Source organism: Bombina bombina, chromosome 10, assembly GCF_027579735.1.
Source record: "Bombina bombina isolate aBomBom1 chromosome 10, aBomBom1.pri, whole genome shotgun sequence".
In the NCBI taxonomy this organism is placed as follows: domain Eukaryota; kingdom Metazoa; phylum Chordata; class Amphibia; order Anura; family Bombinatoridae; genus Bombina; species Bombina bombina.
In genome coordinates, this window is record NC_069508.1 from 128,755,055 (window position 1) to 128,827,143 (window position 72,089).

Below are 72,089 nucleotides of genomic sequence, written 5' to 3' on the forward strand. Positions count from 1 at the left end.
ACCCCCAACATGACCCCCAATTATGTCACTGAAAAGTGCCTTTACATTGTGGTCTATGGGAACTGTGTGTTCCCTGAAAATGTATATGTATATGTATACATTTATATTTATTTAGGTGCTAATCGTTTCTCGAGCTCGTATTCGCATTGTGCTTTGCGCTAAACCTGTAATATCAGTACACAATTGTGTGCGCTGGTATTAAAAGTGGAGTGCAAATATTGCTTTTGTGAAGGTGATATTTTGCGCTCCACTTATAATCTAGCCCTTACAGTTTACAATAATCCCCATTTTTAAAATTAATAAAACAAATTTGCCTAGATTACGAGTTTGGCGTTAACAGGGGTGCATTGCTAACAAGCCTTTTTTTTCTAACGCTACCTTAAGACAACGCTGGTATTACAGGTTTTTTTAAACCTGGCGTTAGCCGCAAAAAGGTGAGCGTAGAGCAAAATTTAGCTCCACATCTCACCTCAATACCATCGTTGCTTATGCTAGCGGTAAACTGGCTAAATGTGCTCACTTCGTTTTAAGAGGATGCTCCGCGTCGGCTGGATTGAAGATGGACCCGCTCCGCTCCGGAAGGATGAAGATAGAAGATGCCACCTGGATGAAGATTTCTACTATCTGGAGGACCTCTTCTTCCCCAATCGGATGAAGACTTCTGCCATATGGAGGCACCCGGCTGGGTGAAGACGGCTCAGGGTAGGGTGATCTTCAGGGGGTTAGAGTTAGGTTTTTTTAAGAGGGGATTGGGTGGGTTTTAGAATAGGGTTGGGTGTGTGGGTGGTGGGTTGTAATGTTGGGGGGGATTGTATTTTTTTTTACAGGTAAAAGAGCTGATTACTTTGGGGCAATGCCCCACAAAAGGCCCTTTTAAGGGCTATTTGTAATTTAGTATAGGGTAGGGATTTTTTTTTATTTTGGGGGGCTTTTTTATTTTATTAGGGGGATTAGATTAGGTGTAATTAGTTTGAAATTCTTGTAATTCTTTTTTTTTTCCTGTAATTTAGTGTTTTTTTTTGTAATTTAGTTTATTTAATTTAATTGTAAATAATTGTAGGTGGTTTAGTTAATGATAGTGTAGTGTTAGGTGTAATTGTAACTTAGGTTAATATTTATTTTACAGGTAATTTTGTGCTTATTTTAGCTAGGTAGTTATTAAATAGTTAATAACTATTCAATAACTATTGTACCTAGTTAAAATAAATACAAAGTTGCCTGTAAAATAAAAATAAACCCTAAGCTAGCTACAATGTAATTATTAGTTATATTGTAGCTAGCTTAGGGTTTATTTTATCGGTAAGTATTTAGTTTTAAATAGGATTAATTTATTTAATTATGTTAAATTAATTTAGTTTAATTTAAATTATATTTAAGTTAGGGGGGTTAGAATTAGGCTTAGACTTAGGTTTAGGGGTTAATAAATTTATTATAGTAGCGGCGACATTGGGGTTGGCAGATTAGTGGTTAATAAATGTAGATATGTGTCGGTTATTTTTTTTTTTTAGTTAAATTTTATTAGGGGTTAATACAATTTAACTAGTGCTTTGCGATGTCCGGTCGGCAGATTAGGGGTTAATAATTGTAGGTAGGTGTCGGCGAGGTTGGGGGCAGCAGATGAGGGGTTAATAAATATAATGTAGGTGTTGGCGATGTTAGGGGCAGCAGATTAGGGGTTCATAGGTATAATGTAGGTGGCAGCGATGTCCGGTCGGCAGATTAGGGGTTAAAAACCTTTATTTTAGTGTTTGCGATGTGGGGGGGGGTCCGTTTAGGGGTTAATAGGTAGTTTATGGGTGTTAGTGTACTTTGCAGCACTTTAGTTAAGAGTTTTATGTTCCGGCGTTAGCCCATGAAACTCTTAACTACTGACTTTTAAATGCGGTCGAAGTCTTGACAGGAGAGGGTCTACCACTCACTTCTTCCAAGACTCGTAATACCAGCATTAGGCAAATCCCATTAAAAAGATAGGATACACAACTGACGTAAGGGGATTTGCAGTAGCCTTGAGTCACGGAAGAAAAGTGAGCGGTGAGCCTGTACCTGTCAGACTCGTAATACCAGCGTTAGGTAAAAAGCAGAGTTGGGACCTCTCAATGCTGCTTTTTAAGGCAAAAAATCCTCTGAGAAATTCCAACTTCCTCAGAGAGTTGTAAAAAAGCGTGAGTGTTTGCCTCCTATTAAACAACTCCCCAATGATCCTATTGTTCATCAGAGGCGTGCTCCGGATATTCCACAACAGAAAAAGGGTAAGTAAAAATATGTTTACTTCTATTATAACAGATTTTCTATAAATTAGACTGTTGGTTACATTTTGACCATAATTTAAATTCCATACATGAAGTATCTTAGTATCATAATAATCAAAACTGGAAATTTGTTTCCAGTCTCTTCAGTATCTATATGAGTGACTGACAAGCCTGATTTATATATAATAGCATGTACAACACCATAATCAGTTATTAGTTAGTATGTTTTAACTCTCTGTTTAACCATGGTCATTAGTAATATAATATAATATTGATTTTCATGGGGAATGATATAAATGCACTGGAAATAACCATTAAATTAAATTAAAAAGTAGCCATCTTTAAAACATAATAATAATAAGGCACTTCTATACAGAAATAAGAAACATGAACCAAGATATATTAACACAATCAAATGTATTTTGTTGAGTTATATCAGGTGTAGGGAGTACAAATGGCTTAAAATCCTTAGCCATGGGAGTAAGTATAAGATTCTACAGACATACACCAGTATGAGACTGCTCTACAGTTTTGTAATGGGTGATATTATATTATACAGTATTACACAATATATTACACATCTTCATTGTGCTGCTAAGGACAATGTAGCAAAAGGCCATCTTGAACATAGAGAAATTATGACCTTTTCATCAGAATAAATTTTTAAACTTAAAAGAACAATTTGGCAAAAATTATGATACAAAATAAATAGCGGGATATTATAAATACATTTAATTATCAGATTTAATATGTTTGTGTAGGAGATACAGATTTGTTTACGTTAATCAATTTTCGTTCTTTTGCAAAATTAATGGACAAATTTGCAGTCATTTTGTCAGAAATTCATTTATTAGTTGATTTAGTTTTTCCATTTAAAAAAAAAATAAACAGGGGAAGCTAAATGAACTAAAGATTGAATGAACATGTTTTCTTTGAATATTTGAATATTTATATTTGAATTAGTTCAATTTTTTTTCAAACAACTGAAAAATAATTTTTTGCTCATGTCAGATTAAATACTTTAAAAAAAAGATACATGTATCCTATTGTTCATCTTTACATTTTACGCAAATATAATTATAAATGTTTTTCATTTACAGAGAAACACCTCTTGCCTCCATTAATGATATCTGGGAAGGCTATCCCAATTGCAGAGAAGAAATGCACCCCTGCCAAGAGGACTCTACCACCCATCCTCACTACCACCAGTGCCAAGGGTTCCAAGTGCCCATCAAATGCAGGAACCAGAAGCTGCATTGGACCCTTACCATCACCTTTATCCAAGCCCATTAGGAAACATGATTTACCCAGCTTGGTAAAGGAAAAAGCACCACCTCTGCCAAAACTTCCCAAACTGAAGGAAAAACATTCGGTAAAGAAGGGTTTATTAAATGCCATAAAACCAACAAATTTGGAGACTGAGAAGATCAAGTTTTTCAAATCTGGGTACAAATACAACCCTCAATTTACATATGCTCACCCTGTTTCATCAAGTGCTCTGGCCAAGAACTCCAGAGCATCAAACCAATTCCTTCATCAGGTAGGTCTGTTATTCTTATGTTACCTTTACTGCATCTATATGAGACTTCTTTAAAATTTAGATAAAATCTTTATAATGATTTTTGACTTATATTTTAAAGCATCCTGAGCTATTTATTGCTAACCTCTTGTAATATAGCCCAATGAAAGTAAAAATGATTTTGTTAATAAAACTTATAAAACACTAACGTTCCTTTACTATATCGTCAAACAGAACAGTATATAAATTTGTTATACTCTGTTGTTATGTATCAGGCTGTCACAATCATGCAGAAGGCTATTGACAAATACGGCAGCTATGAAAGGTTTGAGAAGAAAACAGGAGGCACCTCACTATCAAATAACTGCATACAACATCATGTGCAGAATTACTTGTCAAAGGAGGGATGCCTGAGTGAGGTATGTGATATAAAGATATAAGATTAACACATCATACTTATGCTAAATGTCTAACCATTGTTGTGGTTAAATCTGTCTTCTTTAGATGAAAGTAAGTCTAAAGCCAGATGTGCCATGCCGTGCCTCAATGGGTATAACACACGGTACCCCAACATTGACAATGAACACCACAATTGCAAGATCGCTGTGAATGGAAGGGACTCTGAGGCATGAAATAGGTACTTATATATTTGTTTGTTATTATATTGTATGTTATTGTATTCAGTTATACACTCAGATTATGTATTTCTGCACATAAATAACAGGGATGGAATATGGAAACAACCAGGTACACAGGAACCTTTATGACATAAATGCACACACATACTAGGCATTTTTAAAGTTTGGGGGGTTTGGAACATGACTCAAGTGTTTTCTACAGCCTATTTATTTTTATTTTTTACTTTGTACACTTTATTTGTTGACAGTGGACATAATCCATCATTCTTTTACCAATGAAATGAATAAATTGAATGAATGTTTTTTTTTTTTACATAAAGATATCTTCTAGACAACTTTTTACATGTTCACAGCATCTGTTCCAAGTGAGTTATCATATGGATAGCAGGAACCTTTCAATATAATTTATAGCACCACTCTTGGTATTCTTGCCAAACATTGCAGTCATTATAAGGAACACTTTGTGTTTAATATAAGCAACACTAATGTTCACTCAGTGTTATAATATTTAGCTTCTCCAACCTAAAACATATATTTTATTTCTCTATAGGGAAACATTACTTTAGAATAATAAACAACAAGCAACATGCATGGAACAGCAAAGCCAGATGTAGGCTATACCATCTGAGCCCTAAGAATCCCACAGAAGAGGGCCTGGCCACCATAAACACTGTCCTGTTCCATGAAGATCCTCTTCTGTGGCATCCAGCAGCCCTCTATTACACAGTGTATCAGGCCAGCCAATCATCTTTCAGTAAAGTCTTCAGAGCTCTTGAAAAATTTGTGGAAGACCCAAACGTGAGATGGAACTACTGTGTGAGGGCAAAGAGAGGCCAGATAGATACATCTAAGTCAGGTAAATACACATGCCTTAAATAGAATCATATTTATACAATAATAGTCATAATTTCATTATTTTTGAAGCCACTACTTTTAATGAATAGTGCAGCCACAATAAATATTATTCATATTGCAAGTTGTAATTCATGTGTTGTGCGTGAGCGCGTCACATACCAGCAAAAGAGTTAGCGCAGCTAGAGACCTGAAGTAGTGTTATAACTTTATATATAACATGTAAAGTATATATATATTGTTTCATTTATTTATATATACAGTATATATATATATATATATATATATATATGCACTATCCGACCACCAGATGTTAGTTCACCTATAACTTTCGCTCAAGTGCAACCTTTTTACTTTATTAATATGTCCACAAGTATTTTTGGAAGGAGGCAATCTTTTTTTCAGATTAGTTGTTAAAATAATAATATTTTGACTTAAAACAGGGCATTTATATATATATATATATATAATACAGGGAGTGCAGAATTATTAGGCAAGTTGTATTTTTGAGGATTAATTTTATTATTGAACAACAACCATGTTCTCAATGAACCCAAAAAACTCATTAATATCAAAGCTGAATAGTTTTGGAAGTAGTTTTTAGTTTGTTTTTAGTTATAGCTATTTTAGGGGGATATCTGTGTGTGCAGGTGACTATTACTGTGCATAATTATTAGGCAACTTAACAAAAAACAAATATATACCCATTTCAATTATTTATTTTTACCAGTGAAACCAATATAACATCTCAACATTCACAAATATACATTTCTGACATTCAAAAACAAAACAAAAACAAATCAGTGACCAATATAGCCACCTTTCTTTGCAAGGACAATCAAAAGCCTGCCATCCATGGATTCTGTCAGTGTTTTGATCTGTTCACCATCAACATTGCGTGCAGCAGCAACCACAGCCTCCCAGACACTGTTCAGAGAGGTGTACTGTTTTCCCTCCTTGTAAATCTCACATTTGATGATGTACCACAGGTTCTCAATGGGGTTCAGATCAGGTGAACAAGGAGGCCATGTCATTAGATTTTCTTCTTTTATACCCTTTCTTGCCAGCCATGCTGTGAAGTACTTGGACGAGTGTGATGGAGCATTGTCCTGCATGAAAATCATGTTTTTCTTGAAGGATGCAGACTTCTTCCTGTACCACTGCTTGAAGAAGGTGTCTTCCAGAAACTGGCAGTAGGACTTGGAGTTGAGCTTGACTCCATCCTCAACCCAAAAAGGCCCCACAAGCTCATCTTTGATGATACCAGCCCAAACCAGTACTCCACCTCCACTTTGCTGGCGTCTGAGTTGGACTGGAGCTCTCTGCCCTTTACCAACACAGCCACGGGCCCATCCATCTGGCCCATCAAGACTCACTCTCATTTCATCAGTCCATAAAACCTTAGAAAAATCAGTCTTGAGATATTTCTTGGCCCAGTCTTGACGTTTCAGCTTGTGTGTCTTGTTTAGTGGTGGTCGTCTTTCAGCCTTTCTTACCTTGGCCATGTCTCTGAGTATTGCACACCTTGTGCTTTTTGGCACTCCAGTGATGTTGCAGCAGTTATTTTGCGCCTTGGTTTTTCCACACGCTTCTTTCGACCCTGTTGACTATTTTGAATGAAACGCTTGATTGTTCGATGATCACGCTTCAGAAGCTTTGCAATTTTAAGAGTGCTGCATCCCTCTGCAAGATATCTCACTATTTTTTACTTTTCTGAGCCTGTCAAGTCCTTCTGTTGACCCATTTTGCCAAAGGAAAGGAAGTTGCCTAATAATTATGCACACCTGATATAGGGTGTTGATGTCATTAGACCACACCCCTTCTCATTACAGAGATGCACATCACCTAATATGCTTAATTGGTAGTAGGCTTTCGAGCCTATACAGCTTGGAGTAAGACAACATCCATAAAGAGGATGATGTGGTCAAAATACTCATTTGCCTAATAATTCTGCACTCCCTGTAGTTCAGTTTTGTTTTTTGCATAAATGATTTTAAGATACCAGATTGTGGGAATGTAATAATCTGTAATCATTTATTGTGCTATTGTGAGATTTCAGTTATCTGATCTATTTTATGACCCTCTGTATTTTCCCTTAGGTTGCTTCAGTAAAGATCAGGTCTATCTTGAAGGAGTGCTTCACCTGATGAGGCACAGGGCAACCATTGACTTCAAACTGTTAACATCTATGGGCAAGGTATGTTTTATTCTCATATGATAAACACGTTATTAGATACAACATATGTCTAATAAATACACAAAGATAGAATGAACTAAGTAGAAAGAAAACACTATTCATTGCTGGTTCTATAGAATCCTTATAATGAAATAATTTTAATAAAAATAATAAATGCATTTAATTAATTCATTCATTAATTAATTATAACATTGATAAAAACATTTACATAATAAAAACACACATAACTTTAGCTCTTCATGATGCTTCATCAGAATGCATGTGTAAAAACATCTTATGGTTAATCGCAATTATTATTTTTTTTGGGAGGTTGGTTTTCTTTTTCATTCCAATCCACTAGAAAATCCAAAACTTGCATTAGTAAAACCAGTAAAATAAGTAAATATAACAACAGACCTTCACAGAAGCAAAAGATATGTGGCCAAATCAAAAGTGAAACATGACAGCTAAATAATTCAAGACTGACAATATTTTGAATGCACTTTTTTTTCACATAAAGATAAACAATTAATATTTTCATATTATTTTAAAAATCAATACATTTGCAGCATTTTCTAACATTAAGCCCCCTATGGCCTCTATTTAACAAAGTCTGGCGGACCTGATCCGACAGTGCGGATCAGGTCCGCCAGACCTCGCTGAATATGGAGAGCAATACGCTCTCCGTATTCAGCATTGCACCAGCAACTCACAAGAGCTGCTGGTACAACGCCGCCCCCTGCAGGCTCGCGGCCAATCGGCCGCCAGCAGGGAGGGGTCAATCAACCCGATCGTACTCGATCAGGTTGAATTCCGGCGATGTCTGTCCGCCTGCTCAGAGCAGGCGGACAGGGTTATGGAGCAGCGGTCTTTGTGACTGCTTTATAACTGCTGTTTCAAGTCTGAAGGCTCGCCAGAAACACGTGCCCAGAAGCTCACTATGGAGCTTGTTAAATGGGCGCCTATGTCTGCTCTACATGATACAAACTCTTACTTTGTTTTCATGGTGATTGTTAGCCCTAAATTAAGGTAAAACTGCATTCTGAACAATAATTAGAGTATATCATGCTCATCTGTAGTATATATTCTCATGAAACCTCACACACATCTTAAAGGGTTTTAGACAAACATGATGAAATCTAACATACAGAGACATAAGTAAAACAATTCCTATATTCATGTCATGATTACTTCTCAGTAATTTTTAAACTTCTTTTATTAAAGGTCTCATATAAAGATCTGGACCGGCTCAAAGAATTTGCAGTGCTGGACAATACTAGGATACCCAGTTTTCTGCATGACCGGGTAAAATATATACAGTGTCTGGATAACATCATGAGAGTCAATGAGATTTGTGATGAACATCTTGCGATTCTTATTGGCTAAATCTGCATTACATCATTTCATAGAATTGTATGCTCCACAAATCTGCCAACACTCCTATGAAAAAACTGTTGTGACATCATCATCTTTGTGAACAATAGGATCATTGTACCATCTAAATTAATAAAAAAAAAATCAAACAAATATATGTCTGTTTCTCTGTTTTCTTTTTTATGTTATAAATGATAAGAACAGATAACAGTTTATTTATTATGTCCACTTTTCCAATAAATTTAAATGATATGAAACACAACATTTTTCTTTTATGATCCAGATAAAGGGGTCAATTTATCAAGGTCCGCCCGACAACTCTAAATGCCGACAGCATTGTGAAATGCTTATGCAATGCCGCCCCTGCACACTCTCGGCTAATTGGCCGCTAGCAGGGGGTGTCAATCATCCCGATCGGATCAGGATGATTGCAGTCCGCCACCTAAAAGGTAGCGGACAAGTTAAGGAGCAGCGGTCTTACGACTGCTTCTTAACTTATGTTTCCCGGCGACCCGGAAACTCCGGGAGTAGAAAGCAGCGGATTGTTAAATCTACCCCAAAGAATGCCATTTTTAAAAACTTTTCAATTTACTTCTATTGTTAAATTTGCTTCGTTCTCATATTATTCTTTGTTGAAGAGATATATAGATAGGTTGCATGCACATGCTGGAGCACCACATGGCAGGAAATTTTGCTGCCATCTTGTGCTCTTGCTAACATATAACATTGTTGCAAAACTTCTGCGATATGGTGCTGCAGACACGTGCACTCTCCTGAGCTTATTTATCTGCTTTTTAAAAAAGGATAACAATAAAAAAAAAACAATGTGATAATAGAAGTATATTAGAAAGTTGTTCTATCTTAATCATAAAAGAAAAATCTTGGGTTATAATTTGAAAATTGTGTTTTCTTTTACTGCTATAAAGAAGGTGAAGTGAACCCTGCAGGATCTAGCACCATGAACAGTGATTGCTTGTTCAGCGCAGGAACTCAATTTGATCTTTTCCTAACTGGCAACAGTAAATTATACAAAGAAAATGTAATTTTTCAGAGGTCTTTTCAAGAGATGTGGTCTTGGGCTGCAGAACAATGCAAATGCTAGCAAGATGATTTTATTAGATGTAGGTACTATACCACACTGTACTTTGCCCAGCAAATTATGTTGAATTATGCATGCTGCAGTCCCCACTGTCAGCTTAGACAGCGGAGACTGCAGCTGGGGGCAGAAGAGAAGACATCTGCCTTCATATGGTAAGAGAGCACTGATTGTGCTCCCCTACTAAATGAAGGCAGATTACTTAACGTGTTACTCTCTGTAAAGATAAACGCTGGTGCCAGTAGTAGAGATGTAGGGAGGAGGGAAGACCAGCCCAATGAGGAGAGTGGAGGGAGGCTTGGTATCATACATTACAGAAAAGGTATGGAGGGAGAGGGAGGTGGGAGAAGTGGATCCTACACTACAGAATAAAAGGGATCTTCAAGGGGGGCTTCTACACTACAGAGAAAAAAAATACCTTTAAAAAAAATTGTTACTGGCTAAATAACATCTTAAGATATGATTTTTTTTTTAGAATATTTTCTTCATTTTTTTAAGGCAAAAGAGATTAATCTCTTTAGGGCAATTTCCTACAAAATTCCCTTCTTTTTAAGGACAGTGTTTTTTTCTAAGGCATAAGAACTTTTGGTTAATGCCCTACAAAATACCTTCTTTTATTAGGATAGGGATTTGTTTTATCTTAGGGGGGTTGGAAAGGATTTTTTTTTTTAACAATAGGGCTTTTTTTTATTTCAGGGCAAAAGAGCTATAATCCCTTTAGGGAAATGCCCTACCAAATGCCCTTATCAGGGAGATTTTTAGTTTAATTTTTTTAATATAGGGTTTTTATTTTGGAGGATGGGGGTTACTTTGGGTTTATAATAGGTATTTACTTGCCAAGTAAAATATATTAATCACTTTACTGCAGTACTGCAATATATTCTGAGGGTAACCCTGCAGGTTAGGTATAGGGTGTCAGCCATATTTGCATCGCCGCCCTTTCAGTTGTCAAGATTTTTCTGTGTGTGTCAGGTAATGTTAGTTTAGTTACTGTAATGTTAGGTATATATTATTTGAAGTGTTCCTACACAGAAACCATTTTTGTTTCAGTGAACGCACTGTCTGTGCGGAACACTTCAAATATGCTCCGTCACTGCTGATAGTGCCGACGAGTGCTGATGTTGCCAGACTTTTGCTGAAGTCATATTATTTCCTATGGGAGACACATCACCACTCATCTGCACATCGTGGGTCAGCCCCCTTTTTTAGAATATATCAACAGACCAATGGACCAATTGACTGCGAGGGCATTGAGGTCTGAATGCCAATTTCTTATCTATCTGTAGATGTTTTGAATATCAGGGTCTATAGACTTTTCTGTACATACTCATTCATAGTAATAGCACTCTTGTACATTGTGTGGTTTTTGAGAAACCGATCCATATTTTAACCTTTTTTTTTCAAATTTGTATGGTAATCTCAGTTAAAAAAAAATTGGACGCTCCAAGAGAGACCTATCTACACAACACATATTTAGCATACTAAAATACACAGAAATGGCTATTAGGCTAACCGTTCAAATGGGAATTTCATCTAGAGCATAATTATCACTAGTTAAAGAGATAGATACCAAGGGACGCTGAAGGGTAGTGTACATTTGGCGGAGCTGCATGGCCTACCTGGCGTGAGTACTGAGGATCAGACCATAATTGCCAGCCACGCAGAGAACCTATCGCCTGAATACCAACTTCTCAGGTCTGGAAGACTAAAAGCTGACACAGCACCCATTGTGGTAGAGGGAAAAGCGCAACTCACGGTGCATACAAATACAAACACCGGGAGTAGAGCCTATGCACCAGAGGTGGAGACTGCAGTTTGCAATGGATCAAACTGGGAGATGATCTACTGAAATGAAGCACCTAGAAACATGGGAAAGAAATGTCTATCAGGCGCTGGATCGTCACTTTCAAAAACTTAAACAGAACATCATTAAGCTACTAACTCCTGCATCCCAGGTTTTAAAGTCAGATGAATCGCAAGATCTAATGAAGACAGATCCCATGATATTTTTTTCCAAAAGAACAGAGTAATCCGATGAAGCAATGGTGGATGAACACCTTGTGAAAATAATTCCCTTTATCTCTGGCTTTGAATTGTGAACCTACCACGCGGCTAACACAGCCCCAACAGCATTGCCAGCAATCGTCTAATAAACTTCAGATCATCGACAGAGGCCAACATCAAAGAATTATGCATTACAGCTTTGCCGAGAGTATGATCCATAAAGAGACAGCAGCTGCTTCTCTCTGGAAGCTGAAAGTGGTGAAACTTTTTGTCCAGCAGATTCGGTCCCGGGAAGCAGCAGTTGAAAGACTGGTTCTTGGACTCAGTGTCTTTTTCTCCTGTTTGATCATTACTATCCAGGCATGTTTTTCTCGAGACCTGCAAAACACCCAGATTAAAAGGGGTATAGGGTGACTGGTACATATGTGTCTTGCTATATGTATTTGTCTGTGTACAGCATAGGTAATTTTAGTGTCTACTAAATCTTTTAGTTCTTGTTCACTCATCATGAAGGTTTTACAACTAGAATACAGAGCAAGCATTATGAAAACGTTCAATAAGGCTTCTAGACAATTTTAACATTATTACTTACTGGTCCCTGTTGTGACTTCTAACAAATATATCTTACTATGAGGCTTTGGGACTTAAAATATATCTGTATGTACAATAGTTGATCATTATTGTTATACTTATTCAGTTGAGAATTTATCAATGTCCTTTCCTAATGTTCAACTTGCTATGTTATGCTATGCAGAGGCCTCAGAAGATTTTTAAAGGACAGACTTTGAAAATGGAATGGGCTAAGGATTTCTATATACAATTTGAGAGTGGACTCTGCACAAAGTCTATGTATGCTTGTCTACCTTAATAAGCTATAGCTAAATATATAGTTGCCTTTCTTATAGTTTTACATGAGATTATGGCTTTAGGTTCTTTGTTTTCTTATTTGAAAGATGTAAATTTGTTTGATGCAATATGGTTTGTTGGATAGTTATCCTGATATAAATAATCTACTCATTATATTGTTGGAGCTTCCCTGCCAGATTTTCTTATAATAGTCTTGAAACCTACCCAAGTTGTTTTATATGTATCCCAATTCATGTAAACCTTTATTGGTTAAAAATATGCTGTTGATATGTTCCCTTCTGTTACATTATTTAGCTCTACTAGGTCTGCAGCTACACATACTTACCCATAATTATAGATAATCCTATCATATGACCATGAGATTGGATGTGTTAGGGACAAAGAATAGCTTATTATTAGGACATATCTAATCTTTAATTTAATGGATTCACCTGTGGTTGGGTATAGGGCCCATACCCAAGTGCGGGGTCTAATTATCCAAGATGATGGAACATGAATCTCCCTTTATTAGGGTATCTTATACTCAGAGTTAGGTCCTTAAAGGGACATAGAACCCAATTATTTCATGATTCAGATAGAAGATATAATTTTAAACAACTTTCCAATTTACTTCTGTTATCACATTTTCTTAGTTTTCTTGTTATCATTTGTTGAAAAGCAGTAAAGTAACCTTAGGAGTGTGCACGTGTCTGCAGCGCTATATGACAGCAGTTTTGCAACAATGTTATACACTAGCAGGAGCACTAGATGGCAGCACTATTTCCTGTCATGTAGTGCTTCAGACACACGCTACCTACCTAGGTATCCCTTCAACAAAGAATAACATGAGAACAAAGCAAATTTGATAATAGAAGTAAATTGGAAACTTTTTAAAAATTGTATTCTCTTTCTGAATAATAAAATAATTTTTGGAGGTTTAATGTCCTTTAAACTAGTATGAGACTTATTTGATTTTATTTGTAACAGGACTGCAGATTCTCTATTTTAGTAGTTAGAGCTTTATAGTATTATAGTTAACAGCATAAATATAACTTTTTTAGTATCTAGGGATAACTATCCTTATTAAATGCAACTCACAAGGTCAGAGGAATTCATTTGGGATAATAGATTTTTTTCTAAGATTGCGGGCACTTTTATATTGGCAGCTCCACAATTTGCATAACAAGTTGTAGCAACAATTTTAGTTTATATAAGGAGTCAGATTGCTTTTTATGTTAATATCCCATTACTTAATGTAGGCTCCATGAGTAAACTGCTGTGATTCAAACTATCTATTTAATACCATACAGGTAGCTTTCTCATATTATGTCTGTTGGCTCTTTTACCATCCCCCCCCAGCAACTTAAAAGTACTCTGGTATTTGTAAATTGCATCCAGAGACTAAAAGCGTGCTTTCTCTCGTAATATACCGCAATAATCTTTTTTCACAAATTTTCATTAATATATACTGTAAGGAGAGTTTTTCAAACCACTGTCTATTCTGATATTTAATCCCTAGAATTTGATCATATCTAAACAGAATCACAGCTATGGGTAAGCAGTTCTATTTTGCACTATATAAAACGTTTTGTAAACCATATTCACAAGTACCATATACAAATCTTACTATTATGCTACATTGTTGTATTATGTGAAGTGAGCTGCTTTGAGTACTGATCATTATGATATATAGACATTGGAATCCTTGATCATACTTCAGCAAATACATTACTACAGGATGGGAGTTTTCCTTTTTTTTTATATCCAATATAAAGTGGTTTAAACTTTATACATAAGATATATATATTTTATTCAATATTATATTAATGTTAATAATTTTGTTCTCCTATTGATACAATGCTGAACTAGTGGGTTGAGGTACATAAGTGGCCTCTGAAGATTATGGAAGACAAGTTCATTTCTTAAAGAAAAATTACAAAATATGAGGTTTATTTTTAATATATTTCACATGGCTGTGATGTAACAGATACGAGTATATATGTTGATCAAAGTGATTGATAAGTTTTTACTTTATTCTTTTTTTCTCTTCTTTTTTTGCTCCTTGTCATCTGCATATTTGTATAACGTTTGAAACACAATGGCCTAGATTTAGAGTTCGGCGGTAGCCGTCAAAACCAGCGTTAGAGGCTCCTAACGCTGGTTTTGGCCGCCCGCTGGTATTTGGAGTCAGTGATTAAAGGGTCTAACGCTCACTTTACAGCCGCGACTTTTCCATACCGCAGATCCCCCTACGCCATTTGCGTAGCCTATCTTTTCAATGGGATCTTTCTAACGCTGGTATTTAGAGTCGTTTCTGCAGTGAGCGTTAGAGCTCTAACGACAAGATTCCAGCCGCCTGAAAATAGCAGGAGTTAAGAGCTTTCTGGCTAACGCCGGTTTATAAAGCTCTTAACTACTGTACCCTAAAGTACACTAACACCCATAAACTACCTATGTACCCCTAAACCGAGGTCCCCCCACATCGCCGCCACTCGATTAAAATTTTTAACCCCTAATCTGCCGACCGCCACCTACGTTATACTTATGTACCCCTAATCTGCTGCCCCTAACACCGCCGACCCCTGTATTATATCTATTAACCCCTAACTTGCCCCCCACAACGTCGCCGCAAGCTACTTAAAATAATTAACCCCTAATCTTCCGACCGCAAATCGCCGCCACCTACGTTATCCCTATGTACCCCTAATCTGCTACCCCTAACATCGCCGACCCCTATGTTATATTTATTAACCCCTAATCTGCCCCCCACAACGTCGCCGACACCTACCTACACTTATTAACCCCTAATCTGCCGAGCGGACCTGAGCGCTACTATAATAAAGTTATTAACCCCTAATCCGCCTCACTAACCCTATCATAAATAGTATTAACCCCTAATCTGCCCTCCCTAACATCGCCGACACCTACCTTCAATTATTAACCCCTAATCTGCCGACCGGAGCTCACCGCTATTCTAATAAATGTATTAACCCCTAAAGCTAAGTCTAACCCTAACACTAACACCCCCCTAAGTTAAATATAATTTTTATCTAACGAAATAAATTAACTCTTATTAAATAAATTATTCCTATTTAAAGCTAAATACTTACCTGTAAAATACATCCTAATATAGCTACAATATAAATTATAATTATATTATAGCTATTTTAGGATTAATATTTATTTTACAGGCAACTTTGTAATTATTTTAACCAGGTACAATAGCTATTAAATAGTTAAGAACTATTTAATAGTTACCTAGTTAAAATAATTACAAATTTACCTGTAAAATAAATCCTAACCTAAGATATAATTAAACCTAACACTACCCTATCAATAAAATAATTAAATAAACTACCTACAATTACCTACAATTAACCTAACACTACACTATCAATAAATTAATTAAACACAATTGCTACAAATAAATAAAATTAAATAAACTATCTAAAGTACAAAAAATAAAAAAGAACTAAGTTACAGAAAATAATAAAATATTTACAAACATAAGAAAAATATTACAACAATTTTAAACTAATTACACCTACTCTAAGCCCCCTAATAAAATAACAAAGCCCCCCAAAATAAAAAATTCCCTACCCTATTCTAAAATACAAATATTACAAGCTCTTTTACCTTACCAGCCCTGAACAGGGCCCTTTGCGGGGCATGCCCCAAGAATTTCAGCTCTTTTGCCTGTAAAAAAAAACATACTATACCCCCCCCCCAACATTACAACCCACCACCCACATACCCCTAATCTAACCCAAACCCCCCTTAAATAAACCTAACACTACCCCCCTGATGATCTTCCTACCTTGTCTTCACCATGCCAGGTTCACCGATCCGTCCTGGCTCCAAGATCTTCATCCAACCCAAGCGGGGGCTAGACATCCACTGAAGAAGTCCAGAAGAGGGTCCAAAGTCTTCCTCCTATCCGGCAAGAAGAGGACATCCGGACCGGCAAACATCTTCTCCAAGCGGCATCTTCTATCTTCTTCCATCCGATGACGACCGGCTCCATCTTGAAGACCTCCAGCGCGGATCCATCCTCTTCTTCCGACGACTAGACGACGAATGACGGTTCCTTTAAGGGACGTCATCCAAGATGGCGTCCCTCGAATTCCGATTGGCTGATAGGATTCTATCAGCCAATCGGAATTAAGGTAGGAATTTTCTGATTGGCTGATGGAATCAGCCAATCAGAATATAGTTCAATCCGATTGGCTGATCCAATCAGCCAATCAGATTGAGCTCGCATTCTATTGGCTGATCGGAACAGCCAATAGAATGCGAGCTCAATCTGATTGGCTGATTGGATCAGCCAATCGGATTGAACTATATTCTGATTGGCTGATTCCATCAGCCAATCAGAAAATTCCTACCTTAATTCCGATTGGCTGATAGAATCCTATCAGCCAATCGGAATTCGAGGGACGCCATCTTGGATGACGTCCCTTAAAGGAACCGTCATTCGTCGTCTAGTCGTCGGAAGAAGAGGATGGATCCGCGCTGGAGGTCTTCAAGATGGAGCCGGTCGTCATCGGATGGAAGAAGATAGAAGATGCCGCTTGGAGAAGATGTTTGCCGGTCCGGATGTCCTCTTCTTGCCGGATAGGAGGAAGACTTTGGACCCTCTTCTGGACTTCTTCAGTGGATGTCTAGCCCCCGCTTGGGTTGGATGAAGATCTTGGAGCCAGGACGGATCGGTGAACCTGGCATGGTGAAGACAAGGTAGGAAGATCATCAGGGGGGTAGTGTTAGGTTTATTTAAGGGGGGTTTGGGTTAGATTAGGGGTATGTGGGTGGTGGGTTGTAATGTTGGGGGGGGGGTATTGTATGTTTTTTTTTACAGGCAAAAGAGCTGAAATTCTTGGGGCATGCCCCGCAAAGGGCCCTGTTCAGGGCTGGTAAGGTAACAGAGCTTGTAATATTTGTATTTTAGAATAGGGTAGGGAATTTTTTATTTTGGGGGGCTTTGTTATTTTATTAGGGGGCTTAGAGTAGGTGTAATTAGTTTAAAATTGTTGTAATATTTTTCTTATGTTTGTAAATATTTTATTATTTTCTGTAACTTAGTTCTTTTTTATTTTTTGTACTTTAGATAGTTTATTTAATTTTATTTATTTGTAGCAATTGTGTTTAATTAATTTATTGATAGTGTAGTGTTAGGTTAATTGTAGGTAATTGTAGGTAGTTTATTTAATTATTTTATTGATAGGGTAGTGTTAGGTTTAATTATATCTTAGGTTAGGATTTATTTTACAGGTAAATTTGTAATTATTTTAACTAGGTAACTATTAAATAGTTCTTAACTATTTAATAGCTATTGTACCTGGTTAAAATAATTACAAAGTTGCCTGTAAAATAAATATTAATCCTAAAATAGCTATAATATAATTATAATTTATATTGTAGCTATATTAGGATTTATTTTACAGGTAAGTATTTAGCTTTAAATAGGAATTATTTATTTAATAAGAGTTAATTTATTTCGTTAGATAAAAATTATATTTAACTTAGGGGGGTGTTAGTGTTAGGGTTAGACTTAGCTTTAGGGGTTAATACATTTATTAGAATAGCGGTGAGCTCCGGTCGGCAGATTAGGGGTTAATAATTGAAGGTAGGTGTCGGCGATGTTAGGGAGGGCAGATTAGGGGTTAATACTATTTATGATAGGGTTAGTGAGGCGGATTAGGGGTTAATAACTTTATTATAGTAGCGCTCAGGTCCGCTCGGCAGATTAGGGGTTAATAAGTGTAGGTAGGTGTCGGCGACGTTGTGGGGGGCAGATTAGGGGTTAATAAATATAATATAGGGGTCGGCGATGTTAGGGCAGCAGATTAGGGGTACATAGGGATAACGTAGGTGGCGGCGGTTTACGGAGCGGCAGATTAGGGGTTAAAAGTGTAATGCAGGGGTCAGCGATAGCGGGGGCGGCAGATTAGGGGTTAATAAGTGTAAGGTTAGGGGTGTTTAGACTCGGGGTACATGTTAGAGTGTTAGGTGCAGACGTAGGAAGTGTTTCCCCATAGGAAACAATGGGGCTGCGTTAGGAGCTGAACGCTGCTTTTTTGCAGGTGTTAGGTTTTTTTTCAGCTCAAACAGCCCCATTGTTTCCTATGGGAGAATCGTGCACGAGCACGTTTTTGATGCCGGCCGCGTCTGTAAGCAACTCTGGTATCGAGAGTTGCATTTGCGGTAAAAATGCTCTACGCTCCTTTTTTGGAGCCTAACGCAGCATTTGTTTGAACTCTCGATACCAGAGTTAAATTTATGGTGCGGCCAGAAAAAAACCCGCGGAGCGTTAACAGCCCTTTTACCGCCGAACTCTAAATCTAGGCCAATGTGTCTGTAGTATTACACATTTAACCTCAATAAAAACCATTTAAAAAAAAAAAAGTTAAGGGAAAAAAATGGAACATATATTCACCATGTTTTTTATGAGTGTCATAATTAATATATTTAAATTGACCCCTTTATATTTGTATCCCTCTTTTTCCAGGTGCCACAGTTATCTATCAGTCTAAAGAGTGGTTGTCAATGACTAGCACTCATAGAGGTTGATTTATTAAATGTCAAGCGGACATGATTCGCTGTAGCAAATCATGTCTGCTTAACATCGCTAAATGCTGTTTGCATTTAACATTGCACAAGCATTTCTGGTGAAATGCTTATGCAATGCCACCCCTTCTCAATGGTGGCCAATCGTCCGCTAGCAGGGGCTGTCAATCAGCCCAATCGGATCGGGATGATTTCCCGATTTTAGGTGGCGGACAGGTTAATGAGCAGCTGTCTTACGATCACTGCTTCTTAAAGTACGTTTCAGGCGAGCCTCCGAAGCAGCATCCGCTGCTTAATAAATGGAGCCCATAATCTTTTAAGAAGGCTTAAATTTGGTCCCATACTAGGACCAGTGTATGGACAATTCAAGGGATACTTTATACGATGCTCTTTAAAAATTCACTGATATCATCTATTCATGTTGTTGCTTACACAGCCTTGCACACACCAATGGATTTCTGGATGAAGAGGGAGAGCAAGAACATTCAGGCTTATGTTAGTAAGTCCTGTGGGGAAGCTAGGCTAGAAGCAAAGTATTAGGTGAGTTCTACCAAGCTTTAGTGCTTCTAAACATATAACAAATAAAGAAAACATAAAAGTTAGGCAATGATTTGCTCACATACAAAATAAATATCTTTTACAAAATATATAATCATTTTGACTGCACTTTTTTCAAGGGTTAATGCATTGTAACATATAATTAACAAAATAGCATTAGTAGCCATCATAACTCCACAGAAAAATAATGATCATGTAAATTTTATTTAATGGTAATGTAGTATTTGAGAATAATACTAGGAGATGATACCCAAATGTTAAAACACTTGAAAGTGACGCAACTTAGCTGTAAAAAGCTGACTAGAAAATATCACCTGAACATCTCTGTGTAAAAGAGAAAGATTTTTTTACCTCAAAATGTCATAAGTATTCACACCTCATTGTAAAGGACTTTAAGCAGCAAATCAGTATGCCTGTCCCAGGACTTGCAAGGGAGCGTGCCTCATGCACACTCTAGTTATTTCCCTATTTAGTTTAAGGAAGTTTACTATGAAATCTCATGAGATCACAGTTAAAAAGTTCATGACCTCAGCACTGCTGATGCTGATTGGCTGCTGTTTATTTCTTCTTCTTTCTTTTTTTTTACCTGCAGCTGGGCAGTAACTGAAAGATAACTTTTTACAGAGCTCTTACTCTGGTGAGGTGAAGAAAATGTGAAGTAAAATATCTTCCTTTTTTACATAGAGATGTTCAGGTGATTATTTTCTTGTCAGCTTTTTACAGTTATACTGCATCACTTTTAAGTGATTAAGCATATGAGTATTATGTCCCTTTAAACTTAAAAAGACTATGATTAAATGTAAACATGGCATTTCATGAGTCTGAACAACATGTTGTAGTTTTTCATGTTAATAAGAAATGTGGCCTATTATACATGAATATACAAGTAGAAAACATTTTTGTTTATAATATGTCTATAACAATGCATTCCACCATATTGAGGTAAAACACATACGGCTAGATTTGGAGTTTTGTCGGTAACGACCCGAAAAACTAACGCCGGCTTTTTTCTGGCCGCACCATAAAAATAACTCTGGTATTGAGAGTCCACAGAATGGCTGCGTTAGGCTCCAAAAAAGGAGCGTAGAGCATTTTTAACGCAGCTTCAACTCTCGATACCAGAGTTGCTTACGGACGCGGCCAGCCTCAAAAACGTGCTCGTGCACGATTCCCCCATAGGAAACAATGGGGCTGTTTGAGCTGAAAAAAAACCTAACACCTGCAAAAAAGCCGCGTTCAGCTCCTAACGCAGCCCCATTGTTTGCTATGCGGTAACCCTTCCTACGTCTGCACTTAACACTCTAACATGTACCCCGAGTCTAAACACCCCTAACCTTACACTTATTAACCCCTAATCTGCCGCCCCCGCTATCGCTGACCCCTGCATATTATTATTAACCCCTAATCTTCCGCTCCGTAAACCGCCGCTACTTACATTATCCCTATGTACCCCTAATCTGGTTCCCTAACATCGCCGACCCCTATATTATATTTATTAACCCCTAATCTGCCCCCCACAACGTCGCCTCCACCTGCCTACACTTATTAACCCCTAATCTGCCGAGCGGACCTGAGCGCTACTATAATAAAGTTATTAACCCCTAATCCGCCTCACTAACCCTATAATAAATAGTATTAACCCCTAATCTGCCCTCCCTAACATCGCCGACACCTAACTTCAATTATTAACCCCTAATCTGCCGACCGGAGCTCACCGCTATTCTAATAAATGTATTAACCCCTAAAGCTAAGTCTAACCCTAACACTAACACCCCCCTAAATTAAATATAATTTTAATCTAACAAAATTAATTATCTCTTATTAAAAAAATTATTCCTATTTAAAGCTAAATACTTACCTGTAAAATAAATCCTAATATAGCTACAATATAAATTATAATTATATTATAGCTATTTTAGGATTAATATTTATTTTACAGGTAACTTTGTATTTATTTTAACCAGGTACAATAGCTATTAAATAGTTAAGAACTATTTAATAGCTAAAATAGTTAAAATAATTACAAATTTACCTGTAAAAGAAATCCTAACCTAAGTTACAATTAAAACTAACACTACACTATCAATAAATTAATTAAATACAATTCCTACAAATAAATACAATTAAATAAACTTGCTAAAGTACAAAAAATAAAAAAGAACTAAGTTACAAAAAATAAAAAAATATTTACAAACATTAGAAAAATATTACAACAATTTTAAACTAATTACACCTACTCTAAGCCCCCTAATAAAATAACAAAGCCCCCCAAAATAACAAAATGCCCTACCCTATTCTAAATAACTAAAGTTCAAAGCTCTTTTACCTTACCAGCCCTGAACAGGGCCCTTTGCGGGGCATGCCCCAAGAAGTTCAGCTCTTTTGCCTGTAAAAAAAACCATACAATACCCCCCCAACATTACAACCCACCACCCACATACCCCTAATCTAACCCAAACCCAACTTAAATAAACCTAACACTAAGCCCCTGAAGATCTTCCTACCTTGTCTTCACCATACCAGGTTCACCGATCCGTCCTGAAGAGCTCCTCCGATGTCCTAATCCAAGCCCAAGCGGGGGGCTGAAGAGGTCCATGATCTGGCTGAAGTCTTCATCCAAGCGGGAGCTGAAGAGGTCCATGATCCGGATGAAGTCTTCTATCAACGGCATCTTCAATCTTCTTTCTTCCGGATCCATCTTGCAGACCTCCGACGCGGAACATCCTGCTGGCCCGACGGACTAACGACGAATGACGGTTCCTTTAAGGGATGTCATCCAAGATGGCGTCCCTCGAATTCCGATTGGCTGATAGGATTCTATCAGCCAATCGGAATTAAGGTAGGAATATTCTGATTGGCTGATGGAATCAGCCAATCAGATTCAAGTTCAATCCGATTGGCTGATTCAATCAGCCAATCAGATTGAGCTCGCAATCTATTGGCTGTTCCGATCGCGGATGAAAAGTGAGCGTTAGACCCTATTTTGAGTGACTCCAAATACCGGCGGTAGCCTAAAACCAGCGTTAGGAGCCTCTAACGCTGGTTTTCACGGCTAACGCCAAACTCCAAATCTAGGTCATAGAAAAATATATGAAAATAGATGGATCATAGAGGAAATGAATATATTCTAAAAATGTCAAATATAAATGTAAAGAACAAACATCAAGAAGCAAAAGATACTTGGTTTGTTAAAAAAAAAGTTATCATAATTATTGTTTTTATATACCTTTTTTTATAAGTATAGATCTTATTTGAAATGTTTAAATTGTAGTTTCTAAGGAACTTGATGCCCCGTGTTTCCGCTACTCCATAACCTCTTCACCTGCTCTGAGGCGGAGGACAGAAATCAACCCGAACAAATACGATTGGGTTGATTGACACTCCCTGCTATCGTATCATGTCCGATTGCACATTAATTAATTTACCCCACTGTCTTTATCAAAAGGCACAAGATTGTAGTTAAACTTAAAGGTGTATATTCTAATATTTTGCCAAAGCTTTTCTTATCATATTTGCTTTGGTATTCTTTGTTGAAGATATATATATATAGGTAGGTTCCTGGACCATTACATGGCAGCAAATGGATAACATTTTTGCAAAACTGCTGCCATATAGTGATCCAGACATGTGCACACTCCTAACCTTATGTTCCTGCTTTTCAATAACACAGACCAAGAGAACAAAGAAAATTATAAGAGAAGTAAATGAGAAAGGTGTTTAAAATCTTATGCTCTATTTGAATCATGAAAGAAACATTTTGTGTTTTGTGTCTTTTTGATATTTTAATCCATTTCAATGGAGTAGAATTAAACACTAACTGGAATGATGGCAACACGTATTTCAGATATCAAAATGTATCCTACATTGTTCCAGGGGTCTGGAATAGAAAATATGATAGTGCCATATTCGTTCCACGGACAATGTTCTTTAAAAAAAAATTGTGATAGATTTTAATGGTTAAAAGAATAAAAAATATTTATTTAGTACGACAAAGCTTTATAATATGATAATATAGCCCCCATACTTTTTTTTTTTTAATAAACAATGTCAGGATTTTCTGTTGAGTGATTATTTTGTTTGCCCATAATCTCTCAAACGGGTGTCTTGTTTTACAAGAGTTACGTTTTCTGACCATTAAGGTGATATATACTGTTTACATGTTAAAATACCAACTGACTGAAATAAAACTGGCATATACTTTTTTTTCTGAGTAAATACACATTTAGGGGTACCCTTAGTATGTATGAGAATAGAAGAGTATATAACTGTGTTTAATACGGAGCCCTGCCAGTGTCGTGATGAAACAACTTTTAATAAATAGTTATATTGTTGTAATACATCATGAATACATTTTAAAACATTGTGAGCACGACATATTAAACAGTCTCTACAATTTAACTATTTTACTTTTTTTACTGCAATACAGCTCACATTTCTAACATTTAACATGGCCACCAGCTTTCCTGACACATCTTGCAAACCAGGTTTCCAACTCATTGAAAACATTTCTCAGTTGTTGCTCAGGGATATCATAGATTGCTTCTGTGATCCTGACCCTAAACTAATCTGAAGAATGTGACTTTGATGAATAGACAACTGTTTTGTCATGAACCCATAAAAAATAGTCCAATGGGATCAGATCAGGCAAACAAGGAGGTCAAGCAATTGGTCCAGCCCTACCGATCCACTTGTCTGGAAAGACGTCATTCAAAAACCATTGCACATGCAAAGCATAATGGCACAGTCCGTCGTCTTGCTGAAATGAGTCATTTCATGTCAAAACTGCTGTCTACTCATCAAATCCACATTCTTTAGATGAGCTTAGGTCAGGATCACAGAAGCAATCGATTAAATCACTGAGCAGCAACTGAGGAATGTTTTCAATGACTTGGTTTGCACGATGTGCCACTAAAGATGGTGGTCATGTTGAATGTTAGAAATGTGAGCTATATTGCAGTAAAAAAATTGAAACACTTTTAAATGCATTTCACAGTGTGTTTGTATCATGTGTATATCCAAAGTTATTAATGTTTAAGGTTGCACAAGGACTTTATTATTTTTTTTAAGTAGTTTTTATTGAGGTGTTTAGACATATATTTGAAATATACACAAAGGCGTCAATATGCAGGACATGAATTTGTATAAACTTGCCAAATGTCAACTTGTCATACCAAGGAGTACAGATATTCTCAAAACACACCAAACCTATATCATTAGTACTACAAAATACACTGTCATCGCTCAAAAAGAGAGATATTCTGAAGACAAGTAGTAGTTCAAGTGCAATATTTTTACACACACAAGAGAATGAACCCACAATACAATGCCTCATTTTTCTGTTAATTATAAGATATAACCCCCACACAAATTGAAGCCACTTCTAGTCTCAATATGACAACAGTAGGAGATATAATAATAAAGATACACAGGCCACTTTTGGACCCTATAGATTACTCTGTCAAAAGTAGTATTGGTGCACAAAGTAGAGTGAATCTCAAAAAGAAAGATGAAAAGAAAGAGAAATGGAAAAAGAAAAGATATGCAGATCAGGGGCGTATTAACACATAGGCCAACAAGGCCGGTGCCTAGTTGATTGGTGGATGAATTTATCCAACAATCAGCAAGGACAACCTAGGTTGTTCACCAAAAATGGGCCGGCATCTAAACTTACATTCTTGCATTTCAAATAAAGATAACAAGAGAATAAAGAACATTTGATAATAGGAGTAAATTAGAAAGTTGCTTAAAATGTCATGCTCTATCTGAATCACAAAAGAAAAAAATTTGGGTTCAGTGTCCCTTTAAACTTTTTTACAGCACGACCACCACCGCTATCTAACTTTTAAATCAAGTGCTGCAGAGACACTGGCAGCTGCAATTTACATTCTCCCTGCTGCGGGAACTTAATCCTACAATCTCTGCACATAAAACAACGTGCAGAGCTTTTAGGGTTAAGTTCACTAAGCAGAGAGTATAAATTGCAGCTGCCAGTGTCACAGTACAGCATCTGATTTATTACTAGTTAATAGCGGAGTGGTAGCAAAGATGATTTGTGCAAAGCATTTTGTGGTATCAAGCTGTAAAATTAAAGTGTTTTTTCAGTAATTAATTTAACTTTTGATTCCCTATGAAACTTTTTATTTTGATTCCTTACTCTCCTTCCCTTATTTTCTTCAAAACAATTTGGCAGCCCTACTGTGCAGATCAGTTGGTGCAAAGTCTTTATTTTTGCTAGAAACTGTTGACTGCTAATGTTTATGGTCTTTTCAATGGATGTGAAAATGTATGGGAAAATATTGGTTTGCAAATGCCCTATGCTTTTAAAAAAAAAAAAATAGTTTAAAGCTAAGATTATCCTAAATCTTTATTTCAACTGTACAAGAGACCATTTTTTAAAAGTTAAATTGAAGTGTTGGAGGGAAAAGATCTTTATGGTTAGTCTGCTTTAAAAAATGTAAAAACCACACCTTTAATTTTGGTGCACCAACCCTGGCACTCAAGTGTAATTCATTAGTTTTTAGTGGCACTTAAGGTTGGTGAACCTAGGGTATTTGCATAAGAAAGAAGAAACCGCAACAAATACCTTGTACTTAAGGTGTATGGAAAATCACATTTGTATACATAGCTTAATATATATATATATATATATATATATATATATATATATATATATATATATATATATATATATACATATATATATATATATATATATATATGTATATATATAGTCCTGAAGAAAAAATGTGAACAGTCTTACTGTTGATAGATGAATTCCCAGGAAACTCCTTAAAAAACACGGATGCAGCTACTCTAAAAACGCTGCTTGTCTTGCAGCTGTAACACCAAACACTTCACTCCAAAAGGAAAGCGAAAAAGGAAATAGGGCTCCAGATAGTGCAATATTGTTTGTAATATGCAATATCTATTGATACAATAATTTTCCAGGTACTCACAATATATGGAAAATAAAAGTTCACATAAAGGTATCTAAAAATCCTGGTTAAAACAAGTCCACATGTAGCCAGCACATGCTCACAGGAAACAGACCATCGATGTACCCGGTCGCTGTGTGACATCAACACCCGACAACAACTGATTCTGTTCCAGCAAGGCTAGCACACACGGGCTCACAAAATCACTGCCTCAACGCGTTTCTCGCCCCCTGCTGGGCGCTTTCTCAAGAGGATGAATGACCTCAAACTAAACAATTGATATATATATATACCTAATCTAATAGCGCCATCTAGCTACCAAACATATTCTTACACCTTTAAAGAGGCGGATCTGTTATATTAATATAGTCATTTGAAACAAATACAATAGATGTGTCTCAACCATTAAAAACAATTAATAACATGCCTAAACCCCCTCTTATGCAAAAGCTGGTATTATTACCTATATTACAGCAGTTGATGTGATAGAATAACTTGCTTAAGGCAAAATCCCATTACATTAACCTAAAATCCCCTGGTAATAATCCTTATTAATCCCACGCATTCAAGGCCCTCCAAAACATCGGTCCCAAATACTTGAACCACTGCGTTACCTTCTACACCCCTACCAGACAACTTCTATCGGCCGACCAAGCCCTCGCTGTCATCCCCCGCATCAGGAAAACCACAGCGGGAGGCAGATCCTTCTCTCATCTGGCAGCCAAGACTTGGAACACCCTCCCGCTGCACCTCAGACAAGCTACCACCCTAACTAAGTTCAGAAAGGACCTCAAGACCTGGCTCTTCGACTAAACTGCAACCCTCAGCGCCTTGAGACCCTTACGGGTGAATAGCCGCGCTTTACAAGAACCCAATAGAATAGAATGGAATATTTAAAACCCATTAGCTCACCTAATTCATAAAACATAATATATTTATAATAAAATTCGTCTAGATTACGAGTTGTGCGTTAGGGTAAAAAAGCAGCGTTAACAGGTCCTACTGCTGGTATTACGAGTCTTGAAGGTTTAGGGTCATCGCACACTTCTTTGGCCTTACCGCAAAATGACTTACTTAAACTGCGTAAAGTCTTTTTTCTATGGGACTTCAATAGCGCCGGTATTACGAATCTGACCTGAGAGGCCAAAAAGTGAGTGGTACACCCAACCCTGTCAAGATCCCTAACGCATTTAAAAGTCAGTAGTTATGAGTTTTATGGTACAACACTGTAGCATAAAACTCATAACTAAAGTGCTAAAAAGTACACTAACACCCATAAACTACCTATTAACCCCTAAACTGAGGCCCTCCCGCATTGCAAATACTATAATAAAATTATTAACCCCTAATCTGCCACTCCGGACACCGCTGCCAACTACATTATATTTATAAACCCCTAATCTGCTGCCCCCAACATCGCCGACACCTACATTATATTTATTAACCCCTAATCTGCCATCCCCAATGTTTCCGCCACCTACCTACATTTATTAACCCCTAATTTGCCGCCCCCAACGTCGCCGCCACTATATTAAAGTTATTAACCCCTAAATCTAATTCTAACCCTAAACCCAACACCCACTAACTTAAATATAATTTAAATAAATCTAAATAAATATTCCTATCATTAAATAAAGTATTCCTATTTAAAACTAAATACTTACCTATAAAATAAACCCTAAGCTAGCTACAATGTAACTAATAGTTACATTGTAGCTAGCTTAGGGTTTATTTTTATTTTACAGGCAAGTTTGTATTTATTTTAACTAGGTAGAATAGTTACTAAATAGTTATTAACTATTTAATAACTACCTAGCTAAAATAAATACAAAAGTACCTGTAAAATAATACCTAACCTAAGTTACACTAACACCTAACACTACACTATAATTAAATAAATTAAATTAAATACAATTACCTAAATTAAATTAAATTAGCTAAAGTACAAAAAAACAACAACACTAAATTACAGAAAATAATAAACAAATAATAAATATTTAAACTAATTACACCTAATCTAATATCCCTATTAAAATAAAAAAGCCCCCCAAAATAAAAAACCCTAGCCTAAACTAAACTACCAATAGCCCTTAAAAGGGCCTTTTGCGGGGCATTGCCCCAAAGTAATCAGCTCTTTTACCTGGAAAAAAAAAATACAAACAACCCCCCCAACAGTAAAACCCACCACCCACACAACCAACCCCCCAAATAAAAACCTATCTAAAAAAACCTAAGCTCCCCATTGCCCTGAAAAGGGCATTTGGATGGGCATTGCCCTAACCTAAAAATAAAACCCACCCAATACACCCTTAAAAAAACCACTAACACTAACCCTCTTAAGATCGACTTACCTGGAGAAGTCTTCATTGAAGCCGGGCCAAAGTCCTCAACAAAGCCGGGAGAAGTCTTCATCCAAGCTGGGAAGAAGTGGTCCTCCAGATGGGCAGAAGTCTTCATCCAGACGGCATCTTCTATCTTCATCCATCCGGCGCGGAGCGGGTCCATCTTCAAGAAATCCGGTGTGGAGCATCCTCTTCCAACAAAGTCTTCTTACTAAATGACGGTTCCTTTAAGTGACGTCATCCAAGATGGCGTCCCTTAGATTCCGATTGTCTGATAGAATTCAGCCAATCGGAATTAAGGTAGAAAAATCAGCCAATAGGATTTTTACTACCTTAATTCCGATTGGCTGATAGAATTCTATCAGCCAATCGGAACTCAAGGGACACCATCTTGGATGACGTCATTTAAAGGAACCTTCATTCTTCAGTTGGACTTCGTTTGAAGAGGATGCTCTGCGTCGGATGTCTTGAAGATGGACCCGCTCCACGCCGGATGGATGAAGATATAAGATGTCGCCTGGATGAAGACTTCTGCCCGTCTGGAGGACCTCTTCTGGCCGGCTTCGATGAAGACTTCTGCCTGTCTGGAGGACCACTTTGCCCGGCTTCGTTGAGGACTTCGGCCCAGCTGGGTGAAGACTTCTCAAGGTAGGGTGATCTTCAAGGGGTTAGTGTTAGGTTTTATTAAGGGGGTATTGGGTGGGTTTTAGAGTAGGGTTGGGTGTGTGGGTGGTGGGTGGGTTTTAATGTTGGGGGGTATTGTATTTTTTTTACAGGTAATAGAGCTGATTACTTTGGGGCAATGCCCCGCAAAAGGCCCTTTTAAGGGCTATTTGTAATTTAGTATAGGGTAGGGCTTTTTATTATTTTGGGGGGCTTTATTATTTTATTAAGGGGATTAGATTAGGTGTAATTAGTTTAAAAAACTTGTAATTAGTTTATTATTTTCTGTAATTTAGTGGGGGGGGGGTTTTCGTACTTTAGATAATTTTTTTAAATTGTATTTAATTGTAGTTAGTTTAGGTAATTAATTTAATTATAGTGTAGTGTTAGGTGTAATTGTAACTTAGGTTAGGATTTATTTTACAGGTAAATTTGAATTTCTTTTAACTAGGTAGCTATTAAATAGGTAATAACTATTTAATAACTATTGTACCTAGTTAAAATAAATACAAAGTTGCCTGTAAAATAAAAATAAACCCTAAGCTAGCTACAATGTAACTATTAGTTATATTGTAGCTAGCTTAGGGTTTATTTTATAGGTATGTATTTAGTTTTAAATAGGAATAATTTAGTGAATGATAGGAATTTTATTTAGATTTATTTAAATTATATTTAAGTTAGGAGGTGTTAGGATTAGACTTAGATTTAGGGGTTAATACATTTAATATAGTTGCGGCGACGTTGGGGGCGGCAGATTAGGGGTTCATAAATGTAGGTAGGTGTCAGCGATGTTAGGGACGGCAAATTAGGGGTTAATAAAATCGAACTAGTGTTTGCGATGCGGGAGGGCAGCAGTTTAGGGGTTAATATATTTTTTATAGTGGCGGCGATGTCTGGTTCGGCAGATTAGGGATTAAAATATTTTTTTGTGTGTTTGCGATGTGGGGGGGCTCGGTTTAGGGGTTAATAGGTAGTTTATGGGTGTTAGTTTACTTTTTAGCACTTAAGTTAAGAGTTTTATGTTACGGCATTAGCCCATAAAACTGTTAACTACTGTTTCTTAAATGCGGTATCAGTGTTGACAGGAGAGGCTGTACCACTCACTTTTGCTTAGACTCGTAATAGCGGCGTTATGCAAGTCCCATAGAAAATATAGGATACGCAATTGACGTAATTGGATTTGCAGTATTTTCGCGTCCGACCAAAAAAGTGAGCGGTGAGCCTGTCATTTCAAGACTCGTAATACCAGTGTTAGGAAAAAAGCAGCGCTAGGACCTCTTAACACTGCTTTTTAACCCTAACGTACAACTCGTAATCTAGCCGATAGTTAATTAATTAATGAAACCTATTTAATCTAAAAAAATTAAATGTTATATACAATACTAAAGTTCACTAAAAATTAAAAACTTCAAATTACAAATGCTGCCACATCTAAATCTACATTTAGACCCTTAGGCGTAAGAGTCCCTAACTTATATATACAAAAGGTCTCTCTACGCCTAAGGTCCAAAAGTCTATCACCACCTCTGGGATTCGGTTTTACCATTTCAATACCCTTCACAGTCAGGCACTTGCGGTCACATAAGCAAAAGAGGAATATCAAAGATCCCTATAGGAGGCGCTCAGGTGGTAAGATGGAAATATGGATGCCCATAAAACATCAAATTGTAATACTCATCAAATATATATACAGTATACTAAAAATAAAAAATAAATAAAAAATAAATCGGACTGGAATATTTACATATACAAAATATATCTTTCAAACAAACCAGACAGCCGGTATAGGTGTATATAGGGAGACCAATCCCAAAAACAGTCCTTTTGTAATGGTGTAGTTATTAGATGTAGTTATTGGATGATATCATCCAATAACTACATCTAATATCTTGTGGTCACATGCATGTCTCTGAGAGTAGTGAATGGGTACACTATGTTTTAAAATTGTTTTTTTTATATATATTTTAAACATTTTTTTCCACAGCTGCACTCTAATAAATAGACAACAAAAGTATTCTTACAAGTGATAAATTGTTTCGCTGGAAACTCTTGTCCTGTTGCTGATCTAAAGATTGATCTCTCCTTATCAATACATTTGCACATTGGGCATCTTGCTTTGTGACATCTATATGTACCCTTTAGACTTAAAAAAATGTCATTGATATCAACATTCGACTTGATAGATTTGATTTCCTTCAACTTACTAGGGGCAAGAAGATTCTTCAAATTACTATTTTTCCTATATACAACATTCGGTTAAGATCCTCTTTTAACAGAGGATCCTCTTTCAGGATTGGCCAATATTTGTGCAGTATTTTCTTAACACTAGTAATACCTTCATCATATGTAGTAATACATTTACCAGTCTGCCCTTCCTGTCTACATGATTTATCTTTTTGTTTGTTTAATAAAACTGCCCTATCTATCTGACTCACTTCATCCATAATATATGTAAGGTGTTTCCCATTATGAGATTTACATATCAACTTGTCCTTCAAAACTTCTGCTTCTATGTTATAATCACTCAATCTTGAACAATTTCTTTTAATCCTTACAAATTGACTTTTTGGAATATTTTTGACCCATTTTTTATAATGACAACTAGTTACTGTCAACCGATTTTCTATAGTTCTTTGTGAATATTCTATGATCTTCTACAAACAACAATAGATCAAGAAATTAAATCTCTTGTTTTTGAATGTTACCAACAAATTTCACATTAAAACTATTGGAATTTATAAAATCAATAAAATTTAAAGCCTCATTCTCAGAACCCTCCCAAATTATAAAGACATCATCAATAAAATGCTTATAAAAAATAGATTATGTTTTAAATGACCATTGTTCCAAATAAAATAATCTTCAAAAAGACCCATAAATAAATTGGCATACGATGGGGCAAATTTCGTCCCCATCAATAAAAAAAAATGTTCAAGATTGAGTGATTATAACGTAGAAGCAGAAGTTTTGAAGGACAAGTTGATATGTAAATCTCATAAACGGGGAACACCTTACATATATTATGGATGAAGTGAGTCAGATAGATAGGGAAGTTTTAATAAACAAACAAAAAGATAAATCATGTAGACAGGAAAGGCAGACTGTTAAATTTATTACTGTTAAATGACAGTGTACAATGAGTACAGCACCAAAAAGAGGAAACTCAAAGGATGGGTGTGAACAGAGCTCAGGATTAGTACAATAACAAAGATGAGTGTGTTGATATAGCTGATAAAAAGTTCAAACATATATCCTGATATTACACCAAACACTTGAAAGTACTCCTGTTTTACAATTGCCAAGCCATTATACTGTACCATGCAGGGGTTCCTCTTTCCCCATGTAAAATGGAAGTTGCAGGGAACACAGACCTAATAGTTACAAGCAAATAAATGTACTATGTACAGCAGTTCCGAAGAATCAATGGTAACCTGAAAGCCTTATAGTGACCACACACATACCTCCTCCATGCAGACTCCGGCGACTTTCAGTGTTTCACACCAGGGTTGCAGATTCCGGCAGCGTGAAAAGATTCAGTGACATACAAAGGCAATCTTCAGTCTCCAGTCCCGCAGGCACTTGACAGATCTGATTTGCCAAACCACACAGCCCACAGCGAAACTATCCGTGCTCACTCCGGCCCAGAATAAAAGTGAACGTAAAGCAAGGAAAGTGAGAAGCACACAATAGTTGCCGGTTCAAACATTTAATGGACAGGATATCCAGACATAACACCAATCACCATAGTCAAAGGGACTGTCCCCGGATTAATACAGAGAATAATGAAAAATAATAATAAAGGAGCAAGTGAAACAGATGGCTAACACGTTTCGGCGTGAGCCTTACTCATAGCCTCAGTAAAAAACAAACCAAACTATCGTGAATTTAAAACTTATGCTCCCTAGGCGGTTGGTTGTCGGGATACACACCTTTTTCGTCCGAACAACCAATCCGCTTTATCTAAAGCACACGCCCCCTCTAGATGCACCAATTAATGAAATGTAAGAGCGAGAGGTAAAAAATCAAATGAATATTCAAAGAATAAATAACCTGTCGCCTGGTTCCAGCTACAATTAGACAACCCTCCGCTGAGTACTCCACACAACAATAAATAAGTGTCCAAATTCATGCAGAGAAACTACAGCCTGACCCATGTATATATACATATATTGAGCAGTAAATGCATTGAGCACTGCAGTAAATGCTAAAAAGGGGGAGCCTGGTAAAACTGATGAGTCCGGTGCTAGGGTTACTTTTGTTACTGAGTACTCCAGACAATATAATGAAATTTGCCAGATAGTAGGAAAACATTTTAACCTACTGTCAGCAGATGACGGCCTGACTAATGTAGTTGAGCGGGGGATTAGCCTATAGAAAGAATAGGACGATTAGAAATCTAGTGGCCCCTACAAAAATCAGGTCTGAAAACCCCAGCACATCATCCTGGTTGACTTGTACAGGGGTATTTAAATGTCACCACCACACTTGTGTGGCATGTGAGAGGGTTACTGTAGGTGATAGCTTTAGTTCTACAGTATCAGGCAATAGGTTTGGTATTAAATTTTGCTTAAACTGCAGACAAACGTTCATAATCTACCTGATCACTTGCAGTCTGTGCTCCCTTCAATATGTGGGACTCTCAACAAGGGAGGCCAGAACACGCATTAAGGAACACATGTCTGATATCAGAATAGGCACCAAGACCACTCGCCTAGTCAGACATTTTGTTGAGATGCACCAGAAGTCAATGGGGTCTTTCTCATGGACCATTATTGATAAGGTCCCACTAAAGAAGGGACAAGGTGACAGAGTTCACAAACTAGGAGAGAGAGAGGCCTTCTGGATTTTCAAATTGAGAACGAGGATTCCAGAAGGCCTCAATTCGGAGTTTGAACTGATCAATTTTTGGTCAAATTAAACTTTGGTCAATATAGGTCCTTTTCTTGTGTTACCCTTGAGTGTGCTGGCCCACCTGAGTATTGCTTATTGCTTATTATGTATTGTTTATTGTTTAATGTTTTTTGGTACCCCTTTGGGGCCTTCTTTGCTGACTATTGCTGATTTTTGCTGATTTTTTCTGATCTTTTTCTGATCTTTATATTTATATTTATATTTTTAATTATTTTTGTACTTTTTGCTTTTTTGCTGATTTTTGCAATTTTGCTGATTGTTGCTGATTTTTTGCTGATTTTTTGCAGTTTTTTGTTGTTTTGTTGATTTGTACTATCTTGCTAATTTCAGCTGACCTTTATAGTGACTCTAGTTGTTTATTGTTGCTATTGTTGTTATTTCTGCTGCTTTATATGGAACTTGACAATGTTTGGTGTCACTAATGATAGATAGTGAGTCAAAGAATCTTGTCCTATCCTTCATGTCTTTCTGAGGTCTGCCTAGCTTTATCCTATCTTATCTTATTTTGCTGTTTACTTATTTATGTATGTATTTATCCTTTTATTTCATTTGGTTCTTGATTGGTTTCTGTATTAATATTTATTGCTGTGAGAGTGGAGTTTCCATTATCCTTATCAGTTATGCTGGATTATTTAGCTGAAGTTAGTTGTATAGTTCTGTTGAACTTGCTATGCAGTTCTCTTTATGTGTGCTTTATGTGGTTGAGGTGCTTTGGAATCAATTGTGTCTTAGCACAGTCTCTGTCTCTCATTTTCACCTAGCCATGATGGGAATTAAGTAGAGGAGCATGTAGTTACATTGTCAGCTATTATGGTACGTTGTAACTCTGTGTACCACTGGCGGCGATTAACTGATTCTAGCGCTCACTCATTTACCCGTGATGGTTACTAGGTAGGGTTGGTGGGGACTCCGCCCACCCTCCCTGCAGTGATTCCAGCATTTACTATGATTATTCCCCCTTTTGCCTCCATCACTGCGGTGGGCAGCATTTACTGCTCAATGCATTTACTGCTCAATATATGTATATATACATGGGTCAGGCTGTAGTTTCTCTGCATGAATTTGGACACTTATTTATTGTTGTGTGGAGTACTCAGCGGAGGGTTGACTAATAGTAGCTGGAACCAGGCGATAGGTTATTTATTCATTTGAATATTTATTTGATTATTTACCTCTCGCTCTTACATTTCATTAATTGGTGCATCTAGAGGGGGCATGTGCTTTAGATTAAGCGGATTGGTTGTTCGGACAAAAAAGGTGTGTATCCCGACAACCAACCGCCTAGGGAGCATAGGTTTTAAATTCACAATAGTTTCGTTTGTTTTTTACTGAGGCTATGAGTAAGGCTCACGCAGAAACGCGTTAGTCGTCTGTTTCACTTGCTCCTTTATTATTATTTTTCGTTATTCTCTGTATTAATCTGGGGACAAATTCCCTTTGACTAAGGTGATTGGTGTTATGTCTGGATATCCTGTCCATTAAATGTTTGAACCGGCAACTATCGTGTGCTTCTCACTTTCCTTGTTTTAAGTGTGCAATGAGGCAACATCACAAGTGATGAACCTCATCTCATTGTTCCATTCAACACTCCTAAGCTCTTAAATTAAATGTACACTATCCCTAAGGTAAGATTTGAGTTGAATAACAAGTGGTTTCTGTGGTTATCTATTAATTTAAAATATCTCTACTTTCTACTAAATATAATATACTAAATCTCTATGGTGGTACCACTAAAACCAACACAGATAAATTGTGAAATAAACTCTATGAGGGGTCCTCCATTATTTGTCAAACAGTTTATTTAGGAATCAATAAATGTTAATAATAAGATAAAGATTTACAGGTATATATATATAAATCTATTTTACAGATACAGTCCACATTTTAAGATAAAGGGCAACTTTACTACACACTAACCCCAATTTGTTCAATACTGCTAAAATAATCATAGGAATGTACTTAGCCATATTTCTTGAGAGTTTCAGCCATCTTTACAGCATGCCCAGGATACAAAAGAGAGACAGAGGCTCTGGTGTTACAGTATTTTATAACCCAATTCAAAAGGGAGTGGCTTATCAAATGTCACTCAAAAAGACCATTGGGTGTGTCTTTCTAGACTACACTAGACAAAAGAACTACTTGAATAAACCAGCTATGTGAATTGTCAGTTATAAAATCTGTGAGCTATATTCCAATATCCCTGTGATAAAAATGTCACCACATTCCCTCACTTTTTCTTCTCCTATGTTGCCCCGTTTTCTAGTTATACCCACTAGTACAGAAGAACACAGTGGGAGCGAAAACCTTACAGGAGAAATTCTCCCACCATCCCTTCGGAATCATTCCCTCGGCGATATGAGCTCTTCTGTACTTTCCTAGGACTGTCAATTCCTAATCTAACTTTATACAATTCATTAGAAAAATTAATTTAAAATTATACATAGAAACACAAAATCCTATGCTAAACCCCATTAGCAACATTTATACAATGGTCTTAAATATTGGGAAAAGTTCATGTATGAGTGTGTGAGTGTGGGTACACTAGATGGGTATGCGTGTAGTAAAATCTTTATTAAGAAAGTGTGAATTGTGCCTGTAAAACAAAAGTTATAATGGTTCACTGAAGTTCTTTGTTGTCATCTTTTGGCATCTGGTCCTTGCTTTTGGCATCTGGTCCTTGCTTTTGCTTTACCAAATCTCTCTCTTTGAACCACTTTGTTTTTTCCAAGACCCTCAAAGGAATGAAAAAAAATTAAAACCAGGCATATATTTACTTCACACTACAACACTCCATCTGCAGTAGAAACCACATTCACAGTTATTAACTTCAAGTTGGAAAGTGCCTCTGTTATTTCATCATCCCACTCGCACCCTTACTTAACTTATGTTGCTTGATTTATATGATTATTTACCCCTTTATGCTATATATATATATATATATATATATATATATATATATATATATATATATATATATATATATATATATATATATATAATTATTTGGGCCTAATGCACCATTTTACATCTCCATTGTGATACATTATACTTATTTAATTTGTCCAACGCCACCATCATAGCTTCATGGTAAGATCAGTCCTGAAGACACCTGAAAAACAACAATCTATAATATGTGTTATTGGGGAAAAACTGGAAGGAAAGGTGAGAAGCCTTCTATCTTCATTGGTTTTCTTCCTGCAAGATAAGACTTGAGACAGTTTACATAGAAATGGTATTGCATGTGGCCGCCCAAAACTAATCACAATGGAGGTATCTGTTATTGTTTTTTTAGAAAGAGAATGCATCAATTAACTATACATTCTTAATATTGGCATTTAAAACTTAATAATGAAAAAACACTTAAAATTATTAATTGAACTTAAAACTAAAGTACACATTACACGATACAAATGTTCTGCAAACAAAAATGCTTATTAACTATACATTCTTAATATTGGCATTTAAAACTTAATAATGAAAAACACTTAAAATTATTAATTGAACTTAACACTAAAGTACACATTACACAATACAAATGTACTGCAAACAAAAATGCTTATAAACAAAAAATTAATTATTTAATTTGAGCCCTCCAGCTCTGTCAGTTGCTTCTTTAGAAACCCAATTTGATCTCTCATTCTCCTGTTTTTTTGTTTGAGTTCCCAATAACTTAAGTTGGCCTTATTGTTTATCTCATTTGACCTCAGCCTCCAATTTTCTCCACTGTTAATATCGCCATTTAAATTCCTGTCTCTCCAGTTTCCTGTATTTGATGCTCTACTATTCTGATATCCACAACCATTCCTTCTATTACCCCTCTCTGATTCCTGCCTGTGAATAGTCAGATTATTCTCCATTGACTGCTTCACTGCAGAATTTGCCTTAATGGTGTATGGGTGATAATTCCACCACTTCTCAGGTCTAGTGAGCATCATATGTAGGTTTGTGGAGTTTGGATCATACAGCTTTACAAACTCCTGACATTTTCTGGGGAGAGCTTCAAGTACCCTCTGTATGTGAGCTGGTGACCCCCAGACCATTTGGGTCTGTGGCTGGTGCAGCACACACCAAAATAAAACTCTTTTTGCTACTTCAAATGGCCCATCTAGTGGTCTCATGGTAATTTCACTAATCTCTTTTTCTAGACTAGTAAAATTGAAAAAGGTTTTAGCTATCCTGCCAGCCTGATCACATATACTTGTTGGCATAGGGGCCCATGGCATCTTGAAGCAATTCGGTCCATTCCGGCATGCTCATACCTAATTTTATGGCTTTTTCAGTTCCCTTGTGAAACCAATGTGAAAAGTTATTAAAGCTGTTTGTGCGGATTGTGCCCCACCATTTCTTAAAAATGTCTTTATCTGCTACAGTCATTGGCCTAGTCTGATTTGAAAAACCTGTAGGAACTTTCAGGTTGTTAAAATTCTCAGAAATTATGACAGGGGCAATTGGAACAGAACTTGGGTTTTTAGTGGGGCCCATTTGCATTTTATCTTGTTTTACTACTTGTTTTGGCTCTTTCCTTTGTGGCAGTAAGTTATCACTATCTGCATTGTTCCCAGAAATATCACTAATTATTTTTTCTTTTTGTTCAATTTTCATCTGTAACTCAGTAATTTTGTTTGAGTATTCGTTACTGATGTGTTCTGTTAATTTTAATTTACGTTGTAATTTACTGATCTGTATGGTGTTAGTTAAAGCAGAAAGCTTAATACAATCTCTGTCAGTCTGTGTGTTATCTAACTTTAATTTAAGGTCTTTATTTTGCTCTGTCAGGTCTCCAATAATGTCCGATAATCGCTTTATTGTTGAAATCACTGCCTGCGCTATCATACATTTTCTTTTATTATTATTCATCTTTTTAAGAGTTAATACCTGTGTTAGTATATCTAAAACACTTTCACACTTGTTGTTTTTAGCTTCTGGGATGAGGAATAGACCATTATATTTCTGAATGTAATTGTTAAAGTAATCACAGATTTCCTGTGAAATATATTTTTTTCCAGACATTTTTAACAGATAGCCGTTAGAACTAAAATAATAATAAAAAAAAAATATATCTATATATATATATATATATATATACTAGAATAGTGTGTCTCTCACAGCATAGTAGTTTTTTTTTTTTTTAAATGTTAACACAGGATGTACAAGATACCATTGAGATGCTAATAATTAGATCTGTTTATAAGCAGGTCAGCATTCCAGCAGAGGTAGTAATATAGTTAAATTTGGCTTTTCTAACCACTGCTCATTATTCTTTATTTTAAATCTGGGGAACAGACTTAGAATAGTGTGTCTCTCACAGCATAGTTTGCCAGACGATTTTACCTGCCCCAAATGCAAGGAATTATATCTATAGGGCAATGAAACACCAGACTAAACAGAAATTAAGCAGAACAAAATTAAAAAATTAAATATTGTTCTCTTTTAAAAGGTGTGAACCATCAATAATACTAACCTAAATAAAATAAAATGAACAAAGCAAAGCAAGGAATCCTTTTTACTGATATTTTCCCAAATTGAGGAAAAATTATAAAAATATTTTAAGTACAGGAAGATTCTATAGAACTTCTAAATGCTAATTTCAACTGTAGTTTTGGTTCCAGGATCTGCTCCAAACACAGGAAATGCAAATTTTTAACTTTGTTACCCAAAACAAAGCTTACACCTTTTGTATTCCATACAAACTTAATTAAAAATCTGAACAAAGAAATGGAAGAAGAAGGAGGGAAAAACAAAATATGCTTTAAACTGCTTATGGCTTAGCATATTCCCAAAATTAAACTGTAATTTCTTAACTTTAAATTCTACACAATTTCCCATACAATTCAGAATTAAATTTATGTATAGGGCAAGCTACAGCTCTGGGTGTAACACATTCACAGAAATGAATCCTTTGTAAAAATAAATAAATAAAAAAAAAAAATGTGCAAAAATATTACAATCTTTATAAAAATGGACATTATATTCAATCACTTTAACCTTACCGTGGCAGCTATTACATAGTACTGTAAAGCTTTTGTTTGTAAAAACATTTAGATGGGACCAACACAACACATGTCTCTAAAATTCATTAGAAAACTGATAGAAAACTGGCTCAACAATAAAAGTATCCAGTTTCCAAAAACAAGAAAAATACAAGAGTTAAAGGGACAGTCTAGTATAATCAACTTCCCAATTTACTTCCATCATCAAACTTGCTTTTTTTTCTCTTGGTATTCTAAGTTGAAGCCAAACATAGGTAGGCTCATATGATAATTTCTAAGCCTTTTAGGGTTGCCTCTTATCACATGCTTTTTTTAAAATCTCTTTTCAACACAAAGAGACAGAAAGTACACATGGGCCATATAGATAACACTGTGGGGGTTATTTAAGATTTAGCAAGCTACAAACAGCAGGCCTGCTGAAACCAACCATTATGTGCTTCCCCTATGCAAATTTATACATACCAGAAATACAGGTTTTTTAAAGTCATGCTTTTCTTGAGAAACATACAACAGGCCTTTGAAACCAACCACTATTTGCGCTTTTTAAATAAAGTACTACATACAAAAACTTTGCTATAAAACACCAAATCTACATTTACTGCAGTTAAATTTAAAATAAATCAACATTCATTTGATTCCTGCAAAACTAAATGGCATATGGATTCGTCTACAACTTCATGGCCGCCAAAATGGGGTTATCTATTAATTTAAAATATCTCTACTTTCTACTAAATATAATATACTAAATCTCTATGGTGGTACCACTAAAACCAACACAGATAAATTGTGAAATAAACTCTATGAGGCGTCCTCCATTATTTGTCAAACAGTTTATTTAGGAATCAATAAATGTTAATAATAAGATAAAGATTTACAGGTATATATATATATAAATCTATTTTACAGATACAGTCCACATTTTAAGATACAGGGCAACTTTACTACACACTAACCCCAATTTGTTCAATACTGCTAAAATAATCATAGGAATGTACTTAGCCATATTTCTTGAGAGTTTCAGCCATCTTTACAGCATGCCCAGGATACAAAAGAGAGACAGAGGCTCTGGTGTTACAGTATTTTATAACCCAATTCAAAAGGGAGTGGCTTATCAAATGTCACTCAAAAAGACCATTGGGTGTGTCTTTCTAGACTACACTAGACAAAAGAACTACTTGAATAAACCAGCTATGTGAATTGTCAGTTATAAAATCTGTGAGCTATATTCCAATATCCCTGTGATAAAAATGAAAAAAAAAAATAATCAATGTTACTCAATAGATTTGTTGTTAATGAATCAATACCTAATACAACCGGCCTATTTCCTTCTAATCCTATACTCAAAACACCTTTTAACTCCCACTAAAATATTTCTGCAAGAGTTAAAAGGTGTGTTGAGAATAGGATTAGAAGGAAAAATTCTAACTAAGGATGAGTATAATTTTTTATATAATGAACACCCTAGATTGGCTGTCATGTATCATTTAACCAAAATACAAAAGTCGGTCTCCAATCCCCTGGGAAGGCCGATTGTATTGGGTATTGATTCATTAACAGCCAATCTATCGAGTTACATTGATTATTTTTTTAAACCACTTGTTATTCAACTCAAATCTTACCTTAGGGATAGTTTACATTTAATACAAGAGCTTAGGAGTGTTGAATGGAACAGTGAGATGAGGTTCATCACTTGTGATGTTGCCTCATTGTACACTGTCATTCAACATTCCCTTGGAATTGAAGCCTGTTCATATTTTTTTAAAGAAGAATGGTATTTTCCTAGATCATCAAATAACATTTTTAGAATGTTGCATTAAATATGTTTTAGAACATAATTACTTTATGTTTGAAAGGGACTTTTACCATCAGATATGTGGCACGGCGATGGGGACGAAATTTTCCACATCGTATGCCAATTTATTTATGGGTCTTTTTGAAGATTATTTTATTTGGAACAATTTGGAACAATTTAAACATAATCTATTTTTTTTATAAGCGTTTTATTGATGATATCTTTATAATTTGGGAGGGTTCTGAAAATGAGGCTTTAAATTTTATTGATTTTATAAATTCCAATAGTTTTAATGTGAAATTTTTTGGTAACATTCAAAAACAAGAGATTTAATTTCTTGATCTATTGGTGTGTATAGAAGATAATAGAATATTCATAAAGAACTATAGAAAATTGGTTGACAGTAACAGTTTACTACATGCTAATAGTGGTCATTATAAAAAATGGGTCAAAATTATTCCAAAAAGTCAATTTGTAAGGATTAAAAGAAATTGTTCAAGATTGAGTGATTACAATGTAGAAGCAGAAGTTTTGAAGGACAAGTTGATATGTAAATCTCATAATGGGGATCACCTTACTTATATTATGGATGAAGTGAGTCAGATAGATAGGGCAGTTTTATTAAACAAACAAAAAGATAACTCATGTAGACAGGAAGGGCAGACTGTTAAATGTATTACTACATATGGTGAAGGTATTACTAGTGTTAAGAAAATACTGCACAAATATTGGCCTATTCTGAAAGGGGATCCTCTGTTAAAAGAGGATCTTGATATAAAACCGAATGTTGTATATAGGAACAATACTAATTTGAAGAATCTTCTTGCCCCTAGTAAGTTGAAGGAAATCAAACCTATCAAGTCGAATGTTAATATCAATGAAAAGGGTACATATAGATGTCACATGGCAAGATGCCCGATGTGCAAATGTATTGATAAGGAGAGATCAATCTTTAGATCAGCAACAGGAAAAGAGTTTTGAGTGAAATAATTTATCACTTGTAAGAGTACTTATGTTGTCTATTTACTAGAGTGCAGCTGTGGATTAAAGTATGTAGGTCACACAAAGAGATGCCTATCAAAAAGATTCAGTGAACATGTTTATAATATAAAAAAAACATTTTAAAACATAGTGTACCCATTCATTACTCTCAGAAACATGCATGTGACCCCAAGTGCCTGACTGTGAAGGGCATTGAAATGGTAAAACCGAATCCCAGAGGTGATGATAGACTTTTGGACCTTAGGCATAGAGAGACCTTTTGGATATATAAGTTCGGGACTCTCACGCCTAAGGGTCTAAAAGGTGATTTAGATGTGGCAGCATTTGTAATTTGAAGTTTTTAATTTTTATTGTATATAACAATTAATTTTTTAGATTAGATAGGTTTCATTAATTAATTAACTATGTTATTTATATATATATATATATATATATATTAATAACCAAATATTTATGGTTTAAATATATACTAAATATTTTATAAGTAGGAATCAAGTGTTGTTTTATAATTCTTATTCTATTTATTAATAATAATTGTATCATAAATATATTATGTTTTATGGATTAGATGAGCTAAAGGGTTTAAAATATATAAGGATTATTATATATTTATCAAGGAGCTTGATAAATGGGCCCCTATGTGTTTTCTTTAATTGATTATTTCAAGTCAAAGATGCAGTTCAAGTAATGTAAGATAGTTTATTTCAGTGTTGTTCCGTTATATATATAAACAGGAATGTAGGGTTTCTGTTTGGTATACCATAAGCATAAAGTCTATTCCAAATACCATAAACTTAACGTTCTTTCCAAGTTTGCTTAGAAGAGCGTCCTCCTTTAGGATAAATGTTCAAAAATGTGGAATGAACTTTTTAAACATTTGTAAAATAAAAGTGACTTTTTAACTTTCTAACTGACTACAGGATCAAGTTGTCTTTTTCTTGCTATATATATATATATATATATATATATATATATATATATATATATATATATAAATAAAAGTTTGATCAATAATTATTGTATCAAAAATACATTGACAATAGCTAAAATACCAATCCAACCATGTATATGTTGCAAAAGACTAGTCCACAGTCCAAGAGAAATCTTTCAAATACGGTTTCTAGTGTCTTCTTATGCTATTATGTTAAGAGTGCATATCAGCCCATTAGTGATCTTTAAATAGCTCTTCTTTATGCTCAACAAATCTTAGCTGGTACTATATACATGGATCACATATTACTTTTATTGCATCAAAGAGGGTTTTATATCCACATCAAATCTTCCCTAGATTCCCAATAGCAGCAAAGTTAAAAAACAAACAAAACAAAACAGTAAAATCCAAACGGAACAGATAATACAGAATATTACATTACCATCATCCTCTCTTCTTTGCTTATTCCCAGGCAGCTGCCAAGTTGTTTTTATTTATGTTATTTATTTTCTTTTTATATATTGATACTGATAAACTAAAGTTATATATTTTTTATATTTAAAGGGGCATCGCAATAAAAATCTAAATGTATGTGTGTATCTTTGCATTCAAACACTGAGGCCTAGATTTGGAGTTTTGTCGGTAACGACCCGAAAAACTAACGCCGGCTTTTTTCTGGCCGCACCATAAAAATAACTCTGGTATCGAGAGTCCACATAAAGGCTGCGTTAGGCTCCAAAAAAGGAGCGTAGAGCATTTTTAACGCAGCTTCAACTCTCGATACCAGAGTTGCTTACGGACGCGGCCAGCCTCAAAAACGTGCTCGTGCACGATTCCCCCATAGGAAACAATGGGGCTGTTTGAGCTGAAAAAAAACCAAACACCTGCAAAAAAGCCGCGTTCAGCTCCTAACGCAGCCCCATTGTCTGCTATGCGGTAACCCTTCCGACGTCTGCACTTAACACTCTAACATGTACCCCGAGTCTAAACACCCCTAACCTTACACTTATTAACCCCTAATCTGCCGCCCCCGCTATCGCTGACCCCTGCATATTATTTTTAACCCCTAATCTGCCGCTCCGTAAACCGCCGCTACTTACATTATCCCTATGTACCCCTAATCTGCTGCCCTAACATCGCCGACCCCTATATTATATTTATTAACCCCTAATCTGCCCCCCACAACGTCGCCTCCACCTGCCTACACTTATTAACCCCTAATCTGCCGAGCGGACCTGAGCGCTACTATAATAAAGTTATTAACCCCTAATCCGCCTCACTAACCCTATCATAAATAGTATTAACCCCTAATCTGCCCTCCCTAACATCCCCGACACCTAACTTCAATTATTAACCCCTAATCTGCCGACCGAATCTCGCCGCTATTCTAATAAATGTATTAACCCCTAAAGCTAAGTCTAACCCTAATACTAACACCCCCCTAAGTTAAATATAATTTAAATCTAACGAAATTAATTAACTCTTATTAAATAAATTATTCCTATTTAAAGCTAAATACTTACCTGTAAAATAAATCCTAATATAGCTACAATATAAATTATAATTATATTATAGCTATTTTAGGATTTATATCTATTTTACAGGTAACTTTGTATTTATTTTAACCAGGTACAATAGCTATTAAATAGTTAAGAACTATTTAATAGCTAAAATAGTTAAAATAATTACAAATTTACCTGTAAAAGAAATCCTAACCTAAGTTACAAATAAACCTAACACTAGACTATCAATAAATTAATTAAATAAACTACCTACAATTACCTACAATTAACCTAACACTACACTATCAATAAATTAATTAAATACAATTGCTACAAATAAATACAATTAAATAAACTTGCTAAAGTACAAAAAATAAAAAAGAACTAAGTTACAAAAAATAAAAAAATATTTACAAACATAAGAAAAATATTACAACAATTTTAAACTAATTACACCTACTCTAAGCCCCCTAATAAAATAACAAAACCCCCCAAAATAAAAAAATGCCCTACCCTATTCTAAATTACTAAAGTTCAAAGCTCTTTTACCTTACCAGCCCTGAACAGGGCCCTTTGCGGGGCATGCCCCAAGAAATACCGCTCTTTTGCCTGTAAAAAAAAACATACAATACCCAAGCCCCCCAACATTACAACCCACCACCCACATACCCCTAATCTAACCCAAACCCACCTTAAATAAACCTAACACTAAGCCCCTGAAGATCATCCTACCTTGTCTTCACCATACCAGGTTCACCGATCGGTCCAGAAGAGCTCCTCCGATGTCCTGATCCAAGCCCAAGCGGGGGGCTGAAGAGGTCCATGATCCGGCTGAAGTCTTCATCCAAGCGGGGCAGAAGAGTTCTTCCATCCGATTGAAGTCTTCATCCAAGCGGCATCCATCCGGAGCGAAGCGGCAGCATCCTGAAGACCTCCACCGCGGAACATCCATCCTGGCCGACGACTGAACGACGAATGACGGTTCCTTTTAATGACGTCATCCAAGATGGCGTCCCTCGAATTCCGATTGGGTGATAGGATTCTATCAGCCAATCGGAATTAAGGTAGGAATATTCTGATTGGCTGATGGAATCAGCCAATCAAAATCAAGTTCAATCCGATTGGCTGATCCAATCAGCCAATCAGATTGAGCTTGCATTCTATTGGCTGATCGGAACAGCCAATAGAATGCGAGCTCAATCTGATTGGCTGATTGGATCAGCCAATCGGATTGAACTTGATTCTGATTGGCTGATTCCATCAGCCAATCAGAATATTCCTACCTTAATTCCGATTGGCTGATAGAATCCTATCAGCCAATCGGAATTCGAGGGACGCCATCTTGGATGACGTCATTTAAAGGAACCGTCATTCGTCGTTCAGTCGTCGGCCAGGATGGATGTTCCGCGGTGGAGGTCTTCAGGATGCTGCCGCTTCGCTCCGGATGGATGCCGCTTGGATGAAGACTTCAATCGGATGGAAGAACTCTTCTGCCCCGCTTGGATGAAGACTTCAGCCGGATCATGGACCTCTTCAGCCCCCCGCTTGGGCTTGGATCAGGACATCGGAGGAGCTCTTCTGGACCGATCAGTGAACCTGGTATGGTGAAGACAAGGTAGGATGATCTTCAGGGGCTTAGTGTTAGGTTTATTTAAGGGGGGTTTGGGTTAGATTAGGGGTATGTGGGTGGTGGGTTGTAATGTTGGGGGGCTTGGGTATTGTATGTTTTTTTTTACAGACAAAAGAGCTGTATTTCTTGGGGCATGCCCCGCAAAGGGCCCTGTTCAGGGCTGGTAAGGTAAAAGAGCTTTGAACTTTAGTAATTTAGAATAGGGTAGGGCATTTTTTTATTTTGGGGGGCTTTGTTATTTTATTAGGGGGCTTAGAGTAGGTGTAATTAGTTTAAAATTGTTGTAATATTTTTCTTATGTTTGTAAATATTTTTTTATTTTTTGTAACTTAGTTCTTTTTTATTTTTTGTACTTTAGCTAGTTTATTTAATTGTATTTATTTGTAGCAATTGTATTTAATTAATTTATTGATAGTGTAGTGTTAGGTTAATTGTAGGTAATTGTAGGTAGTTTATTTAATTAATTTATTGATAGTCTAGTGTTAGGTTTATTTGCAACTTAGGTTAGGATTTCTTTTACAGGTAAATTTGTAATTATTTTAACTATTTTAGCTATTAAATAGTTCTTAACTATTTAATAGCTATTGTACCTGGTTAAAATAAATACAAAGTTACCTGTAAAATAAATATAAATCCTAAAATAGCTATAATATAATTATAATTTATATTGTAGCTATATTAGGATTTATTTTACAGGTAAGTATTTAGCTTTAAATAGGAATAATTTATTTAATAAGAGTTAATTAATTTCGTTAGATTTAAATTATATTTAACTTAGGGGGGTGTTAGTATTAGGATTAGACTTAGCTTTAGGGGTTAATACATTTATTAGAATAGCGGCGAGATTCGGTCGGCAGATTAGGGGTTAATAATTGAAGTTAGGTGTCGGCGATGTTAGGGAGGGCAGATTAGGGGTTAATACTATTTATGATAGGGTTAGTGAGGCGGATTAGGGGTTAATAACTTTATTATAGTAGCGCTCAGGTCCGCTCGGCAGATTAGGGGTTAATAAGTGTAGGCAGGTGGAGGCGACGTTGAGGGGGGCAGATTAGGGGTTAATAAATATAATATAGGGTTCAGCTGTGTTAAGGGCAGCAGATTAGGGGTACATAAGGATAACGTAGGTGGCGGCGCTTTGCGGTCGGCAGATTAGGGGTTAATAAGTGTAGGCAGGTGGAGGCGACGTTGAGGGGGGCAGATTAGGGGTTAATAAATATAATATAGGGGTTGGCGGTGTTAGGGGCAGCAGATTAGGGGTACATAAGGATAACGTAGGTGGCGGCGCTTTGCGGTCGGCAGATTAGGGGTTAATAAGTGTAGGCAGGTGGAGGCGACGTTGAGGGGGGCAGATTAGGGGTTAATAAATATAATATAGGGGTCGGCGGTGTTAGGGGCAGCAGATTAGGGGTACATAAGTATAACGTAGGTGGCGGCGCTTTGCAGTCGGCAGATTAGGGGTTAATAAGTGTAGGCAGGTGGAGGCGACGTTGAGGGGGGCAGATTAGGGGTTAATAAATATAATATAGGGGTCGGCGGTGTTAGGGGCAGCAGATTAGGGGTACATAAGTATAATGTAGGTGGCGGTCGGCAGATTAGGGGTTAAATTTTTTTTTTCGAGTGTCGGCGATGTGGGGGGACCTCGGTTTAGGGGTACATAGGTAGTTTATGGGTGTTAGTGTACTTTAGAGCACAGTAGTTAAGAGCTTTATAAACCGGCGTTAGCCAGAAAGCTCTTAACTACTGACTTTTTTCCTGCGGCTGGAGTTTTGTCGTTAGATGTCTAACGCTCACTTCAGAAACGACTCTAAATATCGGAGTTAGAAAAATCCCATTGAAAAGATAGGATACGCAATTTACGTAAGGGGATCTGCGGTATGGAAAAGTCGCGGCTGAAAAGTGAGCGTTAGACCCTATTTTGAGTGACTCCAAATACCGGCGGTAGCCTAAAACCAGCGTTAGGAGCCTCTAACGCTGGTTTTCATGGCTAACGTCAAACTCTAAATCTAGGCCTGAGTTAGCTCAGGGAATTGGTATGCAATGTGTCATTATTTAGATACTATATTCATGGTATCTCAGGTCAAGGAAGTTTTGTTATCACAAACTCCCAACACAATTGTGTTATTATGAAATTTGATTTTTATAATTAATGAGGAAAAGTCTACACTCTCCCCCTCTCATTAGAGGGGCAAATTATTATGCCCAATTGCAAAATAAAAATAACGTTAGACCATTTTGCCCATTCTCCCCAGCTCCATGATTCGAATTGTATAACTACCCAGGATCATAGGTATTTTATCCTCATCCACCCAGGCCATTTTTTCAGCCCTCCCTTTATTACAAAACAATACAGCTGCTGAAGTTTCATACCTGACATATTTGTATACAGATTCTAAAGAAGCAGATGGCCTGGTGGCAGTGAAATGGCAGATACGTTTTTGACTCATCCCTTGACTTCATGATGTACACAGATGACTTTCTGATGCAGAAGCCTTCAATAGCTTTTTCTTTATGGGAGGCTTTTTGAAAAATCAAGAAGATGGCGCCTACACAACCTATAGTTTTTTGAAGCATTGCATGTATTGTCATTTACTGCCTTATTTAAAAAATATTTTTAATAGTCCAGTAAATCAATCAGCTATGTCACCAGAGGAAAAATACTTTTTATTTCAGACCTCTTATTTGTATTGCATTTGCTTGGTGCACATAATCTTTGTCAGTGCCCAATACATTCCAGGAATGAAGTCAATAATGGATAGTTTCCTGCTGTAGATGAGATGCCAGCAATTGAAAACTAGATTGAGCAGTGCACCTCAGTATTCAAGATATTCAGGGTTTCTTCACTCTAGTCTTATTCACCTCTCAAGCAAACGTCTAGCTTGCACATTGCTTCAGTTGGCATCTCAATCCATACAGGCAGGTAAAGGATGGTAACCTTTAGGAATGGCCAAGCATGGGGACTTATGCTCTTCCTCATTCTCTGTGATGTCCAGGGTGATCTTTTTGTTCACAGATTTCAGTACTTTATCAACCTGATAATCCTATTTCTGCTGGACCAGCTATGTTTCCACCTCTTCTGGAGTTGACTTTTAAAAAGGGTAAGTAAGAAGGCAGAAATCCCTTGGTGTGCCAAAACATGTTGGCCATTCATATGAAGATTTTGGGGCCGATTTATTATAGTGCGAGCTGACATGATCCACTGTAGCAGATCATGTCCGCCGCACATTGATAAATACCAACTGCATATGCTGTCCTATTGGCTATTTCAGTAGCTCTCATCCTATTGGCTGATTTCAAAATTTCAGCCAATAGGAATGTAAGGTACCCCAATATATATAGGGTACCTTGCATTCAATCTTTAGTGTGCAGCAGCAATCGCATGAAGAGGAGCCTCCACGCCGCTGAGGACTGCCACCGCTGAGGACCACCGCTCCTGATCTGCGCATCGGGGAAGCCAGCTCCGCTCCACGTCACCTTCGCTCCGGATGAAGATAGAAGATGATGGAGCCGCCTGGAAGAAGACCTTCTCCACCAGACTTCAGGAATGGTGAGAACCTATTTGGGGCTTAGTCTTAGGGGCCTATTTAAGAACGTGCGAGTAGACATGATCCGATATTGCAGGTCATGTCCACTGCACATCGATAAACGCCGACAGCATACGCTAGCTGGGCTGTCAATCAACCCGATCATATTCGATCCGGTTGATTTCTGGCGATGTCTGTCCGCCGCCTCAGAGCAGGCGGACAGGTTATGGTGCAGCATTTTTTTAGTGTAAGGTATTTTATTTTGGGGTGGTGGGGTTTGGTGGTTGGGGGTATTTACTGTTGGGGGGGACTTAGTATTTATTACATGTAAAAGAGCTGTTTAACTTAGGGCACTGCCCTACAAAATGCCCTTTTAAGGGCTATTGGTAGTTTAGTTTAGATTAGGAGGTGTTTTTATTTTGGGGGGGGCTATTTATTTTCATAGAGGTGTTAGATTAGGGGTTAATTACTTTATTATTTTGCGATGTGGTGGTTGGTGGTTTAGGTGTTTGTTAATATTTCTTGAGGGCCATTAGTTTTTTTTTGTTAATACTTTGTGCGGGCGGTTATTTTTTGTGTGTTATACTTCGATTAGGCGGTTAGGTTTTTTTGTTATTTCGTGCGGGCGGTTGCGTGTTTTTTTTTTTAATGCTTTGTTTGCCTATGCTGCATCCAGGTGGATTCTTTTGGCTGTGCGTGCAGCCAACATTCTTTTGGCTGCCTCACGCAGCCAACATTCCTTTGAGGATGCGTGCGCAACTGGCAACGGACGCGTTACAAAACATGATTAGTGTGTATATATATATATATATATATATATCTTTTGAAATATCTTTTTTAGGAAAGAAAAAAAGTATCTATATGTCAAATCCATTTTAACGCTCGCAACAAAGTCATTATTTCTATTGGTTGCTAGTAACATGTAGCAGAGTAATTAAAGGGGCAGTAAACATAATATTGCAATGCAGAAGGTCCATGTTTACTTTAATGGAGAGCACCCTATCCTATGCTTAGCCAACATCCTCAATTCTCAGCCAGCATTTGTTTTTGTTTTTTAGAAAGAGACTGTGAATGGTACAGCCTTATGTCATACCACCCACCCCATAGACTATCAAAATCATTTTAAAATAAGCAGTGAATATTCTGTGAAGAGCTACTCTGAACAATTTTTCTTGAGCTTGCCACCTATAAAGTAAAATAATGTATTATACTTTGGCATTTTCAGGATTTATTCATAGATAAAGCTGTCAAATTTGAAGTATCTGGTGCCGGAGATTTTACTTTCAGCCAATTTGTAAGAGATCACATCCAGAAGAAGGGAAGGTAAACATTGCTTATGATTTATTTCTATGAATCTCAGACACATGAAACATTCACACCACAATAACTTAAACATACAAAAATGCAGTACTATTAAGGCAATGCACAGTCACTATCAAATGGATCAGAGCACAATATTAATTACTTCCTTGGGAAAAAAATGGAAATGTTCTTATTTACATATTTCCACTTAGTCGATTGTATTCAGTTATGTATCATAACGAGATAAAAAATAAAATAAAGGAATTTGAGTACCCATCAGTATACCCAACATAGGGCCAGATTTCAAGTGATGTCATATGATATTACAAGTCCATGGTAAATCCGTTTTACCAGATAAGGTTAAGCACAGCCGACATCAATCTACTTACAATGGATATTGCAACCATTCTAAATAGTTCTGATATTAAAAATTGAAAGTTGTGGGTTGCGCTCGAGTGAAAGCCCAAAAAGCACTAAAAGAATTAGCACGAGTTGAGAACTGATATAAAGAAGATTCACAGAACACACGTAAAATATGTTAAAAAAAGTTATTCTCTCATATATCTATGGTTGTAATCAAAATTATTCAACCCCCCCATTGCAAATCAGGTTTATTGAAAAAATGACAGACTTTCGGCCGTTTACAATGAACAAATCAAACAAAAGCAATTGAAATAGTTCGACACAACAAATTCTTCAAGTGATTTCACCAAATTCAAATGAAAATTCAACTTTTAATAAATTCTGCAGTCTCAAAATTATTCAACCTCCAATGGCAAGCATCTTTAGTACTTAGTAGATCACCCTTTTGCTGTTATGACCTGCTGCAATTGAGATACATAGCCAGAAACCAGCTTCTGGCAGCGTTCCTGAGTAATCTTAGTCCATTCCTCATGACCTAAGACTGACTGTGGACTTTAAAAAACTAAAATTGACTTCCAATGCTATGGTCCTGCTTACCGTTAAGTCGCTGAGGTCACGTGACATTTTCACCCAATAACCTTCCTGCAGTCTGCACATGGCTCAAGTCACATTTGGCACATGTGATCTCCCAGTTGGCAACCAGATTTGGCTGCTCATTAGTGGCAGTGCTAAAGTGGACTGGAGTCATTGTACAGTGCATGCGGCGGGATCTGAAATTCTGTCAGTCTCCACTTTGAGAGCTCAGGTGGGTCACTGTGTTAATTTAATTCTCAGTATCAGAGGATGATACATTATTTTTGTATTAATATCCAGTCTGTACAATGCTGCATTGGTCCTCCTTCACTGACTGAGCTGTCTGTGTGACTATTCCCCAGCTAGCTCTCAAAGAGCTTGTTTCCATTGAGCCATTAAAAATGGAGCCATAAGCTACTAAAGTTGCCGGCAGCTAAAAGTAATTTACGGCTCCATTGGAGTACCAGGATTCCATTGACTTACTTAGCAGATTGCGTGCAGTCACCCTTTTCGTGTAGGCCTAAGTTAGCGTTGTGTTAACGCTTCCATCTGATGCTGGATTTCTTGAAAATTAATAGGTTACTATAGTAACCCGACCTTACACTACACTCGATCACATATACGGCGCCGCATACAAGTGTGGCGCATATATATTTTCCCCGTCGCTCGCTGTTAAGATAAAATCAAACAACTAACACATGCTCAATATCTACCTTTCAACCGTAATAACTAATAAATGTATTAACCCCTAATCCACCAACCCCCATATCGCAAAGTATATATCAAAGTTATTAACCCCTAAACCTCAATCCCCCCATATCGCAACTAACATTAAAATGTATTAACCTCTAAACCACCATTCCCCCACAATGCAACTAACAATAAAATGTATTAACCTCTAAACCGCCATTCCCCCACAATGCAATCTACCTTTTTAAACTATTAACCCCTATTCCGCCATCCCCCACAACAGAAATAACTAATCTAATTTCTAAGCTCCCTAACCTAACACCCCCTAAATTTAAAACATAAAATAAAAATGTACTAACTTATAATTAAAAAAAAAAATCCTGGGGGCGGAGCCAGCAGCATTCAGGAGAGGTCGCAAGTTTTCAGAGCTCCGGAACATTTTTAGCTAAAAAGACCTAAAACTGGATTTTAATGCACAAATAGCTTCTCCCATTATTGGATTACCCATCTACAACCTTATCTAGTATCTGAAGGATTCTCATTCTACCTACTTATGCACTTATCGGGTGCTAGATATGGGGGACGTGCTCTGAAACTCTGAAGGTGGCAGCCATTTTACCTTCCTCGTGGGAGCACAGTTGCTATGGCTGACATCCACCTAATACTGGCCGAGATCAGAGGACTCAGCCTATCATCGGAAAAAATTCTTCCCAACTTTGACTGGTGCCGCTGACCCAAAAGCTGAATGTGGGCATGTGGCGGCGAGGTTCCCGACCCCGGCTGAGACAAACAGTACTGATGGGGATGCCTTGGGGCCCTGGCATCCCCCACACATTCCTAGATTAGTAGCAGCTGAGGTGGAGATATCTCATGGAGCTGAGGAGACCATCAATGAGGCTACAGCATCCGACAAAAATCAAACAGAAGAGGACTTCCCACAATTAGACCAGCTGGAAAGCAAGACAGAACATAGGTCTCTGGAGTCTTCAATGTCTTTTGATATTACTAGCACCGACTGTTACCCAGTCTTCCTCAGTGCTTCTGCAATGGATTTACAACCTCGAATAGCCCTGCAACAATTCTTTCCTATACGGAGACAATGCTACCTACTTCATTTCCTCTGCCATAACATCATTGAGGTACATGCTGAAAAGACATGCCTCTGGCTTGAGTCACAGAGGAGGAAGATGGGTATAGGATAGACGGGTCATACTATTTACTAAGCCAACTGACTTGGCAGCAAAACGGTAAATTCCTGGATGGACTCTTAAACCGGACAGCTTTTCTGGGGACCACTTCTAGATTTCATTTGGCCTCATTTTAGTGGAGCAGCTGGATTTTGTACTTCACGGTATCGCTGACTTTTGCAACAGGCTACCCAGGTTTTGTGTAACAAGTGCATTGGATTGCCAGCCTTTATAATGATGCGCCTACCAATATGGGACATTAGAGCATATGTGTGGACTGCTATACATATTATTGATCCAGGGAGTGACAACGTTCCCCCTTAAATACTAGGCCGGCTGAATGGGAGTCAAATCTCATCTAATTAAATTGCATTGAGCATACTGGAAACCGGCATGATATGACTATTATTACATTTTGATTCTGGGGTTTAGATAATCTTTCCTAGTTTTCAGGGTCTAAACATACTGCCATACCAGCTTAATGTACCACAATTCCCACCTCTTGGTCTTCCTCAAAGGTCATACACACAACTCTAGGGGGCTAAATGTTTACCTGCTAAAGGATTTGAATGCTTTATTTATTCCCCCCCTATAAGCATAAGTGGCTATAATGGTATTGGATGACCCGGAACTTTTACATACACTTATTAGAGGGAGCCAAGAATATAAAGTCAGTGCCGAGTCTCCCTATTTAGTTTTCCTTTTGGATAGATATCTTAGCGTTACTGTTTCAGTGCCGAGTCTCCCTATTTAGTTTTCCTTTTGGATAGATATCTTAGCGTTACTGTTTATGATTCCACTAACTAACTACTCTAGTAGTTTATTGTTGTCCCACTGTGTTGAACATTTATTGAAGGTTTTCATATATATTTGTGTATATTATTTGCCAGTCTTCTCAGGTGCTTGTTGTTACACCAGATTGCATACCTTTTTATTACTTTTCCCTCTGTGAAGTGTATTATCTGTCATTGTATTATAAATAACTGCTCCGTGGATGCACCCTACCCCAAGTCACAAGGCCCATGTTGGGTTTGGAAGTGGCCCTACAGAATCAAACGTGCTTTATAACTCAGAGGTTTTATTCCAACTTTTACAGCCTTAACTTACTCAAGCATTCGGTTATAATAATACTCCAGTAAAGCCACCCTTCGCATCAGATAGCCTTAAAATAGGCATTGGCTAGCTTGTCCTGTGGCTTATGCAAATTGAACATATGCTTTGTTTAGCAGGATCCACGCATGAAACATATGACTAACTGCCTTCTACTTTTATCCACACTATTGTTTAGTTCCACGGTTCTGATTGTTTGCCTATATGCTGTATTTTTCAAATTTTTATTTAAATATCTGGATGGAATAGCTCTGGCAATATTAATATTCTCCTTTAGTCCCAAGGCTGCTCAGGGAATTAGCCATTCTTATTGAGCTTATATATACATTTCTATTGGGGTGTGTGTCTACTGCATTTACTTCCTAGTTTAAGTGTTTTTTTGTGTAGGCTACAGGATAATGTGAGTATCTTACTGAGGAATAATACTACCTGAGGCAATTATCTCCGTCATGACTTGTATGCTGTAACTACCAGTTTCAAAGTTATAACTCTCATACCATTACTATATAATTATATTTATTTTTAGATATAGAAACTGTTGCATGGGTGAAGCATTTCTAGTTAATAATTCAGTAATTGGGCATTGGAATTGTGGGCCTATTCCTGAAAAGAAAAAATATGCTGAGTCTATACATATTTTGAATGTTCAACATGATATCCACCTCGCTCTGTTTAATGACATATAGGTTTGATCGAGCACAGCTGTATTATAACATTTCCCTTGATTATTTTTAACCGGGTGCTCCTAGCTATCTGTCTACACAATATTATTGCTTTTGCATGTTCTTAAGGGCTTGGATGTCTGCGGCCGGGATGTCTGGGCCATTTCACTCTTCCAGCTATAGTCATGTTAGGTGAAGGACATGATCTGGGAACATCATGACTAATGAGGGAATGCTAACAATTAACACTCACATGCTTGATTAGTCTCAAAGTTTAAATGTGATACAGTAAATATGTATACGTGTTTTGGACCCCTCATTCTAGATATATGTTATTGAGTACAGGGCCCATGACTTGAGGCTAAGGCCACTTTTAAATAGTGATGTGCAGCTTTGCTTAAATATTTGATATGTTCCTGGTGCAGGCTGGTCCTGCATGGTTGTCATTGGGTATGGCCTCCTTTCTCATTATATATGCCAAGTCTCTTAACTCAGATTTTTAGACTCTATAAAGCTAGATATAACGTCAACCAGCAAGAGCTAGTTTACTCTTGGCCCATGCACAATTAGCTTACCCACATAGTTATAACCCTTTACCCTATTACAGCTTGTTAACTTTAAGCCAGGACTCGTTAGCCTATCTTACATTTTTTGTTATAAATGCCTGATCCTCTGGTATACCTTGTTTCGTATATTCAAATTATCACCTCCTCCCCCCCACATTTATTTAATAATATGGCACCTAGTTTAGGTGAACTAAATATGCGGTTTTTCTTGCCTATACCGCACCCTAAATCCTTTTAATTAATGTAACACACTATATGGTTAACCTGTTGTTCTTTTTTTGTTTAAGCTTACCAAGATTATGCAACATTCTATATATTTCGAATAAGTATCCTATCCTAAATATTACATTAAAAGGTAAAAGAGGTTCTTCAGTTAGGACCCATAAGTGGCCCCTTCACATAAATGTTTGCCTGCTTTGTAATTTGCTTATTACACCTGTATGGCCCATGAGTGGCCGTTCCGATCTTATTGTGGGTATATTGTTTGCACAACATTTATTATTTGGTTTGAGAATGTAATTTGTCATTCACCTGTATTGTGTGTTTAACTGATGTGCTTGGTAACATATTCTCTAACACTTTATTTCACCTTATAATTTGTATTGACAATTACCTATTGTTTGATGTTAAAAGAACCTCAATAAAAAAATAAAAAATAAAAAAAAATAAAAAAATCCTAACATTACTTTAAAAATAAAACCTAAAATTTAAATTAAAATAAATCTAAAATGACAAAAAACAATTTAAGAGCATTCTCCTGATTACTTTGGTTTTGCAGCTTCTTGCCCTGTAATAAAGATGGCATCTACTGGTCTGCAGATCCTGGGCATGGCACTGGCAGTCATTGGGTGGCTTGGCACTATAATCACCTGTGCACTGCCCATGTGGAGAGAGTCACAGCCTTCATTGGAAACAACATTGTGGTGGCCAGGTAATCTGGGAGGGACTGTGGATGAATTGCATTGTACAGAGCACTGGGCAGATGCAGTGCAAAGTGGCGCAGTGAGTACCCCAACAAGAACTATGTTTAGGATAAATGATGTATGGACTACTCCTGTGGGGTGTTTTGCTCTTGTCAGCCGTAAAGGACCAGCCCAGGATTCAACCCAACTGCTAACGTGAAAAGTAAAAAACACACGCTAGCACACTGAGAAATATCCAGGACGTGACCCACTCAGGATTGAAGAAAGCAAATGTCCCTTTAAGCAGGTTAGCAAATAAACAGTGATTCCATCTTTGTAGATCTGGATAAAATAAATGACCCTTTAAGCAGATTAAACAGAGATTCCTTTAGCAGGTTTGGATAAAGCAAATGTCCCTTTAAGCAGGTTAGCAAATAAACAGTGATTCCCTCTTGTAGATCAGTATAAAACAAATGACCCTTCAAGCAGGTTAAACAGAGATTCTTTTTAGCAGGTTTGGAAAAAGCAAATGTCCCTTTAAGCAGGTTAGTAAACAAACAGAGATTCCTTTTGCAGGTTTGGATAAAGCAAATGTCCCTTTTAAGCAGGTTAGTAAACAAACTGAGATTCCTTTTAGCAGGTTTGGATAAAGCAAATATCCCTTTAAGCAGGTTAGAAAACAAACAGAGATTCCTTTTAGCAGGTTTGAATAAAGCAAATGTCCCTTTAAGCAGGTTAATGAACAAACAGAAAGGTCTTCCTCTTATTAGATTTAAATAAAGCAAATGTCCCTTTATGCAGATTAGCAAACAAACAGATATTCCTTTTAGCAGGTTTAAATAAAGCAAATGTCCTTTTATGCAGGTTAGCAAACAAACAGGTATTCCTTTTAGCAGGATTAAATAAAGCAAAAGTCCTTATATGCAGGTTAGCAAACAAACAGGTATTCCTTTTAGCAGGATTAAATAAAGCAAAAGTCCTTATATGCAGGTTAACAGACAAACAGATATTCCTTTTAGCAGGATTAAATAAAGCAAAAGTCCTTATATGCAGGTTAACAGACAAACAGATATTCCTTTTAGCAGATTTGTTTTAGCAATTATCCCCAAAAGCAGGTTGAGCAAACTGACAGAGAATATACAGGCAAGGCGATTCTGGCATAAACGAATTTACTCACTCAGCTCCGGTCCGGAAGGTAGGTAAGAGATAAAACAAACGGGCGCCAATTCAGATCTCCCGCCGAGATTTGAAGGCAGGGAGACTCTGACGTCAGGAGGAGAGTCAGATACCGCGTCACGTTGCTAGGCAACGTGACGTGATACAGAGGGGATCTGTGAGCCGCGGCGACACGGCAATGAGCGGATCCAATTCATGACAGCTCTCACCTGAACTCCGTACTCACTGTGTGTTTGTGGGGGAGGGGTCACCTGGGGAATCTCAGTGTTGGGATTATGTTGTCTTTTTATACCATGTTTTTAAAGTTGCTTAATAAAATATTGTTTTTATATGAAAAAAATAATCAAAAAAATTAAAGAACAAAATAAACCAAATTATCAAAAATAAAAAATTAAACCTAATCTATTATCCCTATAAAAATAAAAAGCCCCCCAAAATAAAAACACCCCCAATAGCCATTAAAAGGGCCTTTTGTAGGGCATTGCCATAAAGCAATCAGCTCTTTTACCTAAAAATACAAATTAACCCCTAACAGTAAATCCCCCCCACCCATTAAACCCCCCAAAATAAAAAAAAACTAAAACTAAATAAACCTAAGCTACCCATTGCCCCTAAAGGGGCATTTGTATGGGTAGTGCTTGTATGGGCATAATCTAAAAAAAAAAAAGAAAAAAAAAAAAAAGAAGCCTAATAAGTCCAACCCCGAAATAGGTTCCTGAAGTCCGGCAGAGAAGGTCTTCTTCCAGGCACTGAAGGTCTTCTTCCAGGCTGGACACCTTCAACCAGTGCAGATACCTCTTCTATCTTCATCCAGGGCAAAGGTGCCATGGAGCAGAGGTGTCCGCGGAGCAAGAACGCCCATACAAATGCTTAGGTTTTTTTAGTATCAGGTTTTTTTTCATTTTGGGGGGTTTTGGTGGGTTGGGGGGGATACTGTTAGGGGTGAATTTGTATTTTTGAGGTAAAAGAGCTGATTGCTTTAGGGTAAAAGGCACTTTTAAGGGCTATTGGTAGTTGAGTCTTAGATTAGGGGGTGTTTTTATTTTAGGGGGCTTTTTATTTTTTATAGGAGTATTAGATTAGGATTCTTTTTTTATTTTTGATAATTGGTTTATTTTTTTCTGTAATTTTAGACTTTTTTATTTTTTGTAATATTAGATTTATCTATTTTAAATTAATCTTAGTTTATTTTTTAAGTAATGTTAGAATATGTTTTTTTAATTGTAACAGTATTTTTTTATTGCGGTTAATTTATGGGTGCTAGGTTAGTGGGCTTAGGGATTAATGTAGGTTAGTTATTTGGGAGAAGGGCAGTGGTTAATAGTTTAATTAGGTTAAATGCATTGTGAGGGGATGGAGGATTAGGGGTAAATAGTTTAAATAGGTAGATTGCATGTGTGAAACGGCCAGAGAGCTTAACGGCCGAGAAACACGTTGTTTGCTCTTAAAATAAATGTTCTAGTTTTTATTCCAATACATCGGACTCTGCTGTGAGTGCTTTTAAGCTATTACCCCTCTTTTCACAAACATTGGTGTTTTTTCTAAGTCACACGGACTGTCTTTTGTTAAAACACTGTACCGCTTCACACACGTTGTGTGTTTGGAGATTCCCAACACCTGCTAAGCTGACTAATTGGGACTGCAGACGTATCTACAACACACACATTATGTGTGCAGAGGAATTCCTTTTTCCGCAGCTTTTGATTGGGACCACTGACGTACCTACAATAGACACATCCTGTGTGCAAAGAAATCATTTTTACTTCAGCATTCACGATACCTATCCGAGGTGGATCTTGTACAGGATAGATCCCTCAGCGTACTGACTGCTGTAAAAGGTCAGCCTGCCCATATGCACTACTTGTGAGTGCCAACTCTTTTGTGAGTACCTTTCCAATGTTACTGTCATTGTTTTTGTTCCTGATTCGCTAGTACGATATTGCACTATTAGGCGCTCTCTCTTTCCTGTCTCCATATTCCAGATTATCCGATTCACCACCGGTTTTGGAGAGAAGCAGCTTCTAACTTTTATGGATTGGTTCAGTGACCGTTTTATCTGATAACGTCTTCATAACGTTGACCAAACCGGCAACTATTTAACAGAACGGTCTGTGCAAGGAAACTTCACATTTTTATTGCGACATTCTTTTTGAACTGTTGTTATTACATTTATTTTCATTTTTTAGACACTTTTCTGAATTGCTTTTTATATTACATTTGCCATTTTGTTTCATTAACTTCTTTTTGTGCCCACATGGTTATATTTGTATCTATTTTACTGTAGAGAGAACCTATTATCACACACTTGTACAGACTAGATACGTTTTTAGCCAACACATTGTGGTCATTATATTGTATTCACTTGATATATTTTATTTTTATATTACCAGTGATATTAGGGCACTTATACAGTATTATTTGCACTTTCTGGTTTTATTACGATTTTTTTCTGTATACCATTACACTCTTGTATAGATTAGATACAGCTTCTGCCAACACCTAGTAATCTAATTATTTTATTCACCAGATATATTTCACATTTATTATACAAGCCACTCTAGTGCACTTACACAATACCATTAGCTTTTTCCGGTTCTATTAAATTTTTTTGTTGTACATCTTTCCGTTACCCACTCACACTGATCAAGTTTTAATTTTCTGATCACTGATCAAGTTTTAATTTTCTATTATAGCACACGCGCTCATCTTATACTAGTTGACCATCATCCTTTTAGCGCACCCTATTGTATGCTCCTTGCATACTATTTAACAGTTTAAATACGTACTTTGCGATGTGGGGGAATGGCGGTTTAGAGGTTAACACATTTTATTGTTAGTTGTGATGTAGGGGAATGGCGGTTTAGAGGTTAATACATTTTATTGTTAGTTGCAATGTGGGGGAATGGCAGTTTAGAGGTTAATAACTTTTATTCACCTAGATTACGAGTTATGCGCACTATAGGGAAATTAACTAATGCAACAAAAGTTGCGTTATTTAACCCCCTATAGTGCAGCCATTACAAGTTTTTCAAAACCCGGCTTGTGTGTGCGATATGGGATTTTTAAGCTCCATACCGCACCAAAAACAAGCTCTGTTTTGACGTGCTCGTGCACGCTTTCCCCATAGACATCAGTGGGGAGAGCGGATCAGAAAAAAGTCTAACACCTGCGATCGCTGAAAGAAAAGTTCCATAACGCAGCCCCACTGAAGTCTATGGTAAAAGAAAACTAACGGTTAAACCTAACACCCTAACATAAACCCTACGTCTAAACACCCCTAATCTGTCCCCCACCAACATCGCCGCCACCTACATAATGGTTTTAACCCCTAATCTGCCGCCCCCGATATCGCTGCCACCTAAATAAAGCTATTAACCCCTAATCTGCTGCTCCCGATATCGCCACCACTATACTAAAGTTAACCCCTATTCCCCTGCACCTCAACATTGCCCACACTATAATATATCTATTAACCCCTATTCTGCTGCTCCCCGACATCGCCACAGCTAAATAAAGCTATTAACCCCTAAACCTCTGGCCTCCCACATTACTACCACTAAATAAATCTATTAACCTCTAAACTGCCAGCCCCCGCATCGCAACAACCTAAATAAAACTATTAACCCCTACACCTACCCCTAAACCTAAACCTAAATCTAACCCTAACACCCCCTAACTTTAACATAATTACAATAGAGCTAAGTTAAAGTTACAATTATTAACTAAATAATACATATTTAAAACTAAATACATACTTGCCTATAAAATAAAACCTAAGCTAGCTACAATATAATTAATAGTTATATCATAGCTAGCTTAGGTTTTATTTTAATTTCACAACTATGTTTGTATTTATTTTAACTAGGTAGACTAGTTAGTAAATAGATATTAACTATTTACTAACTACAAAGTTAAAATAAATAAAAACGTAACTGTGAAATAAAACCTAACCTGCCCAAAACCTAAAATTACAAAAAATAAAAAACCTACCATTACAAAAAAAAAAAAAATGAAATAGCCCTATCAAAATAAAAAAGCCCACCCAAAATAAAAAACCCTAGCCTACAACAAACTACCAATAACCCCAAAGATATCAGCTCTTTTACCTGTAAAAAAAATACAAAGACCCCAACAGTAAAACCCACCACCCAAACAACCCCCTAAAATAAAAAAAACTAACTCTAAAAAAACCCTAAGCTACCCATTGTTCTGAAAAGGGTATTTGGATGGGCATTGCCCTTAAAAGGGCATTTAGCTCTTTTACATGCCCAAACCCTAAACTAAAAAAAAACACCCCAAAAAATTTTTAAAAATACCTATCACTAACCCCCGAAGATCCGCTTACAGTTTTGGAAGTCGTGTTTGAACGATCTTCATTCAAGCGGTGAGAAGTCTTCATCCAGGTGGCCTCTTCTATTTTGATCCCGGCGGCGCGGAGAGGGTCCATCCTGAAGACATCTGGCGCAGAGCATCCTCCTCATATGGTAGCCGCCATACACTAAATCTTCAATGCAAGGTACGCGATTCAAGATGACATCCCTTGCATTCCTATTAGCTGAAAAATTTGAATCAGCCAATAGGAATTAAAGCTCCTAAAATCATATTGGCTGTTCAAATCAGCCAATAGGATTTAAGCAGCTCTCATTCTATTGGCTGATTCAAATCGAGTTAGTTGCGATGTGGGGGGATGGCGGTTTAGTGGTTAATACATTTATTATAAGTTGCAATGTGGGGGGGTGGATAGAGGGGTTTTGACGTGTCGGGTTTATTTTTAAGAGGTGGGTTAGATTTCAATGGGAAAAAGGTCTCAAAAAGCTATTTTTTCCTATTTTACACCTAGTTGAGCTAGGTGTAATGTTTCTCAATGTATTGGCAGCCTCCAATAGTGTATTAATGGTTTGCACGGTCATTGGAAACCTGGTATTATTTAAAGATTAGCGGCTTCTGATACTTTCTATGGGAAATGAAAATGTTTTCGGCAGCCAGAGTCCCGTTACCGAAATTGAGTCATAACGGGCCAGAAGCAGTCGGTGAACAATATTATTTCTGACAGCATACACTCAACATTCATGCACACTGCACTACACATACAAACACCACACACACTACACAGACATACACATACTCACACACACACTCACCATACATGCACACTGCACTACACATACAAACACCACACACACACTACACAGACATACACATATTTACCATAAATACACACACAAAAACCCACACAAATGCTTAAACATGAACATCTGTTTTACCACGGCATGAAAAAAAATGTTTGAGTGCATAGGGCAGCACAAAACCTAAATAAGCCACTGCCTTACGTTCAGTAATATTCTTGGCTTTGCATGCTCCAACCGCCTTCTTCAAATCCCACCAGAGATTTTATATGGCGTTCAAGTCAGGTGACTGTGATGGCCACTGTACAATCTTCCAGGACTTCTTATGCAACCAAGCTTTGGTGGATTTTGAGGTATAATTGAAATCATTGCCCTGTTTTTCTCAACCTGCCTTCTCAGAAATCTGGTTGCAGATGTTAATAGCTTCCTTTTACTGTCCTGTCCAGGTAGTGTAACCACCGTTCCTTTAACTTTTAACTTGCGAACTATGCTTCCAACGGTATATCTAGGAACATTAAGTGCCTTCGCTATCTTTTGTATCCTATTCCTTGTTTGTAAAGGGCCGATGATCTAGTCTCTTAAAGGTCCAGTCACCACAGTAGATTTGCATAATCAACAAATGCAAGATAGCAAGACTATGCAATATCACTTAGTTTGAACTTCAAATGAATAGTAGATTTTTTTCTGACAATTTTAAAAGTTATGTCTATTTTCACTCTCCCTGTACCATGTGACAGCCATCAGCCAATCACAAATGCATACACATACCATGTGACAGCCATTGGTCAATCACAAATGCCTATATGCTTATTCTGTGACTTCTTGCACATGCTCAGTAGGAGCTGGTGACTCAAAAAGTTTAAATATAAAAAGACTGTTCACTTTTTTAATGGCAGTAAATTGGAAAGTTGTTCAAAATTGCATGCTCTATCTAAATAATCAAAGTTTAATTTTGACTTGAGTGTCCCTTTATTTTGACTTAGCCATATTTCTAACTTACAGTCAAATGTGACACTCAACAAATCCTAGCATATTCAGGTATTTCATGTGTTCTAGCTCAAGCATACCTGGTGCAACTAAGTTAGCCCTTGATTAGTTGCATCAGGTGTGTTTGATACAACACCTGTTTTGCATATGTGTGCTGTTGTGAGGTATTGTATTTTAGGGGGGGTTGAATAATTTTGAGACTGCAGAATTCATTAAAAGTTGCATTTTCAGTTAAATTTGGAGAAAACACTTGAATAATTAATCGTGTTGAGCAATTTCAATTGCTTTTGTTTGATTTGTTTATTTTAAACAGCTGAAAGTCTGTACATTTTATAATAGACCTGATTTGCAATGGGGGTTGAATAATTTTGATTACAACTGTACTTTTTAATAAAAAATATAATCTTTATATAGAAAAAAGGGTTAAAAGGAATAAGGTATCTGTCAAGGTGTTTGACTGGAAAGGGCTCCAATGACTCACCCATGGTTCTGCCTGTCCTGTTGTCGATCTACCCACTCTACACCTGTTGACCACAGCCCAATAGTCCCCCTTACTTCCCTATTAATATTCTTATGTAGTTGATATATGATTGAAACTTTTTTTTTTACATACTTACACTTCTCCTTCATACATGCCCCTGAAAAATTACATGACATGATTAATGCACTAATGTTAAATTATATGTGCTTATATAAGTGTTTTTGTCAGACTGTCTACTGGTATGGCTGAAGTAAAATGGGTAGTAGAAGTATATTGTAAGAAACCATGTGATAGATGAGATTAGAAGCATATTGTCACTATTTTGCCATTTAGGGGTCAATTTATCAAGCTCCGTACGGAGCTTGATGCCCCGTGTTTCACCTACTTACACTTCTCCTTCATACATGCCCCTAAAAAATTACATGACATGATTAATGCACTGCGTATGCTGTCAGCATTTATCGATGGGCAGCGGACATGATATGCTACTTCGTATCATGTCCGCTCACACATTGTTAAATATGACCCTTAGTCTAAACCTTACACACATTTGAGAATGAATGACTAATGAAATGAAGTAATTGTGTAAGGGTATAAAAGACCAGTGTTGTCATGTGGTTATCAGATGTGCTTAATTTGTAATTAGTGAATACATTGGACAGCCTTATTCTTATAATGGAATTGTTTGCTCCTGTTAATTACAACTACAGGGGATATCTAAATAGCTTGGCCTTGGCTTTCTGGCAGTAGAAATCTGGCTCTAAGAGTATAACTCTTATTAGAAAATGTAGAGATACTAGCAAGTTCCAAAACAGAACAACTACAAATGATTATTTTTTGTAATTTGTTTTCAGCTAATATAGTAGAATCGACCTATTTAGAATTAGAGTATTTTGAGTCTAGACAGTTATGCCATTACATTTTTATGTATTTATTTTACAATGGTTAATGCATATCTGGACTGGATAAAACTGATTCATTATTTATTTTCTCAAATGCATGTCTCTAATAATTTGTTTATCCATGCATTAAATTCAATGAAAGTGCATGTAACAGCATACTATTGGTTAGTTCCAAGAAGGTACTTTTAAAGGGTAATTTTCCTGTATAAAACATATGTGATTTATGCAAATGGGTACTCAAGGAAAAGCATTTTAATGTGGATAGAATGTAATTAGCTTTCAAGTTACTATGCAATAAAATTGTGTATTTTGATTTAAGACATCAACACAGTATGACCCTGCTGTAAGGTTATCCAGAATATATTCAGAAATATATAGGGTTAGATTACGAGCAGAGCATTATTTATAAATCTAACTCTTCTAGAAGTAAGTTCCTTGCATATGAAAAATCACTCACAGGTCTTAACACTTGCAAAAGTAGTATTTTCAGCTTTAATTTATAAAATGTACACATATATTAGGTCAAGTTGACAATTGGGTCTTAATTTATGACCTTTTTCAAGACCAATGTCACATATTTGTTTACCAACGGCATTTTAACATTTCTTACATAATTATACATATTCCCACTTCAATTTCTGCATATTTAAGACATCATGTCAAGTAGCACCACTCTCTGTATGATATCACACCATCTTTATGATCACACAAGTGAATCAAACCTACATATACCATATCTAAACACAAATAAACTATGAAAACCCCCTTAGTCTGTTTCAAATATATGTAAGCCCCAACACACAATTTGTCTGCTATTCGGCAATATGAACCTTATTTCATCCTCATGGTGGAGTGTAGACTGTTGTTATGCTATAAACATGGCCATTATATATTCCAGTCCTCACACTATCTAACTGCATCATTGTCTAAGCACCACATGGAACATCTCATCTACGTCATTATACATCTCCATGCACCAATTAGTCATGTGCTAGGTGACACTATATCCTGCTTGTATACCACAGGCCGAGTACTGTTGTTAGGACACAAGTCTGTAAATGCTGATATACACATATAAATACATAAATACATATGTACTTGTATGTATTTTTGCAGTACTTATATAATAGATAATAATAGATAGACAATCCCTTTATTACCCATTCCCCAGTTTTGCATAACCAACACTGTTATATTAATATACTTTTTTACCTCTGTGATTACCTTGTATCTAAGCATCTTCTGACAGCCCCCTGATCACATGACTTTTTATTTATTATCTTTTGACTTGCATTTAGTACTGTGTTGTGCTAACTCTTAAATAACTCCCCGGGCGTTAACACAATGTTATCTATATGGCCCACATGAACTATCAGTCTCCTGTTGTGAAAAGCAAATAAAAAAGAATGTGATAAGATGCTGTCTGTAGTGGCTTAGAAACAGGCAGACATTTAGAGGTTTTAATGTTATAAAGTATATTAATATATCAATGTTGGTTGTGCAAAGCTGAGGAATGGGTAGTAAAGGCATTATCTATCCTTTCAATCAATAACAATTTTAGTGTAGACTGTTCCTTTAAACTTGTAATATGAGCGGTAACCCGAACACACGCAAACACCCGCAATAAACCCCTTTTCACTTGCATGTAACTGTTGGGGCTCAACTCATAATCTGGTTCTATATACATTCTTAAATCAATAATTTGTATTGAGGTTGTTAGAACATAACAGCTTAAAACAATATAAGACAGTAATGCAAAATAAGATGAACATGATATGTAGCTTAGAAAAATGATAACAAAATGTTGAGGTACAAATGCCTGTGGTATACAGTATGAATAATAACATCTTAGATTACTATGTTGGAACCTCTTTTTTGTCCTTTATACATTCCTCTTAAGCAACAACGGGTTACTCTTGAACCCAGGGAAAACAGAAACATTCATGGAGGAATAGCAGTGATATATACGGTCTCTTGGACCATGATAAAATAGTGAGTAGGTAGGAAGCAAATGAACAATAAATAAATAACATCTAGATACAAAATATTAAATGGAGTGGTAACTTGTAGATAGGCCTAAAGACATTCCTGTAACATATATACTTCTAGTTGATGGACCTCATAGTTAATAATAACATACTAAAAATACTCTTGGGACATCCAGGTATAATAAAGAAAATTATTATTTGTTAATATATATACTATACTTAAGAGGTGAGTACGTGTACCCAGTACAGATTGCCTTGGATATTGCCAATTACCTAGTATATGCACCTATTTGCTAATAATATAAATTGGGACTGTATTCCTAAATGTTAAAAACACTAGCGTATTCAGGGTATCTTTTATGGGCCATTATATGGGTGACAGTGAAGAAGACATATGACCAGATGTGTGTGTGTATAAGGGTTCTTATGTTGCAAATCTGCCTAGACCCTCCAAATAGTGTTCCATCTTATTTAAGTGTCTTGTCAGACTGTCTACAGGTATGGCTGAAGTAAAATGGGAAATATATTTTAAGAAGCCATGTGATAGATTAGATTAGAAGCATATTCTCACTTATAGACTATGTTGCCATTTAGGGGCCTATTTATCAATGTGCGAGCAGACATGATACGATGTAGCATATCATGTCCGCCGCACATCGATAAATGCTGACAGCATACGGTGTCGGCAGTTATCATTACACAAGCAGTTCTTGTGAACTGCTTGTGCAATGCTGCCCCCTGCAGATTTGCTGCTAATCGGTGTCAATCAATCCGATCGTATTTGATCGGGTTGATTTCTGTCTGTGGCTTCAGAGCAGGCAGACAAGCTATGGAGCAGTGGTCTTTAGACCGCTTCTTCATAACTACTGTTTCCAGCAAGCCTGAAGGATCGCGCAGAAACAGGGGCGTCAAGCTCCATTCGGAGCTTGATAATTCTGCCGCTTAGTCTAAACCTTATACACATTTGAGAATGAATAACTAATGACATGAAGTAATTGTGTAAGACTATAAAAGACCCGAGTTGTCATGTGATTATCAGATGTGCTTAATTTCTAACTAGTGCATAAATTCTACAGCTTTATTCTTATGATGGAATTGTTTGCTTCCTTAGCTTAAATTACAACTACAGGGGATATCTGAATAGCTTGGCTTTGGGTTTCTGGCAGTAGAAATCTGGCTCTAAGAATATAACGCTTATTAGAAAATGTAGAGCTACTAGCAAGTTCCAAAATAGAACAACTAGAAATTATTATTTTGTTGAATTTTGTTTTCAGCTAATATAGTAGAATTTACCTATTTAGAATTAGAGTATTTTGAGTCTAGACAGATTTTAGTCTGAGCAAATGAGAACATAAACGTAATGTATAGGCAATAATGCCATTATATTTTTATGTATATTTTACAATGGTTAATGCATATCTGGACATAATAAAAACTGATTAATTATTTATTTTCTCAAATGCATGTCTCTAATAATTTGTTTATCCCTGCATTAAATTCAACGAATGTGCAAATAGCAGCGTACTATTGGTTAGTTCCAAGAAGGTACTTTTAAAGGCTAATTTTCCTGTATAAAACATATGTGATTTATACAAAGGGGTACTCAAGAAAAAAGCCTTTTTATGTGGTTAGAATGTAGTTAGCTTTCAAATTACTATGCAATAAAATGGTGTATTTTGATTTATTGCATCAACACAGTATGACCCTGCTGTAAAGTTATCCTGAAATATATTCAGAAATATATAGGGGCGGGCTAGATTTACGATCGGAGCACTATTTATAGCTCTAACTCCTCTAGAAGTAAGTTCCTTGCATATGAAGAAGCACTTACAGGTCTTAAAGGGCCAGGAAACCCACAAAAAATGTTATTTAATTCTGCACATAGTGCAGAATTATATAACATCTGCTTAGCGCCAACTTTCTACCTAAAAGGATTTCAGAGAAATTTTCCTGCGAAAATTACTTTTACAGAGCGCCGCTCCAGGCTCTACTGAGCGGGTCTGTTTTTATTCCTGAGTGCATCGGGCACGCTTTCTAGTCATAACAGGCCCGATCGCACCATTAAACTAAATGTAGCTCGCTCCCGCTCTGCTCTGGTAGCCGGATCGAGCTACATTGAGTTTAATTAATCAATCCCATTGTGTCAAGTATCACAACTCTCTACATGATATTACACCATCTTTATGATTACACAAGTGAATCAAACCTACAAATACCATATCTAAACACACCTAAACTATGAAAACCCCCTTAGTGTGTTTCAAATTTTCAAATATATGTAAGCCCCAACACACAATTTGTATGCTATTCCTCAATATTTACCTTACTTCATCCTCATGCTGGAGTGTAGTCCTGTTGTTATGCTATAAACAGGGCTCTTATATGTTGCGGTCATCACACTATTAAATTGTGTCATTGTCTTTGCGCCACATGACATATCTCATCTACATCATTATTAGGTGTCTTAATGCACCAATTAGTCATGTGTATGGCTGACTTTACTTGTTGCTAGGTGACCGGGTGCTATATCGCGCTTTTATATCACAGGCTTAGTACTGTTGCTAGTCTGTAAATGCATATATACACATAGAAATATATATAAATACATATGTACACACACACGCACACACACACACACACATATACAGTGGGGCAAAAAAAGTATTTAGTCAGCCACCAATTGTGCAAGTTCTCCCACTTAAGAAGATGAGAGAGGCCTGTAATTTTCATCATAGGTATACCTCAACTATGAGAGACAAAATGTGGAAACAAATCCAGACAATCTCATTGTCTGATTTGGAAAGAATATATTTGCATATAATGATGGAAAATAAGTATTTGGTCACCTACAAACAAGCAAGATTTCTGGCTCTCACAGACCTGTGTCTTCTTCTTTAAGATGCTCATCTGTCCTCCACTCATTACCTGTATTAATGGCACCTGTTTGAACTTGTTATCAGTATAAAAGACACCTGTCCA

The 72,089-nt window shown here is 36.7% G+C and overlaps 1 pseudogene; it reads left to right on the forward strand.

The window, feature by feature from the left end:
* Window positions 1–4,043: 4,043 nt before the first annotated feature.
* LOC128641296 (putative tyrosine carboxypeptidase MATCAP2) lies at window positions 4,044–8,820 on the forward strand (annotated as a pseudogene).
* Window positions 8,821–72,089: the final 63,269 nt, after the last annotated feature.